The 72,089-nt window shown below is 38.6% G+C and overlaps 1 protein-coding gene across 1 annotated transcript; it reads left to right on the forward strand.

Annotated features, from left to right (window-relative positions):
* The first annotated feature begins 47,228 nt into the window (after nt 1–47,228).
* LOC145133198 (uncharacterized) lies at nt 47,229–48,153 on the forward strand. Its single transcript, XM_079068132.1, has one exon. The coding sequence runs from the start codon at nt 47,287–47,289 to the stop codon at nt 47,797–47,799; it is 513 nt and encodes a 170-aa protein (XP_078924258.1). The 5' UTR covers nt 47,229–47,286; the 3' UTR covers nt 47,800–48,153.
* The last annotated feature ends 23,936 nt before the right edge of the window (nt 48,154–72,089 follow it).

Here is a 72,089-nt window from a genome sequence, read left to right on the forward strand (position 1 = left end):
CTAGCTGCATAAACCAAGGACAAGACCAACTTTTCCACTTTGGAGTAATTTCGTTCCGCCCCCTTGCAATACTCTACTAACGAAATATATCGGTACTTTATTCGTTCCTATTTTGCGACTAATGCTACGCTGACAGCCTTATGACTTGTTGATAGGTACACCGTTAACACTTCGTCCTTTAAGGGACTTGCCAAGGTCGGTACTTGTTTGAGGGATTGTTTCAACTTATGGAGTGCTTCTTCCACCTCATCTGACCATAGTATGTCTTTCCTCCCTTTAAATGTTTTCAATGTTTGGAAGAAAGGTATCGTCTGGTCTGCTGACTTAGCTAGAAATCGCCCAAAGGCTGCCCACTTGCCATTGAGACTTTGTACCTCCTTTATTGTTCGTGGTGGCGTCGTTTTCAACAAACTTTCGACCTTTTCGGGGCTCGCCTCTATCCATGTTTCTGTTACTATATGACCCAAGAACTTCCCTTTTTGTACTCCAACAATGCCTTTCTTTGGATTGAGTTTCATGTTGTTTTGTCGTAGCCTTTTGAGGTTTTCTTCCACATCTGCCAAAAAATCGTTGCCCCCTTACTCTTGATTACTATATCGTCCACGTATACCTCGAAGTTCCTTCATACTTTCTTCGTGAATACTTTGTCCACCAACCTCTGGTAAGTTGCCCCAACGTTCCTCAAACTGAAAGGCATCTTCGTATAGCAGAAGGTTCCCTTCTCAGTGTGGAAAGCTATTTTATCTTCATTAGCAGTGGCCATTTTTACTTGGTGATACCCTTTGTATGTGTCCAAAAAAGATTTCCACCGATATCCCCCCACTGAATCGATATTCTGCTCGATTTCTGGAAGGGGGTAACTGTCTTTCGGGCAATCCTTATTGAGATCGGTCAAATCGACACACATCCTCATCGTTCCATCTGCTTTCTTTACCAGCACTGGATTAGCGATCCATTTTGGGAATTGTGTGGCCCTCATGACCCCGGATCTTACTAATGCTTCGACTTCCTTGTTGACGATTTCATTTCTTTCTTTGGCTATGTTACGCTTTTTTTGTTTTACCGGCGTGCATGAGGAATCGATATCAAATAGTGCTCTATTACCTAGGGGTGTTGATCGGGTAATTTTTTCGGGTTTCGGGTAATTTGGGTTTTTCATGTTAGAAAAAATACCCGTTACCCTACCCAAACTAAATTCGGGTTTGGGTAATTCGGGTATCGGGTCGGGTTTGGGTAATTCGGGTATTACCCGAAATATATAATTTTTTTTTGAATTTCACCTGAAAATAAATTTAATGAAATAAATATGACGTGCTTTATCAGTCTTGTTTATATAAACAAACGAGACATAAACGAAGTTACTCAAGCTTTGAACATTGAGATTTTTTAGTCAATAATACGATATCAAGTAATTTTTTTAACAACTTAATCTAATCTAATAAGATGTTAAAAAACAAATACTTAAAGATCTTAATTGAAAAGTTTAAAATGTTTAAGATAATTGTAGCCATAAGTTTTGCCATGTTCATAAGTTTCGTCAAGATAATGAGTTTGTTAGTTGCAATAAAAATTATAATCTAGAAAACAGTTAAGTTTTAAAGAACATGATGATATATAAACAATTACTTTTAATATTGTTAGTGTCATATTGTCATAATAAATAGATTCATGTTTAACAATAATGATAGTTAGTTTAAGCGTGATCAAATATCTGCTATATAGTACAAGCTCTACAAAAAAAATCTTAAAATAATTTGGGGTAATTCGGGTATACCCGAAACCCTAAAAATGTACCCTTTACCCGACCCGAAAAAAAATCGGGTTACCCGATTTCCCAAAAAAATTTACCTGATACCCGATTTACCCGACCCGATTTACCCGATACCCGAAAAAATCGGGCGGGTAATTCGGGTATCGGGTATTTTCGACAGGGCTACTATTACCGATCTTGGGATACCTGTCATATCTGCAGGTGTCCATGCGAATGTATCTTGGTATTTTCTCAACATCGTCATCAATCCTTCCCGCAACACCCTAGGGAGATCAACCCCTATTTTGATTGTCTGATCCTTGTGGCTTTTATTGACAATTACCTCTTCGGTGTCTACTGAGGAAACTCCTTCTTCTTCCATGGGCTCATCTTGCTCTGGTTTCACAGCGTCGCTACGCTCAGGAGGGCCTGGAGTGGTGCTTTGAACTATCGCCATCCCTTCTTCAGTAGGGAATTTAAGTAGACGTGCACTGTGGATGAAACGGTTTGAAGTTTCCATAAACCAGTTCTTCCCAAAAGTATGTTATAGGGAGAAGGTTCTTGTACCACTACAAATTCTATTAATATGGTTTTCCGAATGTTACCTTGGTAGTCTTCGAATGTGAAAGGTAGCAAGATCTTCCCTCTCGGTCATACGGACTGGCCCGTGAATCCCAACACTGCGGCCGTGGTAGGCTTGAGGTATCTTTGGATATCCGGAGGTAGACCATTCAAGCAAAATGTCCGTACATTACATTGACTGCACTTCCATTATCCACGTAAACCCTTCTAATCAACATTCTTCCTATTTCCACTTTAATTATCAGAGGCTTCGTCCCTTTATGATCAAAGGGTATTGGATCATGAAGACCGAACTCGGTGTTGGTTATTTTCCACTTCTGTGTCAAATTGTCACTAGGCTCCTCTTCGCCTTGCACCATGGCAATTTCAACGACATACTTTGGTGTATCGTCGCTCGCTCGTCAGCTTTTAACGATCGTTTTTTCTCTTTTTCTCTTCTTAAACTCTCACAGTCCTTCTTTGCATGACCCAACTTTTTGTGAAAGTCGCAGTATATGTTCAGGTCTCAAGGATTCTTTCTGTTTTATCTAGGTTACGCCTACTCGGGCTTCGTGGAGTATAGGCTTCGTATGCTTCTTGTCGGTATGGCTGGTAATAGTCATTTCGCCTTCTCCTCTCGCTTTGGTGTGGCCTTCTCTTGTAATGGCGGGACAGTACCTTTGGTTGAGACGAGTACATTGTAATTCGCTCTTCCTTTTTAGTTTCTTTTCCTGCCCTTGCATTTCCTTCCGTTCTTGCTTTTTCGGCACTTTCAGCCTCTTGTCTCAGGAACCGGTTGACTTTTCGTATCATTTCTTCTGCATTATCCCATTCTCTCCCTACCAACTTTCAAAATAGCTCCCCTTCTAGAAGCCCATAGGTGAATGCCGCTATGATCATATGGTCGTCTCGGGTTGGCATCTTTCTACTAATCTCGTTAAACCTTTTAAAATATGCTTTGTTTGACTCTCCCTCTTGCTGTCGACAGGCAAATATTGATGGGTTTTGAGCATTCTAACACTCCTATGGTGTACATGCAACCCTAGAAACCTTGGATCTATGTTTGACTAAGATACATGCAAATAATTATTTTTCCAAGGTTCTTATCCTAACTAGCATGGCATGGGATACTTGAATCAAATAAAACTAGTAGAATTACTTACCTTGTAGTAGTAGTTGATTGCTTGGAGTTTGAGAGCCTAGCACCAATAATGTGGATGCCTCAAATGGAAGTCACAAATCATCACAAACTTGGAAACTTGAGAGAATAGTCACAAACTTCTTGAAATCGGCCCTCTTGGTTTACACACACCAACTAGTGCAATTTCAAGAACCAAAGCCTCCTTTATATAGTGTGGTGGATTATGGTTACATCCATGTAAACCCTAATACCCATGTCTTTTCATTTCCATGAGATCCATGGGTTAAAGCTCCATGGAGTATCCATGGACTTTCCATGCAAGCTAGCCCATTCCAAATAAGCATTAGCCCACACTATATAAATACAAGAGCCCATATTTAATTAGTCATACTTTTGATCTCTAAATTAATTCTAAATTAATTATAGATCAATACTAATTAAATAATATGATTTTATATTAATATATTAGGACTTATAATATATTAATAAATCATAACTTATACTATTCTCAAACGATTATCCATAAATTGTTCGGGTGAAGTGCAACCCAAATGGACCATGTCGGGTCGGGTCAAGTACATACCAAATATAGTTATGGACTTAGACACTATATCCAACAGTCTTCCACTTGGATAAGTCTAATAACTATAGTTGCAAGTATGACTTCAGGAACCGATCAGCAATCGTAGCTCTTTAAACTCTGTTGAACTATGAAGCGCCATTTTAGATAAGTGATCATATAATCCTTTGTTCTAGATATCAGCCGGACAAATACATGGAACATGGTCTTGCTTATTGTCCGACATTTGTTTCCCGATTTCCGATTTGTTTGACATAGAACTTAACTGAACACATCAATTTAGTTCTGACCGGGCCCGGTACATAGGTCAAAACAAAATCATCGAGGGGCCCAGATATCGCTTCTAATCCTAGAAGGAATAGATAAACTTCGACTCATATGTTTGCTCTACTACTTGTTGAACTACACACAAAGGCACAGTTTATAACATCGAGTTACCAATGCGTTTTCGTGCAATCAATGCATAACCAACTCATAGGCAACAAATCATATCTCTAGGTTTTAAGACTTATATGATATTACCGTCTCACGATCACTCGAGAAAAATTCCATGAAGTGATACAAGTGAGCGTGGGTTGAATCCAATACTCAGAACTTATGAGCACTCATGAGTGCTATAGCCCCGCTTTGTCTAACATCTTAGACCTCTACAAGCCAACCCATGACAATCTTGATTCATATCTACTTCCAACATATGACCGACTGTGGAGAGTTTGAATAATATGATATAAACCATAACATAATTATTCTGGAAGTCAAAACATGAAAAAAGAAATAATAGTAAACGATTGACAAGAGATAGCAACACTTTACTCATAAATAACAGCTTTTATTTATCATCAAATGTCAATTACATTTTACAAATTTTAAGATTATCTAACTACTAAAACTAATATCATCCTTCAGCCCTATGCTCCGAGCGTGCTGGAGATGCTTAGCCCGAGTCAGTCCCTTCGTGAGGGGATCTGCTGGGTTCTCATCCGATGATACCCTCTTTGCCACGAGGATTCCTTCTTCTATTCGATGTCTGATGAAGTGATATTTTCTGTCAATGTGTCTGGATCTCCCATGATCTCTTGGTTCCTTGGCTAAGGCAACCGCACTATTGTTGTCACAGAAAATCTCCATTGGCTCCTTTATAGCTGGTACAACTCCAAGGTCTCCGATGAAGTTCTTTAGCCATATAGCCTCCTTTGCTGCCTCGCTTGCTGCTATATACTCTGATTCACAAGTGGAATCAGCCATTGTCTCCTGCTTGGAACTTTTCCAAGTAATTGCCCCTCCGTTTAGAGTAAAGACCCAGCCCGACTGAGAGCGGAAATTATCCCTGTCAGTCTGAAAGCTAGCATCACTGTACCCTACAACTCTCAAGTCCTCACTGCCACCGAGGGTAAGGACCCAGTCCTTAGTCCTCCGTAGGTACTTGAGGATATTCTTTACCGCAGTCCAGTGTGCCTTGCCAGGGTTCCCCTGATACCTGCTAACCATGCTCAAAGCAAAGGCTACATCAGGTCGAGTACACGTCATAGCATACATGATCGATCCTACAACTGAAGCATAAGGTATTCGACTCATTTCTGCTATCTCAGCCTCAGTACTAGGGCTTTGTGTCTTACTCAATCTGGCGTTACTCTGGATGGGTAACTCTCCTTTCTTGGAGTTATGCATGTTGAACCTTTTCAACACTTTGTCCACATAGGTGCTTTGACTAAGTCCAATTAGTCTTTTACTCCTGTTTCTCAAAATCCTTATCCCTAGGATATAGGCAGCTTCTCCAAGGTCCTTCATAGCGAAACACTTCCCAAGCCAGGACTTTACTTCCTGCAGGGTTGGGATGTCATTTCCTCTGAGTAGTATGTCATCCACATACAGTACCAAAAAGCTGACTATACTCCCACTAGCCTTGATATAGACACAAGATTCATCTTCACTCCTTGAAAAGCCAAATTCTTTAATTTTCTCATCAAAGCAAAGATTCATCTGTGAGGTGCCTGTTTTAATCCATAAATGGATTTCTCGAGCTTACACACTCTACTAGGGTACTCTGTACTGACAAAACCCTCTGGCTGAACCATGTAAACATCTTCAGCCAACTTTCCATTATGGAAAGCGGTTTTGACATCCATTTGCCATATTTCATAATCATGAAATGCAGCAATGGCTAACATAACCCTAATAGACTTAATCTTGGCCACTGGTGAAAAGGTCTCATCATAATCAACTCCCGGAGTTTGATAATAACCCTTTGCAACCAGTCGTGCTTTATAAGTGTGTACATTACCATCCATGTCGGTCTTCTTCTTGAAGATCCATTTGCACCCAACTATCTTACGATCAGGTACATTGTCAACCAAGTTCCAAACTTGATTGTCATATATGGACTGTATCTCGCTATCCATAGCCTCTTTCCATTTAGCAGCCTCAGGGCCTACCATGGCTTCCGTGTAGCTGTTAGGCTCATCCAGATTTACCAGTGTGTTATCACTGATAAGTGTCTCACCTTCTGCAGTAATATGAAAACCATAATAATGCTCAGGTGCATTCCTAACTCTGGTGGAACGCCCCAGAGGTATAGATTCTTCAGTCGGCTCAACAGGAGTTTCCTCCTCAGGTTGAGGGCTAGGGTTTGAGGTTCCTTCACCACTTGACTCTTGAATTTCCTCAAGGTCAATTTGCCTCCCACTGTCTCCTTGGCTCATGAATTGTCTCTCTCGAAAGAATCCTCTTCTTTCTACAAAGACCACATTATCACTGGTCTGTAGAAGATGTAACCAAAGGATTTCTGTGGGTAGCCGATGAAAATACACCTTTTGCTTCGGGGTTCGAGCTTATCGTGAGTCTCACGTCTCACGAAAGCCTTGCAACCCCAAATCTTGATGTGTTCTAGATTGGGAACTTTTCCAGTCCACACCTCGTGACGTGTTTTGGCAACCTTCTTTGTAGGGACTAGATTAAGGATATGGGCGGCAGTCTCTAAGGCATACCCCCAAAATGAGATTGGTAGCGAAGCTCGACTCATCATGGAACGAACCATGTCCAACAAGGTCCGATTGCGCCTCTCAGCTACACCATTCAACTGTGGTGTCCTAGGAGGTGTCAATTGTGAGACAATCCCACATTCCTTAAGATAGTCAAGGAACTCAGTACTAAGATACTCACCACCACGATCGGATCGAAGCATCTTAATGTTCCTGCCCAACTGATTCTCCACTTCTTGCTTAAACTCTTTGAATTTCTCAAAGGTTTCTGACTTATGCTTGATTAGGTAGACATATCCATATCTACCAAAATCATCAGTAAAAGTCACATAGAACCGATTAGCATCTCTTGTGGCGGTTCTGAAGGGTCTACACACATCCGTGTGTATGAGGTCCAACAAACCTTCACCCCTAGCACAAGTGCTAGTAAAAGGTGACTTTGTCATTTTACCAAGCAAACAAGATTCACAACTATCATCTGACTTTAGGTCAAATGACTCCATGACTCCATCCTTTTGGAGTTGGCCTATGCGTTTCTTTCTTACATGTCCAAGACGACAATGCCATAAGGATGCTTTATCTAAGCTAGTGGAAGAGTTAATACACAATACATTATTTCCTAGATTATCTACAACAGATACAGTTTCATACACGCCATCACAAGGTAATGCTTTAAAATAAAGAACATTATTAAAGAAAGCATCAATACTACCATTATTATTATCAAAATAAAAGGTAAAACCTAGTTTATACAATGCATGAAAGGAAATAACATTTCTTGCCATTTTTGGCGAATAATAACATTTATTCAAATCTAATGTAAACCCACTATTTAGCACTAAGGAATAAACTCCTATCTTGGTGACAGGTGAAGCTTTCCTGTTTCCCATGATCAAGTTTATCTTTCCATGCTCCACATTCTCACTTCTTTTTAGTCCCTGCAAATCACAACATATGTGAATACCACAACCTGTATCAAGGACCCAAGACTTAGAATGAGGTGAGTTATTAGACAATATAGTGTATATACCTGCATGGTTGGGTTTTACTTTCCCATCCTTCAAATCTTGCTGGTACTTTGGGCAGTTTTGCTTCTAGTGCGACTTTTCATGGCAATAGAAGCATTCAGCCTCATTAGGGTTAGCAGAAGGAGTGACAAAACCTTTCTTGGTTTTGCTTGAAGAGGAGCCTTCAAGGGTCTTACCCTTGGTACCCTTAGAAGGGTTCTTTCTTTTCTTCCCTTTGCCATGCCCGATTGCCAAGACATTGGCCGCAGTTGGAGTAGGAATAGGAGTAGTAACAACCGACTTACCCTTTAGACCACTTTCGGCGGTCTTCAAGAGTCCTTGAAGTTTGCTGAGGGTGACTTCTTCCTTATTCATGTGATATGTCATGCGGAATTGATCATAACACGATGGCAAGGAGTGCAAAATGATGTCTATTGCTAACTCCTCAGGGAAGTTCACATTCAGCTTCAGTAAACGGTCCACATACCTTTGCATTTTCTGCATGTGGCCCGTGATGGGTTCACCATCCTTCATTCGGGTTGTTATCATGGAGGAGATTATTTCATATCGCTCTTGACGAGCACTTTGATGGTAGCGGTCCATCAAGTCCTGGTGCATCTCAAAAGGATAATAGTCCTCATAGGACTTTTGGAGCTCGGCTGTCATGGTGGCCATCATGATGCATGCCACTTTTGTAGCATCTCTTTCATGTACCTCATATTCAACAAGCTCTTCAGGAGTAGCAGTTGGCTCGGGTACCTTCAGCTCCTTGTCGAGAACATATTCTTTGTTCTCATACCGAGTGACCATCCTGATGTTTCTGATCCAATCTGTAAAGTTGGACCCATCAAAGATGACTCTCCCACAAAGATTCATGAGAGAGAAGGAGCTAGTAGGGTTTGAGCCAGAAGCATTGTTATTGGAAGACATCTTGTAAAGAAGAGGGAATAGATTAGATTAGATATAGAGATAGTCCTTAATAAAACACCCCAATGTAATATTAAGGCTAGGACCCAACACAATATTTTATAACTTAGAAGAGGGATGCCGTAATCTAAGCTATAAGATATTTGAAGGTAGGTGAATGACGATTCACCAATTTCCACCATGAAAAACGAAATATTTAATTAGGTTTTAATTGGTTTAGAAACTCCTAGATTCTTTGAGATTCATTGAACTTTCTTCAATGGCATGTTTCAATCTCGAGTGTGCCCTTCAAGTTTTGTGACTGGGATGTCGAGGATCACAAAACAAGGTGTGAAGTAACCATGCAAATTACTTGGTACCCTTAATGTATTACCCCTCAATCGATGTGCCGGTTAACCACACACGCTCCATCGATACTATGATAAACATTAAGTCACCCTTTACCTACCTTGTTAAGATCAAGTTAGTGTGCCGGTTAACCACACACGCTCCACTAACGACTTAAACAAAGTGTAAAGTGTAATTTCATGGATTAGCACCTTATTCACATTTTCCTAAAATAACTAAGATTGGGAATTCAATAAAGTTTAGTTACTTTAGTATTATCATTATACTTTTAATGAGAATTTATAAGTCCTTGTCCTTCCCGTTCGGCTAACGACCCTCCACCGATCAAGGAAGCGGTGGGTGAGAGTGGACACCCATTAAGTTGCCATTTTATAGGCAACAACCTTATACCCCCCTTATAGTCCGGCTTCGTGAATGAGGCGTACTAGCGGTAAGACGACTTGATCTTATACATATATAAATATTATTAAACTTATAATATTATAAAGTATAAGGGTTGAATTTTAACTTTTAAAATTCTAGGGGTTGGAACTAAAGTTTTTAATATGACTTTACATGTTCCAAAACTTGAGGGCAAGTTTTGTAAACTTTCAAAACTTTTCATTTCTCATAACTTATGAGTTAATGGTTATTAAAAATGAAGACTCTTCATTTTTTGTAACCTATGTGTTCTTTTAATGGTTATTTATAAATGTGACTTTTGGTTATCCATAACTTAAGAACTAGTTATGGACTCCGTTAAAACACATAAAGATCAAGAATTAATCTAATCAATTATTAGCACATAATTTCTATGATCTTCTAAACTCATATGTTTATGAATGTTCATATCAAAAATTTCAAGAATCGTAAGTACATATACAAAACTTGAAATTTTGATACGAGCTTTTGAACAAAACTTCGATTTTCAAGTTTTTTTTTTTTTTTTGCATCAAGTATCAAATACACAAACCAGGCTCTGATACCACTGATGGGTTTTGAGCATTCTAACACTCCTATGATGTACATGCAACCCTAGAAACCTTGGATCTATGTTTGACTAAGATACATGCAAATAATCATTTTTCCAAGGTTCTTATCCTAACTAGCATGGCATGGGATACTTGAATCAAATAAAACTAGTAGAATTACTTACCTTGTAGTAGTAGTTTATTGCTTGGAGTTTGAGAGCCTAGCACCAATAATGTGGATGCCTTAAATGGAAGTCACAAATCATCACAAACATGGAAACTTGAGAGAATAGTCACAAACTTCTTGAAATCGGCCCTCTTGGTTTACACACACCAACTAGTGCAATTTCAAGAACCAAAGCCTCCTTTATATAGTGTGGTGGATTAGGGTTACATCCATGTAAACCCTAATACCCATGTCTTTTCATTTCCATGAGATCCATGGGTTAAAGCTCCATGGAGTATCCATGGACTTTCCATGCAAGCCTAGCCCATTCCAAATAAGCATTAGCCCACACTATATAAATACAAGAGCCCATATTTAATTAGTCATACTTTTGATCTCTAAATTAATTCTAAATTAATTATAGATCAATACTAATTAAATAATATGATTTTATATTAATATATTAGGACTTATAATATATTAATAAATCATAACTTATACTATTCTCAAACGATTATCCATAAATTGTTCGGGTGAAGTGCAACCCAAATGGACCATGCCGGGTCGGGTCAAGTACATACTGTTGGATTAGTGTCTAAGTCCATAACTATTTTGGTATGTACTTGACCCGATGGTGCATGGTCCTTTTGGGTTGCCTTCACCAAAGCAACTTGATAGGATGAATTATGGAGAGAAAGGATTAATTATGATTTATTAATATATTATGAGAATAATATATTAAAGGAGAAATCATATTGTTTAATTAATATTAGTCAAGAATTAATTGATAATTAATTTTGTGGCTAAAAGAGATTAATTAAACTTAAGGGACTGGAACTGTAATTATAAGATAATTGCATTAGGGCTATAGATCACCTTGGAATAATAGGTTGGACGAATTCTATGGGGAAACCCATTAGAAATCACCCAAGGGATATTTTAAAAGGGTCCATGGGCTGCTTAGGGCTTAAGCAGTCAGATTAAGGTTTCCTAGTTGAAAACCCTAATAGCCTACATGTATATATAGTACCCTTAAGCCCCAAAAACGTGGCTAAGAGTTCCACTAGGGTTTCCACACGTTTTGGGCAGCCTCCTCTTTCCTTATTCTTCATCCTCTTGCTCTTGGTGTTTGTGAGCCATTAGAGGAGTGACACTTGTGACTCTAAGCTTTCTAAAGCCATTACAAGGAGGATTTGAGATTGTTATTGCTACATAACAATTAAGGTATGATCTAAACCCTAATTCATATGTTAATATTGATTATCACATGCTAGATCTAGGGTTTATAGTCTTGGATGAATGCATGTACAATAGAGAAACCTAGATCCAAGCATTAGGGTTTGCATGAGCACATAGGATGTTCTTATGGCCTAAACCCATCAGTGGTATCAGAGACTTGATTGGTTTCTATTGTATTGATGCCTTGGTTATTTGTTCAAGCTTCAAAATCGATTTTTTGGCTCCCTGACTGATGAACTCGGCGAGTTCCAATGTGGACTCGGCGAGTTGCTCCAACTCGGCGAGTCCATAGAGGAACTCGGCGAGTTCGAGCGTCAGTAAGAGCAGATTTCGGGATTTCTTGCTATTTTGCTTGAGGATACTTGCCTTAATTGTTTTGGGTCTTTAATATTCGAATTTTATCTTATATTTGAGAATATCCTTGATTAAACAAAAGATAATTACCAATTGATTAGATAATAACTTCCTTATATGATTAAAGATTAATTATTTGTATTAATTGGGTAACTTATCTTGCAAGAAATTGAAATTAGGTCAAATTTAGATAATCATTAAATTAATTGTTTAATTTAAATTATTTGCTTTTTGATCCTTGTGTTTTTGAAATGTTTCAAATACTTGCCCTCAAGTTTTGGAATTTAAATTTTGATTAAAAGGTTTGATTTGAAATATTTAAATTCTAAACCCTAATGTTTTGAAATGTTTCAAAACTTGCCCTCAAGTTTTGGAATTTAAAAGTTGATTAAAAGTTTAATTTAGAAATGTTAGATTCTAAAACCCTAGTATTGTTTTTGAAAAGTTCAAATCACACCCTTATGGTTTTATCAAATTAATTAAGTGTATAATTAAAAGAGAGTTAATAAATCCATAGTGATATGGTTTACATTTAATTAAATTAAAAGTATGTTTTATTAAATTAGACCACCTAGTATTTTAAAAGTGTAAAATACACCCTATACTATATATAACATTAAAAGTCTAGTATTATATATATGTATGAGTAAACAGTCAGTCTTACCGTTAGTAGGCCTCATTCACGAAGCTAGTCTATAAGGGGTGTTTAAGGAAATTGCCTATAAAATGGCGATTGAATGGGTATCCACTCTTACCCACCGCACTCTTGACTAGTGGAGGGTCGTTAGCCGAACGGGTAGGATAGGGCAAACCCTTTCCATTAAAAGTATAATGAAGTATTAAGTAACTAAATGTCTTATACAAAATTCCCAATCTTAGTTACTTTAGACAAAAGTGAATTGATGCAATTCCATGAAATTACACTTTGTGCCCTTGCGAAGACATTAGTGGAGCGTGTGTGGCTAACCGGCACACTAAATGGTACTAAGCAAAGGTAGCAAAGGGTGACTCATTGTTTGTCATAGTTCGGTGGAGCGTGTGTGGTTAACCGGCACATCGAATAGGTTACTGTAACATTGGGGGCACCATGTAAGTTTGCATGGTTATTCACACCCTGTTTTGTGATCCTCGGCATCCCAGTCACAAATCGAGGGGCATATCGAGATTTAAACATGCCATTGAAATGTTCAATGAATCTCAAAAGATCTAGGAATTTTCAATAGATTTAAAACTTAAATTTCTTTTTCGTTTTTCATGGTGGAAATTAGTGAATCGTCATTCACTTACCTTCAAATGTTCTATAATTTGGGTTACGTCATCCCTCTCCCAAGTTGTAGAGTATTGTGTTGGGTCCTAGCCTAAATATCTCATTTGGGTGATTTATTAAGGACTCAATCAATCAACTAACTTGAATTTTTCTCCCGTTTTGTAGATGTCAAAGTATGACAACTATGGTCTTCCCAAATCCCGTGGAACAAGCTTTTCACATGAAGATGATATTCCACGATTCGACAGAGGAACACGAGATCATGCTTCACTTCCTCCACCTCCTCCTATTGTTCTCCCTAACCCACAAGTTCAAAAGGTTGAAAAGTTCAAACTCACTCAAGCCCTTTTGGCAAGTAAACATGAAGAAGGAAAGTCAGTGTGTGCACACGTCCTAGAGATGAAGTCGCACATTGATAAGTTAAGAATGTTGGGGTCTGTTGTCTGTGAGGAGCTGGCTGTTGACTGGGTTCTTCAGTCACTTCCTGACTCATATAGTGAGTTCGTAAGAGAGTACTATATGATGAACCACGACGTAACCCTCATCGATCTCACCTATATGCTTATTGCTGCTGAATCAGCAATGATTTGGCGCACTGGAAAAGCAAAGTTGATTGGTGGATCTGCCTTCCAGACCTCTATGGATATAGACAATGGCAACGAAAGGCATGCCATGATCGAAAAGTTTGATCATAAGAGAAAGGCAAAGTCAGAAGTAGTTCCGTGTGTTGTTCCAAAAGAGTCAATTTGCTTTTATTGCCAAGAGAAGGGGCATTGGAGACGAAGCTGCCCTATTTACCTAAGAGATCTAAGAGATGGGAGAGTCAAAACGTATGGCTCTACTTTAGGTAAAATCCATTAACTAACTCTTTTAAGTTCCTATTCTAGATTCTTAATACATAATGTGATAAGATTACATTTCGATGTCTTGTAGGATCGAAGAAAATAGAGGAATCTTAAGGGAAGAAGTGAGCGGAATCTAATCGTGAAGAAATGGATTTCGATCGCATTACTTGAAGATTAGAATCTTAAGCTACTACTTGGAGTTAGAATAGATTGCTTAGGAATATTTAACAACATAGTTTTTCAGTTGAATTGCATTGTAAGGACAAATTTTTCCGCAATAATATAAATTTTGATTTTATATTATTTATTTATCCTTGCAATGGCGTGTATGAAAAATTGATGTAAGTTTATATTATTAGCAATAATGGATTTGATTCTTAATTATGTTATTTGTGGAAAGGTCAAGAATTTACCAAATAGGGAAAGTTTCTCATCGCCCAAGTTTCAATTGGACAGAAACTTGGAATCATACAACTTGGTTGCATGATGAATGAGAAATTTCATATTTGGAAATTAGACTAATTCATTGACAAAGTGTCAAGTGAAGGACTAGGAGATCGAGTACACAAGGTTGTGTGTTGATCAAGTCCACCACAAGAGTAACAAAGATATTCGTCATGATTTACTAAGGTAAAGTAAATATGATTATACTTATGAGATTAAGTGTAATTCTCAATTGATTGAAAGAGTTTCAATAAATAGCAGAACAAATAAGAAGAATCAAGTAGGCAGAAAGATAAAAGTTTATCTATTCTAAGAAGAAGGGAGAGTACCTTTTTATTATGTTTTATGATAGGTCTTAATGATTAAGAACCATATCTCAATTGATCCTCTAAGTGAGTCTTAGTGCAATTGTATGTCTGAGAAGAGGAATCAAGAATTGAAGAAATGGTTAAATCAAGAAGTCAATCATACTTCGTTCCAAAACCAAGTCTTAGATTTAAGATTGTGAATTGAGTGACAAGTCTTAAGAAGGTTTATAACATTCATCAAATGTGAAATTTGAAAAGGTTTTCTTATTCTTGCACAATTGGAAAGTTGTGATGTCTTGGATAAGACAAAGACCAACTAGGGCCAATTTAGTGAAGTGTTTTGTCTTGATAAAAACTACACTAACTCTTGAATATTTGTTTGTCGAGAAATGTTTATTGACAAAAGAATCTTATATGTCAAGGAGTCAGTGGGAGTCTTAATGGTCTTGAAAAGTTTCAAGAACTAATCGAGAATAAACCTTATCGATCATCACTAGCACACGACTTGAGGTTTACAACCTATCGTGTTGACATTATTTTGTTTCTGTGCCATTCCAATTAAGTTAATTATGCATGTGAGTTCTATGAGTTCTCATTTGAACGCATAAAAGGCAAGCACCTTGATCAATGAAAAGTACGTTGATATGAAAGGGTGAGCTGCTTAACTACTTGGAAGACATGGTGGGCACTCGTGTTACCATAAGGCAAGAAATCAAGATTGAGAAAGTTCAATCCATATGAGTTTGGATTTGTCGCAAACTTTGGTTTTGACAAATTCGCATGGATAGGAACACATACACCATTAAAATCTAAGTGTCATAAGATTCCCTCCTTCATGAAAATGACTGTGAGGAAATGCTTTCACTAATAGAGATTTTAAGAAGATAGTGATTGTGAAATTGCATTCTCGAATTCTATTATGGTTACGACATCCCTTTTCATAATTCGATTGTGAGATTTGGCAATTAGTCTGGATTGTTTAGACACACATATGAGCTATCTAAGGCAAAGGTGTATAAGTTTAAGAAGCTTAGATAAAGGATTATCAAAGCATTAGGTATTAGAAATATGAACTTCAGAAATTCAATAAGCATTGTTTTCTGGAAGTTCAGTTGTTTTCTAAAACATGTCAAAGCTAGTGGGAGCATAAGTGTTATGCTTATATGATAATAATCATCATGATAGTGGGAGCATAAATGTTGTGCTTGGCAAGTATTGCAGGTTAGTAATATTAATTATAGAAAACAAGAGTCATACTTTGCAAAGTCGTAAGGGTTGAATAGTTGTTTTGCTATAATTAAGGGAGAGAATATTGTACTTCGTTTTAAAATCTAAAGCTTAGATTGAGAAATTTTAATAAATTTAGTCAAAGGATACATAGTGTGGTCTTAAATTTCGATTATGATTACGGCATCCCTCTTCATAGTTTGAATTGTAAGAACGAGACACATAAAATATTATAGCAGAAGATGGATAAAGCATCATATCTTTATGTAAGACATTATGCATCGTGTTCCATACGCTTCGGGTATAGGATCGATTGCAAGTGCTATAATATTTGACCATTCTAAAATTTTCAAAATGTCTAGCGCATTTAGAGGGAAAAGGACTAGAATCGGTTTTGACTAAAATAATTAAACAACTATCAAAGGACGATCCAAAGCTCGCTGAGTATTGGTCGCTTGTGAGTAGTTGGAAGTATGGTATTGGATGACATTATTATGAATACATAAGATTCTATTAAGAATGAATTGTCATATGCCAAATATGGAAATGTTTCCATATTGGGAGTTAGATATTAAGAATCTATGTCTAGATTAGAAACTTTTATGCAAGAAGGATGTTCAAAGGAATGTACTTTGAGTGAGAGACATCATATCTATAGAATTGTTTCTGATAGAGATTGGCCGAGTCTTGATGATTTTGAGCTGTGACTTTACGAAAGAATCATTGCATAAAATGTTAGAATCTAGCATAAGTAACAAGAATTTGATATTCTTATACTTGTGATAAGGATTGGGAGTTGTGAAATGAATATGATTGGAAATGTGTTCATTTGATCTATTTCACAAAGAAAGGACCATAGGTAAACATTGTGTGCATGCTGAGAGCATGGGACAAGTGTAGTAATAATTCAAGTAAGAAGTTGATTACCCGAAATAACAAATAATGAGTAATCAATATGGTGATTAAATAAAATGTTTTATTTATATCCAGAGTTTGGGGCCATATGGGATTAGTATTATTCTTGTGTTTCACTTTGCATGTTTTGACTTCCTGAATAATTAAATTATTTCAGAATAATCAAATTATTCGAATGGTCCACAGTCGTTCATATGTTGGAAGTAGGTATGAATGAAGACTGTCATGAATTGGTTTGTAGATTGTCTAAAGTGTATTAGACATAAGCAAATGTTTGCTGCAACGTTCATGAGTGCTTATGAATATGATTTGAGCATTGGATTAAACCCACGCTCACTTGGATCACTTCATGGATTTTATCACGAGTGACTGGTGAGACGATAATATCTTATATTCTTGAAACCGAGATGTGTGAGTTGTATCTTGTGAGTCGGTTACACATTGATAATATATAAACGCACCAATAACTTGGTGTCATAAAACATATTGTTGTGTGTGATTTGGTAAGTGAGTGCAAGCAAGCATTGAATCAAAGTTTATCCATTCCTTTTATCCAAAGTAGGATGAAAGCGATATCTGTGGGCCCCTCGATGATTTAGTGATGACAACTAAGCGCTTGGCCAAGCCGGGACTAATTTGATGTGTTCAATTGTAGTCTGTTGTCAGTCGTCATAAATCGGAAATCGGGAAACAACACATAGACAGAGAGAATGATTTAAATCCATGTCTCAGTCTATACGATATCTAGAATGGAGGAATATATGATCCCTTATCTAAAGGACATGCTTCTGATAGGATCAGAGTTGACAGCGGTTTTTGAAAGCTACGATTGCAGATCAGGATCTGAAGTCATACGCAGAATAGTTATTAGACTTATCCAAGTGGGAGACTATTGGATTAGTGTCTAAGTCCATAACTATTTTGGTATGTACTTGACCCGATGGTGCATGGTCCTTTTGGGTTGCCTTCACCAAAGCAACTTGATAGGATGAATTATGGAGAGAAAGGATTAATTATGATTTATTAATATATTATGAGAATAATATATTAAAGGAGAAATCATATTGTTTAATTAATATTAGTCAAGAATTAATTGATAATTAATTTTGTGGCTAAAAGAGATTAATTAAACTTAAGGGACTGGAACTGTAATTATAAGATAATTGCATTAGGGCTATAGATCACCTTGGAATAATAGGTTGGACGAATTCTATGGGGAAACCCATTAGAAATCACCCAAGGGATATTTTAAAAGGGTCCATGGGCTGCTTAGGGCTTAAGCAGTCAGATTAAGGTTTCCTAGTTGAAAACCCTAATAGCCTACATGTATATATAGTACCCTTAAGCCCCAAAAACGTGGCTAAGAGTTCCACTAGGGTTTCCACACGTTTTGGGCAGCCTCCTCTTTCCTTATTCTTCATCCTCTTGCTCTTGGTGTTTGTGAGCCATTAGAGGAGTGACACTTGTGACTCTAAGCTTTCTAAAGCCATTACAAGGAGGATTTGAGATTATTATTGCTACATAACAATTAAGGTATGATCTAAACCCTAATTCATATGTTAATATTGATTATCACATGCTAGATCTAGGGTTTATAGTCTTGGATGAATGCATGTACAATAGAGAAACCTAGATCCAAGCATTAGGGTTTGCATGAGCACATAGGATGTTCTTATGGCCTAAACCCATCACATACCAAATATAGTTATGGACTTAGACACTATATCCAACAAATATAGTGTGTGCTTGCTGCTGGAACCTTCGTTCTTGTGTGAAGTTGTTACAGAGTTTTTGACATAGCTCTTCGAAACTCCATATACTTCAAGGTGGTAAGCTGGCAAGCCAATATCGAGCAGATCCATCCAAAGTCCCCGCGAAGTATAGGCTTCATAATTTTGGGTCCTATGGTATCATCTTTATCGCCTATTGGAAATTGGATACATGATCGTCTGGATCTCCGGTACCATCATAAGGCGGCACCCTTGTCCCTTTCAATCCTTTAGGGATGGGCGTTTCGTTGATGTCATCCGTAAAAGGAGAGCGGAAGTTTAGACTCTTGAATGCTTGGTCGTATTGTTTTGCCTCTATTACTTTAGGTAGCTTTTCTTGTTTTTTATAAGTGTTTTCTACGTTGGGAAGTCGATCTACATCCTTCTCTTCCTTGCTTGATCATTTTTTGTGAGAGTCTGACGCCTTTTCTTTTTCGCTGGAATCCTCTGTTTGGTTTGTGTGGACCGAAACTCGATCCCATTCCTTCTCTTTCTAGATTCGTCTTTAACTTTTTATATTTTCTCATGGCTCTAAAACTTTTGAATGCTTTGAATTCGTCTAGCTCCACTTTTTTTGCCGTTTTGCCTTGTAAGTTCGTCCCCTCGTCGCTGACAAACTTTCCGGCGACTGTGTTCTGATGTCTTACCACAGTAGCAACCTACGGGGTTGCTTCTGGGCCTTCTAGGTTTTGCATTCTCGTGACGGTACTTGCTTCGCCTGCTTGTGTGCTTGTGTCGTCTGTTTGTTGCAGGGTCCCACGGATGGCGCCACTTGATGTGCCATCAGGTCCGTCTTCCATCTTTCACTTAAGGATCTGATCTCCACAGGGAATAAGATTGACCTGAAGACTACAAACAAAGTGTAAGTAACCGACCGGGAGGGGATCCCGAATGATTCTTTAATGGTTAAGTTAGCGAGAAGCTATATATTCGATGAATTATACACGAGAGTTAGAAGTAGACTCTGTGTACTTACCTTCTTGAGGTGTCAAGACGTCTTTTATAGTGGTATAGGAAGTGGAAAGCTCTTCCTACATCAACCCTGACATGCCATCTTATCGTATTTATGGTGTAGCACCCAAAGGTACGACCATTGGTACTATACATACCGTTATACAACTGTTGTGTGGCTGTACCAGGATCTCTTAACCACGTATCCCTATACAGGATTTATCCTCATAGTTTCGAGATACTTCCATTACTGTTTAGACGTCACTTTGTACCTTCCCTCTATTCTTTCTTTTCCTCAAAAGTCGTTATGCCAGTTTGGTGTTTAATGATTCAGGCATCTTCGAACATGTCGTTTTGGCATGTTTAGGACTGGATAAAGGTATTTCCAGATTATACCCCATTAGAGGGGTATAAGGAAACTGCCTATAAAACGGCAGTTGAATGAGTGTCTAATCTTACCCACCGCTTCCTTGTTTGGTGGAGGGTCGTTAGCAGAACGGATCTGATAGGACAATAACTTCATTAATAAGTATAATGATATAAAGTAACTAAACCATTTTATAAAATCCCACACTTAGTTACTTTAGGAAAAATGTGAAAAGTATGCTAATCCGTAAAATTGCACATTATACTTTATAGTAGTCAGTGGAGCGCGTATGGTTAACCGACACACTAATAATGACTATAAAGAGTAATAATGGGCATCTCGAAAATTATCATTAATTAATGGAGCACGTGTGGTTAACCGACACATTAATATGGGATGATAAATGACATCGAGAGTGACAAGCATATTTGTATGGTTATTCACATCTTGTTTGTGATCCACGATATCCAAATCACAAAAAGGAGAGCATAATTTGAGATTAAACATGCCATTGATAGATTCAATGAATCTCAAAAGATCTAGGATTTTCAAAGTTCAAAATTGGTAAATTGTTTTTACCTACATTTATAAATTCACGATAAGATTACGATATCCCACTTCTTAGTTGTGAATTGTTATTTTGGATCCCAACCTTAATTATTTATTATAGGTTAAAATATTAAGGATTATTGTCATCTAACTAAAACTATATTTTTTTCTCTATATATGTCTACTCCTGGTGCTTTTGCTCCTTCGTCGTCTACCCACCACTCGGGTTTCTCCCTACTCTCTATCGTGTCCAAGGTGACCTTTGATGGCACCAACTATAATGATTGGATGTGCAACATCAAGATGGCTCTTCGATTCGAGGATAGAGAGTATTTCCTTGAAGAAAAAATTGTTGAGATCGATGAAGCCACTGCTACTCCAGAATAACTAGCCTCCTACAAGAAACACTACGATGATGCATCAAAAGTTGCTTGCATCATGGTTGTTACAATGGCTCCTGAGTTGCAGAGGTTCTATGAGGACTACTGGCCATATGAGATGAAAAATGACCTTGTGGGAAAGTACAACAAGAGAGCTCGTCAAGATAAATATGAAGTGGTCATGTCCCTCATGAATTACAAGATGAAAGAAGGGGAGTCTGTGTGCAACCACGTGTAGAGAATGCAAAGATACGTGGAACGCCTTGCTAGTGTTGACATCATCAAGCTATGCATTAGCACTTGTACCACCTGCATCACCATTATTCCCTTTCTTTAGCAATGGACAATCTCTTCTGAAGTGCCTCTTTTCCTTGTAGTTATAACATCTGGTGTTGGTTTTAGATTCAGAACTTGACTTCCCTCTGTTACCTCCACCTCTATTTGATGTTCTTAATCTGCTTGCGAACAAATTGGAACATAAAACTTCTTCTCTAACTGAAAAATTACTTTTCAGTTCCTTGGACATCAAAGAATCATTCACTTCATTCACAATGACCGTTGTCCTACCATGCAAAATGGTATCAATGAAATTCTTATAAGAATCTAGTAGTGAACATAAGAGGATAAGTGCTTGATCTTCATTTTCAATCTTTACATTCACACCTTGTAAATCCAAGATGATCCTATTCAATTTATGCAAATGATCCTTCACTTGGGCGCTTTCCGACATCCTAAGAGTAACCAAACGTTGCTTCTGATACAGCCCGTTCGTCAGAGAATTGTTCTGATACTTTTCACACATTTTCTCCCAAAGCCCAAATGTACCCATAGTGGTTGTCGAGGCCAACAAAATAAATACCCTAAATATTATACACTAAAATAGTGTATAGTGGTAAAGGGATCGTATCCACGGAGATTGGTTCAATTTTATAACTCTATGAAAAATCTCTTTGTAAAAATTCTTGTAACATAAAAGTAAAAGTAAAAATGGGGGTTTTGGTCTTTTTGAAATACTTGAAATAAACTAGAACTAAACTAAGATTTAAATGGACAATTTAACAAAAACAAGATTTTAAAGCAAAATCAATAAGGGAAAGATGGTTGACATAAGGTTTCCTCACTTTGATTGTTGATGAACATATCATTAGAATCCAATGGTGCAATACTTGTTTTAAATCCTTAATTTGGCTATAGTAATCCAAGAAGCTTGAGATTACCTAGACTTTTCTTAGTTATTAAAATGGTTAGAGAATCTCATAACAATTCCCTTAGTCAAAGTCACAATTTCCATTAAGCATGTAATTAGTGAAAGTCAACTAGCATTAAGAACCAAAAAGTCACCAAATCCAAGAGGAGTCAAATGCTTTCACTACCATGTTGGAGAAAATGTTTTTATGATTGTGTGAAGCAAAACTAACACAAACACATTTAAACTCATGAATAAAAACATACAAGTAGTGATAAGATGTTAAAACATAAAACATTATCATAAGGACTCAAGAACAAGTTCATGTAGACTTCAACATTCAACAAATAGTCAAAGGATTTCACCAAAGTCAACCAATTTTTTGTCTAGCCAAGCATGGCTAAACTCAAGAAAACAAGATATGTAAAGATTGTACCAAACATTTTACAAGATTCAATAGCAAAATGATGAAGTCCTTGAGGGTTCTTGGCCTTTAAAATGCTTTAAAATCTCCAGAGAATGCTCCCAAGTTCGGATGTGCAAAAGTTGCAAAAGAATCCCACCAAACTTCCTTAAATAGAAGCCAAATGTAAAATCACGATTTTGCCCTTGCAGGAATCCACGCGGGCCGTGCCGAAATCTTACGTGGGCCGCGTAAGAGTGACAGAGATTTGGGCTTCTTCAATTGTTGGTCTTATACAGCTTAGTTCATTGACCCAACTTGAATCCAATCAGCTTCTAGCCCATTTTTCATCAAGTTCTCTTCAATTTTAGCCCAATTTGTCTTCTCCAAATCACCTATAGCTCTCGTAATCACCCGATCATTAATTCCCGCACGCTTGAAAAATTCTTCCATCATCATTTAATTAATAGGCCATCTTCTTCCTTGCTTTGGATCTAAGTTTTCTCTAATTATACATGCAATAAACATTTTCCAAAGCATGAAGCCTAAACTAGCATGCAAGGTGATATTTGAATCATAAAAACTAGTTAGAATATTACCTTGTGTAGTAGCTTGAATAACTTGGCCTCAAGAAAGCTTAGCACCCTAAGTGTGATGCCTCAAATGGAATCACAAAACACCAAGAACAATTTGGATGAATATGAGAGAGATTTAGGAGACTAGAAATCGGATTCTACTTCTTGGAATGCAAGGTGTAACCGATTTTAGCTTATGAATACATATATATATATATATATATATATATATGTGTGTGTGTGTGTGTGTGTGTAGAATATCAAGGGTCATGTGTAACCGTAATCCATACCCATAAGCTTATGATCCACCCATTTGATTTGGATAAATACTTCATGGATTAACCTATAAGCCCATCACAAATCAAACCATGGATCATTAGGCCAACTCATATGTATCTGTTTAATCAGTCTCTTTTGATCACTAAATTAATCCTTCAATTAAATCTTGATCAATACTAATTAAATAATATGATTCCTCAATTAATATATTATACTTATAATATATTAATAAATCATAATTAACCTCTTACTCAAATATCCTTCCTAACATATTGCTTTGATGAATGCAACCCAAATGGACCATGCTACTATCGGGTCAAGTACATACCAATTATAGTTATGGGATTAGACACCTTTTCCAACAGTCTCCCACTTGGATAAGTCTAATAACTTTAATTACCAATGTAACTTAAAATCTGATTAGCAAGCATAGCTCTCAAAAAGCCTTTGTCGAACTCTGACGCGTCCATTAGATAAGTGATCATATAATCCTCTGTTCTACAAGATATCGTGTGGACAAAGACATGGAATTAAAGTCATACTCATTGTCCAACATTTTTTTCCCGATTTCTGATTTGTTTGACATAGAACTTAATTGAACACATCAACAAAGTTCTGACCGGGCCCGACACACAAGTTAAAACAAAATCATCGAGGGGCCCAAGATATCGCTTTTAATCCTCTTAGGATAAAAGGAACAGATAAACTTCGACTTGTATGCTTGTGCTAACTATTCATTGAATCATACATAATAGCACGTTTTATAACATCGAGTTACTGATGCGTTTTCGCACTATTAATGTACAATCAACAAATAATCGCCAACTCATATATCTTCGTTTGAAGATTATACGATATTATCGTCTCACAATCACCCATGATAAATTCCATGAAGTGATATGTGAGCGTGGGTTTAGTCCAATACTCAAATCTTATTTCAAGAGCACTCATGAATGTTTGTAGCAATCTTTTGCTATGTCTAACACCTTAGACAATCATACAAAAACCCATTCTTGACAGTCTTCTTTCATAACCTACTTCCAAAGTATGATCGACTGTGGATAGTTTGAATAATCATATTATTCTGGAAGCCAAAACATGCAAAGTAAAACACAAGAATAATCGAATCCAATATGGTCTCAGAACTTATGAATATAAATAAAACACCTTTTATTTAATCACCATATTGATTACACATTATTCATTGTATAATGTGTCGATTAATCAACTTAATTAAAACAATAGTTATCCCATGATCCAAGCTTGCACACTATGTTTATCTATGGTCCTTACTTTGTGAAATAGATCAATAGAAGACATTTCCAATGAAACTCATTTCACAATTCCAAATTCTTATCGCAAATGTAAGAATACCAAATTCTTGCCATTTGCTAAAATCTGTTAGATTCTAAACTTATATGCAATGATCCTCTTGTAATGACTATGCACAAAATTCATAGAGACTTGGCAACAGACATTACAAAGTATTCCAATGGAGAGCAATTCCATGGAAACGAAGTCTCATATTCAAAGTGCATTCCTTTGAACGTCCTTCTTGCATTAAGTTTTCCAATCTTACATAGATTTTATTATTAACTTCCACTTAAGGTAACATTTCCATATTCTCATTTTGACTATCACTTCCGAACAAGAGTTACCTCTTCTCAAAGTATGTCAATATGGTCCTTCCAAAATTTACAGTTTACTTCCAACTTTCCATGAGCAACCAATCTTTGGTGAACCTCAGATTGTCCTCGACAATTGCTTAACCATTTTAGTCATATCCCGTTGTAGTCCCTTTTCCCTCTTAATGCCCTAGGCATATGGAAAATTAGAACAGATTAATATTATAGATTATGTAATCGATCCTATATCCGAAGCATATGGAATACGATTCATAATGTCTCACATCAAGACATGATACTTTACTAGTCTTTCGCTATAATATTTCCACATATAGAATTTCCTTATGTTGAATCATTTCAACATAACATTCACATATGTCCATGACTAAATTCGATTAAAATCTCAATCTAAGCTTTTAGATTTGAAATAAAGTATAAGTTGCTCTCCCTTAATTATAGCAAAACAAAATTTTCAAACTCTGCTACTTTGCGAATTGAAACTTCTGTTTTCTATAATTAACATTGCTAATTTGCAACACTTAACGTAATAATTGTGCTCCCACTAGCATAACAATTACATTCTTATTAGCATAACACTTATGCTCCCACTAACTTTGACATGTATCCAGAAACTAACTGAACTTCTAGAAATCAATACCTATTGACTTTCTTACCAAATTTCAGATTTCTGACACAAGACGCTTTGATAAGACTTTATCTAGCCTTTTCAAACTCATACACCTTTCCTTGGATAGCTCACATGTGTGTCTAAAATTTTTTATAACCTACAGCAATAAGTTTCAAATGCTTAGAACTTTTGACATTTCTCACAATTCGAACTATAAAGAGGGATGCCGTAATCATAATCGAATTTGAGAATGAAAATATCACAAATGCTATCTCCTTAAAATCTACTTAGTGAAAGTGTTTCCTCACAATCATTTTCATGAATTGGAACGAAACCTTATGACACTTAGATTTTATGGTGTATGTGTTCCTATCCATGTGAATTTGTCATAACCATAATCACAAGACAAGGTTAGTGACAAATCCAAACTCATATGGACTGAACTTGTTCAATCTTAATTTCTTGCCACCTGGCAGCTCAAGGGCCTACCATTGCTTCCAAGTTGTTATGCAAACAATTGAGAACTTATAGAACTTACATGCATAGTCAACTTTAACTGGAATGGGCATAAGAATATGTCAACACGATAGGTTACAAACCTCAAGTCATGTGCTAATGATTAATAATAGGTTTACTCTTGATTAGTTCTTGAAACTTTCAAGATCCTTAAGACTCCCACTGACCTCTTGACATATAAGACTCTCTTTGTCAAGAACCATTACTTGACAAACAAATATTCAAGAGTTAGTGCGGTTTCTTATCAAGACAAACACTTCACACAATTGGTCTTAGTTGGTCTCTGTTTTATCCAAGACATCACAACTTACTAACTTCAAATGTGCAGGAGTAAGAAAACATCTTTTCTATTCCACATTTGATGAGTATGTTGTGAACCTTCTTAAGATCATGTCACTCAATGTACAATCTTGGAGTATGACTCTAAGACTTGATATTGGAACGAAGTATGATTCACCTTTTGATTTAACCATTTCAACAATTCACGATTCCTCTTCTTAGCCATACAAATGCACTAAGGTATCCTTAGAGGATCAATTGTGACATGGTTCCATAATCATAAGGATGGTCATAAAACATGATACTAAAGTATTCTCCTTTCCTTTCAGATTGGAGAAACTTTTATCTTTCTGCCTAATTGATTATTCTTATTCGTTCTGCTATACATTGAAACTTTTTCAATGATTCAGAATCACACTTAATCTTGTAAGCATAACCATATTTACCAACCTTTTAGTAAATCATAACGAATAGTTTTATTGTTCTTTGTGGCGGACTTGACCAGTGCACAACAAAGTGTACCTAATCCCCTAGTCCTTCACTTGACTCACATATATATGTGAACAAGGAATTAGTTTTAATTTCCCAAAGTTGAAGGTTCTCATTCATCATGCAATACAAGTTGCATGATTCCAAGTTTCTATCCAATTGAAACTTGGGTGATGAGAATCTTACCTTATTTGGTAAATTTAGACACTACCACAAACGAAAGAATCAAATCCATATTTCTAAAAATAGAAACATACAAACATCATTTTTCACAAATGCCATTGTAAGGAAATATAAATAAGATAAAACAAAAAATTTTCTTTATTTATAAAATTTGCGGAAAAACCTTTCCTTACAATGCAATTACAAATGAAAACTATGTCGCTACATATTTCTAAGTAATCTATTATACTCCTAAGCAGCAACTCAGAATTTTGAACATCAAACTATGCAATCGAAATCCATCTATTCGCGATCAGAATCAGCTTACTCTTATTTCAAGCTTCCTTTCCCTTCTTTGAACCTACAAAACATCAGAATGTAGTCTTATCACATCATGTATTAAAAATCTATAAGTAGGAACTTAATAGAGTTAGATAGTGAACTTACCTGAAGCAGAGTCATATGTTTTGACTTTACCATCTCTTAGATCTCTCAGGTAGTCAAGGCAGCTTCGTAACCAATGCCCCCTCTCTTGGAAATAGAAACAAAAAGACTCTTTTGGAATGGTACACGTGACAATCTCAAACTTAGCCTTTCCTTTTCCCATGGAAAGAGAAATCTTTTTTGGACTTCCAATGTTTCCATTGTCAATATCCATGGAAGTTTGGGAAGTAGATCTTCCTATCAAATTTGTATTACCAGTGCGCCAAATCATTGCTGATTCAGCAGCAATTAGGAAATATATAAGATCGATAAGAGACATGTCGCGGTCTTTCATATAGTAATCTTTAATGAACTCACCATATGACTCAGGAAGTGATTGAAGAACCCAGTCAACAACCAACTTCCTCGACACAACGACTCCTAACATTCCTAGCCTGTCAATGTGTGACTTCATCTCCAAGACATGTGCATACACAGACCTTCCATCTTGGTGTTTGCTAGCCAATAGGGCTTGAGTGACCTTAAACTTTTCAAGTCTTTGAACTTGTGGGTTAGGGAGAATTATTGGAGGAGGTGGAGGAAGTGAAGTTCCACTACAGCACGAAGAAGGGATTAATCTTTTACCTTGATCGTCTTGTGGAATATCATCTTTATATGGAAAGCTTTTTCCATAAGATTCGGGAAGACCATAGTTGTCAGAACTAGACATCTACAAGGGAGAAATTCAAGTTAGTTGATTTAAGTGCTCAATATAACACCCAACATAAAATATTAAGGCTAGGACCCAACATAATATTTTACAATTCGGAAGAGGGATGCCGTAATCCAATTGCAAAATATTTGAAGGTAGGTAAATGACGATTTACCAATTTCCACCATGAAAAACGAAAATGAATTTTAGGTTTTAAATGAATTGAAATTCCTAGATTATTTTAGATTCATTGAACTTTTCAATGGCATGTTTAAATCTCGATTATGCCCTCTCAAGTTTGTGACTGGGATATCGAGGATCACAAACAAGGTGTGAATAACCATGCAAATTAGCTTGGTACTCTCGATGTTATATATCACCTAATCAATGTGTCGGTTAACCACACACGCTCCATTGATCCATGATTAACATCAAGCTACCCTTTGACATACATTGTCAGTCCCAAATTAGTGTGCCGGTTAACCACACACGCTCCACTAATGACTTAACAAGGTGCAAAGTGCAATTTCATGGAATAGCACCATTTTTCACATTTTTCCTAAGTAACTAAGATTGGGAATTTATAAGTGTTTAGTTACTTAGTATTTTCATTATACTCTTAATGGAAGTTTGTGTCCTGTCCTACCCGTTCGGCTAACGACCCTCCACCAGTCAAGGAAGCGGTGGGTGAGAGTGGACACCCATTAAACCACCATTTTATAGGCAGTAACCTTATACCCCCTTATAGACCGGCTTCGTAAATGAGGCCTACTAACGGTAAGACTGACCTTTAACTTATACATATATAATATATTAGACTTTTAATTTTATACAATATAAGGGTGTATTTTAAACATTTAAAATACTAGGTGGTTTAATCTTTTAATTAAAGTAGACTTTTAATTTAATTAAATTCAAACCATATAGTTATGGATTTATTAATACTCTTTTAATTAAAACACTTTAATCAATTTAATAAAGTCCATAAGGTGTAATTGAACTACTCAAATCATCTAGGTTATTAAAAAATTCAAACTTTTTAATTAAACTTTTCAAATACCAAAACTTGAGGGTAAGTTTTGTAACTTGTCAAAACTTTTGAAATTCATAACTTATAGACTTTTATGTTCCATGAATGAGACATTTCCAATTCCAAACTTGTACAAGTTATGAAACCTTTTAAGACTCTTTGAATTCTATAACTTACATTAGTTAATGGTTTCATAAATAAAGTAACTTGAGGACAAGTTATGGAACTTTTTCAAAAACACACATAGATCAAATTAACTAACCCAATTATGAGATGATGATCATTTACCAATTTGACCTAATTTGATTCATAGTACATGATAACTTCAAATTTTACAAATAACTAGTATATCACAAAAACAAGTAGTTATCTTAGAATTTGATAAACATCATGTTATTGGATGGGGATAGACATTACCATATCACTAAAATCAAATTTTATGAACCAAAACAGTTTGTGGTAATATTCCTAATCCAAAACAGGGCACAAACTCAAAAATTCTTTCATCAGATGCATCAACTCGTCGAGTCCCATTAAGGACTCGTCGAGTTCAAGGCAAAACTCATCCAACTCGTCGAGTTCAAAGATGGACTCGGCGAGTTGGCTCTGGCAGAATCCCGAAATGCATTTTTTCAGCTTTGAAAATCACACAACTGCATCAATATAATACAAAACACCCATGGATCTGATACCACTGTTGGCTTTTATGTACTCTAACATTCATATGGTGCACATACAACCCTAATGCTTTGGATCTAAGTTTTCTCTAATTATACATGCAATAAACATTTTCCAAAGCATGAAGCCTAAACTAGCATGCAAGGTGATATTTGAATCATAAAAACTAGTTAGAATATTACCTTGTGTAGTAGCTTGAATAACTTGGCCTCAAGAAAGTTTAGCACCCCAAGTGTGATGCCTCAAATGGAATCACAAAACACCAAGAACAATTAGGATGAGTATGAGAGAGATTTAGGAGACTAGAAATCGAATTCTACTTCTTGGAATGCAAGGTGTAACCGATTTTAGCTTATGAATATATATATATATATATATATATATATATATATATATATATATATATATATATATATATATATATATGTGTGTGTGTGTGTGTGTGTGTGTGTAGAATATCAAGGGTCATGTGTAACCCTAATCCATGCCCATAAGATTATGATCCACCCATTTTATTTGGATAAATACTTCATGGATTAACCCATAAGCCCATCACAAATCAAACCATGGATCATTATCCGAACTCATATTTATCAATTTAAATAATCTCTTTTGATCACTAAATTAATCTTTAAATTAAATCTTGATCAATACTAATTAAATAATATGATTCCTCAATTAATATATTATACTTATAATATATTAATAAATCATAATTAACCTATTACTCAAATATCCTGCCTAACATATTGCTTTGATGAATGCAACCCAAATGGACCATGCAACTATCGGTCAAGTACATACCAATTATAGTTATGGGCTTAGACACCTTTTCCAACAGATTCATCTATCACTCTAGAATTACAAGACATAATACACTTCGAATGACTTAGCATGCATCCCTATTTATACTTGAGGGATCAGACCCAAAACCCTAATGGGCCAAGCCCATTGGGCCATATGTAACGCCCCATTCCTGGTACGAAAGTAATTCTCTAAATGTTCATTTTATAAGAGCTACTCGACGAGTTGGTAGCCCTAAATCGTCGAGTAGATGCGAGCTAGACCGCGGGGTTTAAGTGGACTACCCGACGAGTCAGGAATGGACTCGGCGAGTAGGTCCATCAGGAGGAAACCCTAATCCTTAGGGTTTGCACCCTATTTAAGCAACATTATGGACCTCCACCCCAGCCTCCATCACCTCCACAGTCCATTCTCGAAACCCTAGCAACCATTGAGTGTCCTAAAGCCTTTCTTGCCATTTTTGTGTGATTTGAAGTTAGGAGAAGGAAGAGAAATATTGGTGATTCAAGAAGAGGCAGGAGATCAAGAGTCTTTGTTGCATTTCAGAGCCCTTGAAGGTATAAAGCTTGCACCTTGGCTGATTTTCACTTAGATCTTCATGAAAGCTTGTTTGTTGCGACTTGTGGGTCCTTTCCAAGCTAATTTCGGGTAGAGAGCTTTTGGGACTGTAAGGACTTTAGATCTAGGCACTCTTGAGCTCCAGAAGCTCAAAGTTGCCACCTTTATTCAACCAAGATCCCATTCTATGCCCTAGACTTTCATTTCTAGCTTGTTTTGGGTGATTTAGCTTCATAGCATCATGCATGCACGTAAAGTTAGCAACTTTACGTGTTATGCTAGCCTAAGGAGTCCAGATCTATGAATTAGAGGCAATGGAATCACCTAGGATCAACTGTATAATCTGAGCATGTAATGGACTCGCCGAGTTGTTCTTGGGACTCGACGAGTCGGATCGATGTCCGCAAACCTTTCTTTGATTATGAGTGAAACCACTGAGTTAAGGAGATGACTCAGCGTGTTAGACATGAGTGAGACTCAAAAGCAAAAGAACTCGACGAGTCCAAGGAGAGACACGACGAGTAGAATCGAGATGTCCTGATGTTATGACCGTTTGAACTCGACGAGTCGGTAGAGGGACTCGGCGAGTTCGGTTGACTGAGAGTTGACTTTGACTTTGGCGTTGACTTTGACCAGAACGGTAAAATGGTCATTTTACCCTAAGAAGGATTATCAGTTTTTGATTAAGTGTTGTTATGTAATTATAGTCGGAGAGTCGCCGGAGCAGCAGATAGGAATCCTTCACCCAGTTTTTCAGCAGTCAGCCATACGAGGTAAGTTTCCTTCCCGTAGGAACGGGTCTACGGCCACAATGTCGGGCCGTTTAAGTTGTAGAGTATGTCGGGGTGAGCCCGATGCCGGGATTAGCCTGATGCAGTTTATATGTTTCCGGACTTCGGTCAGATGCCGGGGCGGTCCCGAGAAGTAGTTTAGTATGCTTGATGCCTTTGTGATTCATGCATGTATATGTGTTATGTGTTATGTGTTCCGGGGTAAGCCCGATGTCAGGGCAAGCCCGATGTATGTTAGTTAACATGCTATGTGATTATATGTTCCAGGGTAAGCCCGATGTCGGGGCAAGCCTGATGTATGTTAGTTATTATGCTATGCATTATATGTTCCGGGGCAAGCCCGGTGTATGCTAATTTATACGTTATGATTATATGTCCCGGACTTCGGTCTGATGTCGGGGCAAGCCCGATGCAAATCATGTGATTATGTTATGTGTTTATGATATATGTTATGTTGTGTATGTGTCGGGGTAAGCCCGATGCCGGGGTGAGCCCGATGCCTGATGCGGTCGGATGCCGGGGTGAGCCCGATGTCGGGCAGGAGTCCGATGTCGGGTAAGCCGATGTCGAGATTCGTCCCGATGCAGTTGGGAGTAGTGCCAGAGTTATGTTATTTGTTATACGTGATTTGTATGGTGTGTGGCAGTTTGGGAGAGCTCACTAAGCTTCGTGCTTACAGTTTCAGTTTTGATTTCAGGTACTTCAGCTAGCAAGGGAAAGGGCTCGGGATGATAGCATGGCACACACCACAGTTTTCTTAGCCTGGGAATTTACTCTGATATTTTATATATGAGATTGTGATATGATGACAGATCTTATGAGATCTTATGGAAATGTCAGACGATGGTATAACTTCATGGATTATACCAAAAAATCTTTCTTTCTGCTAATCAAAAGTGTACTTCTCCTGTACTAGACGTATTATTTCTTAGACACATTCTAAAGGCAATATACCTCTCTTACGATATCTTCCAATAAGTGTCATTAACTATCGCAAACCTCCTCGTTTCCTCCGTTTACTCAATTCGCTACGATCCTTCACCATGACGTTACGTTCACGGAAACATGCGTTCAGTGTATCGAGACAAGAATATAGATAGAGGAAGATTTAGACGTGTATTCCTCCGTATTACTCCAAAAAGTTACATGCCAGTTCTAATATCATAATTAAACGTTTAGAAACCTGAGCACATAAAATTTTCAGATCTGGTCGCAACTGACCATAGGTATCAAACGATAGCATCAAGCATCACAAATCATTTAGCACATAAAAGCATTTTTGGCATCTTCCTTAATTAAGCTAGTGCTTGTGTCTATTCAGGTGTACTTCCTAAAATATATTAGACACACTCCTCTCGATCATCGCTTAGCATTCTAAGTTTAAGTCTAGAAATAAATCCTTATTCCTAGTTCGCTTAAACTAATACTCTGATACCAACTGTGACATCTCAATTTTCACAGCCAGAAAAGACCGATTTTGTTTATGATTTATAAAAATCAGAGTACATCTTTTAATAAAAATGTTGCGGAATTTGTTCCCAGAAAAACATGACAATTACGTTATCAAAGCATTTCCGAAGAAATGTATTTTTATTCATTTTAAAACACTTGGGATGTCATCGTCAATACAGAAACATAAGCATAAACAGAACTTACATTTATTTACACTAGTGATCTACATCTCTTTTAAATCTCTCAGTGTAAAGTAGCTTCATATCGACACCTGTGATTCAAATAAGCTTGAGTGGGTCAGGTTGGGAAGCCTGGTGAGTACATAGGGTTTTCAACCCACAATAATATAATTACTATGTTTAAACACAAAACAATCAACCCAATTACCTATCCCCATTATCTTCTTTACTCTTAAGGATCTACCCTAAGAATCAACTATTCCTCGTTCATTCATTCCTAAGGATCATCCTAAGGAATCGGCACGAAGTCCATCGTCACCGGGGGTTTAGGCACTAAGTCTGCATAGTCGCCAGGGTTTATACAACATGCACTAAGTCTGCATAGTCGCCAGGGTTTAGGCACTAAGTCTGCATAGTCGCCAGGGTTTAGGCACTAAGTCTGCATAGTTGCCAGGGTTTATACAACAGGCAGTAAGTCCGCATAGTCGCCAGGGTTTTGGAACCAAATCTGCATGATCGCCAAGGTTTAGGCACTAAGTCTGCATGATCACCAGGGTTTAGAGTACACCGGGTGAACACATCGTTCACAACACCTACAGGTTGCGAGCCTGTTAGTGTTCCACTGGACTGTCTAGAATAGTCCGTGGTTGTCATCCATACTCTGCTAGATGACAGGGACATCATTTGGGGAAAAGGCTTTTCACATCGTCCACCTCTCACCCTTACCTCATGTTCTATATCACCTCTCAACTCATCATCCAACTCATATTTCATCTACCCATGTTTTACCCAATATATTATGTAGATATAAATACATATACAGTTTAAATCATATAAAACTTGTGTAAAATAGTTCATCCAGCATAGATAGCAAGTATACAGATAATATGCACACATATCACGTAATTTATATAAAATACTTCATATCTATGTGTAAGATGAAAGTAACTATGCACTCACCTGATACGGTGGTGACTCGGTACTCGAACAGCACTTCGTTGTCTTAAAACAATTTCCCTCGACGAAACCTAGTATCATTACCACTAGGGTTTAGTCTAATATTCACCGAGACTAATTAATAGTCTTGCTATTATTACTATTATATAAGCACGAAACAATATTTCTCAACCACTATGTACAGACAGGGGCCAGACATAAAACACTGGAGGGCAGGATCATTTCGGCATATAGCACTTCTGAATCCAGCAACCCAAGCGGCCCTCCAAACCAGATTCCCCGTACCGCGAGTAGTTAAAAAGATATTACGACGACACTTATATAACCCATAATAATAGCCCAAATAATTATTCTAATGTCCTAATAACATTACTATATTTAATTAAAAGCTATATTAAAAATAGTGTAGGCGTAGCTCACTTTGAGCGGGTTTTTATTAAAAAACCGGGCTTCACTGGAGCAGCGTTTCCGAGCCGAAAACTTTCTTCTCGAAGCCGTCGGGCGCTCCGGGGCTTCCTTCTCGTGCTAGGGAGGTTCCCTAGACTTGGGAGGGGTTTAGGGAGGCTAGAGAGAAGTTAGAGAGAGAAAGAAAGGCTTATGATGTGAATAAAATATGAAGAGTTCACCCTTTATTTATAGGGATTTTATAGTAAAGTAGCCCATAAGTTGCGTCCGTATCTTCCACGTACGAGCTCCGTTTTCTACGTTCTTTATATCCACACGTTGGTATTTATGAGTACTACAACTTTCATTTATACCCCGTCGGCTAATTCTCCTTCTATCGTAGATTTACAAAAACTGTATCGTATTTATCGCGCACGAAGAGTAGAGACTAAGCTTCGTCCATATCTTTCGCATACGAGCTCCATTTCCGACGTTATTTATATCCACATGTTGGTATTTACGAGTGCCACAACTTTCATTTAGACCCCGTTGGCTAATTCTCATCCTATCTCGGATTTACAAAATTGTATCGAATTCGCCGCGCTCGAAAAGTAGAGACTAAGCTTCGTCCATAACTTTCGCATACAAGCTTCGTTTTTGACGTTATTTATATCCACGCGTAGGCAAAAATAAAATCTACAACTTTATCTTTTACTCCGTCGGCTAATTCTCAACCGATCTTAAATTTAACAGTAGGAGGTGTTTACACTGTTAAATGTTCGCGTAAAATTCATAACTTTTACATACGGACTCCGTTTTCATCTGTCTTTTTGTCGTTGAGTTCCTATTAATGAGATCTTCAATTCTCATTTAGGTCGCGTTGGCCAAAAACCGCTCGATCTAAAATTTGAATTTCGGGTCGTGCACTGTTATGCCAAATCTTAGGAAAATCATAATTTCCTCATACGAAGTCAGATTTGGGCGTTCTTTTTATGGATGTTCTCGGTTTAACATATTCTACGGCTTTCATTTAGATCACTAAGGCTAAAAGTCGCTCTATCGTAAATTCACTATTTACGTCTCCCGGTGCCGTGCCAGTTTTGCCGAAAAACTTCGACGAGCCATAACTTCTTCGTTATAAATCGGATTTCGGCGTTCTTTATATGTACGGAACCCTTGAGATATATTCTACAACTTGGTTAAGATTATTTATTCTAAATAATCTTTTGTCGAAAAGTCGTTTTCGACCCCTATTATCTCTAAATTGACTAGCCTGGATCTACGGGCGTTACATATAATGACAGATCTTATGAGATTTTTGAGATACATGTTTTATGATTTTATACTATGGCGATGATATTTATGTTGTTAAATGATTTTGAAAACGAAATTTTTGGTTAGTATTTTTGGGATGTTACAAGTTGGTATCAGAGCCTTGGTTTGAGGGATTCGGGCACACTTTTGGGAGTGTCTGAACTCAAACTAAGGAAGTGGTATGAAATTTTCAAAAGAAAATCATTTTTTTTTCAAAAGGATTTTGAAAATAGAAAAGAAATTTGAAAAGAGAAAGGGTGTGGTGCATGCAATCATCCGAGCTCAAGTAAGTACTCCCAAATTACCTATACAAGTTTATGTTATGCTATGATTATCAGCTTTATTAGAACAGCATGCTAGATTAGGATTAAGGATCTAGGAAGGATGCCTTATGTGCCTGTTATATGTGTTCAGCTTTATAATAACTGCATGCTAGTACAGATTAGTCAGTATGATAGCCAGAGTAGTAGATGCTTGATTATGTGTACTCAATGCTCGAATGCTGCTTGCTTTGTGCTTTTAGGAGTCTTAGTTATCTTTCACTAAGTAGTAAACGAATATGTTACGTTGCATATTGCAAGGACTAAATAATTTCAGATGGTTAAGTCTAGCTCTATTTCGCAGCTCTTGTCTGAGTCCAACCGTTGTAGAGTAGGATCTCTCATTCGAAGAATTATCTAGTCTGAGTAATATGTAATAGTATTTGCGAGCTAGTTAGTGAAAGAAAACAGGGACTTCTTTTGCAGATGATGGCGGAGAGTGGGTTGGTGATTACCCTAGGGCAAGCCTAGGAAGAGTTTAGCATGAGATCAGTAGTAGTAGTAGTAGAAGGGACTTGGTGGAGTCGAGACAGTTCTTGAGGAAAGTACGGATAGATGTGGAAGGTATTATGGGCCCGTACTACTGAAAGCAGAGGATCCGTACTTGAATCAAGGAAGACTGAGACAAGACCAGGGAACTTGTAGTGTATGTGATCCCTCCAGTTATATTAGTATTCTGATGTCTGTTATGATGTGTTTCAGAATGGTGGTTTTGCGCCCTAGACCAGCAGTGTGTAGCTCAGGTGCAGGAGAGGGATCGGGCTCAGGCTCTGGAGCCGAGCAGTTAGATGAGTAGACCAGGGATTTCATCTCCTCGGAGGTCACACGCAGCATACTAGACCAGAATCTTGTGATCTTTGGATCGATCAAGGAGGGTATCTTAGAGCTTCTGGATGAGAAGTTGAGCGCGTTCCGTACTGAGATAGCAACCATGATGGGATCGCGCACCTTGACTTTCAGGGAGTTCAGAGCTTGTGGAGCTCCCAACTACCATGGGGATCGGGACCCCATTGCGAGCACCAGATGGTTGGCAGATGTCGCCAACGCGTTCCGTACCAGCAAATGTCCCGAGGGGGACAAGGTCAGATTAGCATCCTGTCTTCTGAAGGACAGGGCACGAGATTGGTGGGAGGAGGTCGGGAGAGCCATTGGAGATGACACTGTGTTGGATGCTATGACCTGAAGTGATTTCACGACCACGTTCAGAGTCGAGTTCGCACCTCTTATTGAGGTGCAGCAACTTGCTAGGGAGTTTCAGGACCTCCAGCAGACTACGGAGACTGTGGCGGAGATTACTGCCAAGTTTAGGGAGAAGGCACTTCTTGTTCCGCAGTATGTGGCGGACGAGGAGATGAAAAAGGCCCGATATCATGAGATGTTGTGGAGTGATATCCGCTAGTTTGTGAGCCGATCCAGCTGTAAGACGCTGGAGGATATGATAGCGAGGGCTCGGGAGAGGGAGTTGGATTTAGAGATGGAGAGGAAGAGGAAGCCAGAGGGGATTCAGTCAGGAGGTTCGGGCAAGAAGCCCAAGGTATCAGATCACAGATCTCGGAGCCAGTAGAGCCACGGTCGTTGTGGCAAATGCGGCTGGATGCACGAGGGGGCGTGCAAGGCAGGGAGTTCGGGTTACTACAAGTGCGGCCGAACGGGTCACATGAGCCGAGATTGTACAGCTACTACCACCACCACACCAGCATCAGACCTGATTTGCTTTCAGTGTAATCAGAGGGGACACAAGCAGTCCAAGTGCCCGAGCTTAGCAGCAGCAGGGAAGGTGGCAGCACCTTCTCCTGCCACCCTGAGGATTACAGATGGTCGTCAGGGCTGGGCTGAGACGCCTACAGCGCGGAGCAGGGCTTTTCAGCTTACTGCAGAGGAGGCACGAGCAGCTCCTGACGTGGTGACGGGTATGTATTTTCCTCTTACCTCTGTTTTTGATATTGTTTGTTTCTCATATCTATGTGTTTACGTATAGGGTCGTTCTTAGTGAACGACATTTCAGCTATGGTATTGTTTGATTCGGGGGCTACCCGATCATTTGTGTCGCTCGCGCTTAGCAAGCGATTTAGTAGAGCTCCGGGGGAGTTGGATTGTCCACTTGACGTGGAAATAGCAGATGACAGGACCGTCAGGGTCGCGAGAGTTCATAGAGGATGTATACTGCGGTTATTTGATGAGCAATTCGCAGTAGATTTGGTTCCTATTCCCCTGCGAGGGAACAAGGTTATAGTGGGTATGGATTGGCTGAGTTCCAATGGAGCAGTGATAGATTATGAGCGACAGTTGGTTAGAGTTCGCACTCCCAGTGGGGGAGAGTTAGTGATTCAGGGCAAGAGGCCACAACGCGGACCGATTCTTTGTTCAACAGCGAGAGCGAGGCGCTACTTTCAGCAGGGTTGCGCGGGGTACGTCGCCTATGTTATGGATACCCGGGATAAGGGTAAGGCGACGGTTGATGATGTACCGGTGGTACGAGAGTACCCAGATGTATTCCTGGAGGATTTGCCTGGGATACCTCCTGAGAGACAGGTTGAGTTCCGGATCGACCTGGTCCCTGGTGCGACTCCGATAGCCAAGGCACCATATCGGTTGGCTCCTCCTGAGATGCAGGAGTTGACTACGCAACTGTAAGAGCTGCTAGAAAAGGGTTTTATCAGGCCGAGAATTTCACCATGGGGAACCCCGATCCTGTTTGTCAAGAAGAAGGATGGGTCGCACCGTATGTGAATTGATTACCGGGAGCTGAATAAGGTAACGGTGAAGAACCGTTACCCACTTACAAGGATAGATGATTTGTTCGATCAGCTTCATGGAGCATCTTGGTTTTCCAAGATTGATCCACGGTCCGGATATCACCAGATGCGGGTCAGAGATGATGATGTGTAGAAGATCGCTTTTAGGACCCGCTATGGTCATTATGAGTTTGTGGTGATGTCGTTTGGGCTCACCAATGCTCTAGCCACGTTCATGGATCTCATGAACCGCGTGTGCAGACCGATGCTGGATCGGTCTGTGATAGTATTCATTAATGATATCTTGGTTTATTCCAAGACTGAGGAGCAGCATGACGCACACCTGAGGGAGGTGCTTGAGACCTTGAGAAGGGAGAGACTTTTCGCAAAGTTCTCCAAGTGCGAGTTCTGGTTGCGCGATGTGCAGTTTCTGGGGCACCTTGTCAACCAGAAGGGTATATTAGTAGATCCGGCCAAGATTGAGGTCGTGATGCAGTGGGAGGTCCCGAGGTCTCCATCCGAGATTCGGAGCTTCCTGGGATTGGCAGGGTACTACAAGAGATTCATCCAGGATTTCTCCAAGATAGCAGTTCCGCTGACCCGACTGACCAAGAAGTCGGTGGTGTTTTGCTGGGGTCCTGAGCAGCAGACAGCCTTTGAGACGCTCAGGCAGCGACCGTGCGAGGCGACGATTCTTACCCTGCCAGAGGGAGTAGATGAGCGTGGTTTACTGTGATGCCTCAATCACATGTATAGGAGCAGTGTTGATGCAGCGTGGGCATGTGATAGCTTATGCCTCGAGACAGCTGAAGCCTTACGAGGCTAACTACCCGACGCATGATTTGGAGCTGGGGGTTGTGGTGTTCGCCTTCAAGATTTGGCGGCATTAACTTTATGGGGTCCGGTGTACTATCTACACGGACCACAAGAGTTTGAGCTACCTCATGGATCAGCCGAATCTGAACATGAGGCAGCGTCGGTGGTTAGACGTGGTAAAGGATTACGACTGTGAGATCATTTATCACCCGGGCAAGGCCAACATAGTGGCCGACGCCCTGAGCCACAGGGCGGTGGCGACTTCGATCCGAGATACCTGTCTGCGGATGACATTGATTACTCCATTATTGGAGTAGTTCCGAGAGGCGCAGGTTGAGGGCCTGAAGGAGGAGCGCCAGAAGTACGAGAGGATAGTGGGCCGAGTAACTTCGTTTGATTACGATAGCCGAGGGTTGTTGACCCTGCATGGGAGGGTCTGGGTACCGTACTGGGGCGGAGTACGTCGGGTGTTGATGGATGAGGCCCACAAGTCTCGGTTCTCCATCCATCCAGGGGCGACAAAGATGTACAGAGATCTTCGACCCGACTACTGGTGGCCCTGCATGAAGCGGGACGTAGCTTGGTATGTGGAGAGATGCCTGACCTGCAGGAAGGTCAAGGCAGAGCACCAGAGGCCCCACAGCAAGATGCAGCCGTTAGACATTCCCGTGTGGAAATGGGAGGATATCACTATGGACTTCATTACTAAGCTTCCCAGGACCGCACGTGGGGTTGATTCTATATGGGTCATCGTGGATCGGTTGACCAAGAGCGCCCATTTTATACCGATCCAGGAGAGCATCTCGGCCGAGAAGTTGGCCGAGATTTATGTGCGAGAGGTAGTGGCACGTCATGGAGTGCCTGTCTCGGTGGTGTCAGACCGAGATGTCCGGTTTACTTCCAGGTTTTGGAAGCGGTTTCACGACGAGATGGGTACTCGTCTCCTTTTCAGCACCGCTTTCCACCCTCAGACAGACGGACAGAGCGAGAGGACGATTCAGAATCTCGAGGACATGCTTCAGACATGTGTGCTAGACTTCGGTGGTAGTTGGGATACGTATCTTCCGTTAGCGGAATTCTCGTATAACAACAGCTATCACTCCGGTATAGACCGTCCTCCCTTCGAGATGCTCTACGGGAGGAAGTGTAGGACCCCAATCTGTTGGGGTGAGGTCGGTCAGCGAGTCATGGGGAGTACAGAGGTGGTACCCAAGACTACGGAGCGGATTCAGCAAGTCCGGAGCAGGCTCCAGACTGCTCAAAGTCGGCAGAAGAATGACGCCGACAAGCGGCGATCGGACTTGGAGTTTCAGGGGGGTGATATGGTCCTCCTGAAAGTGTCACCCTGGAAGGGTGTTATCAGGTTTCGGAAGCGGGGCAAGCTGGGACCCAGGTTCATTGGTTCGTTCAGGGTTTTAGCCCGGGTAGGTCGGGTTGCCTATCGGTTAGATCTTCCAGCAGAGCTCAGCCAGATCTACAGCACGTTCCACCTTTCTCAGTTGCGGAAGTGCTTAGTGGATAAGTCTGCAGTGGTACCCCTGGAAGACATTCAGGTTGACGATAGCCTGAACTATATCGAGAGACCAGTGGCGATTTTAGATCGCAAGGTGAAGGAGCTGAGGAACAAGAGAGTAGAGTTAGTGAAGGTGCAGTGGCAGCACCGGAAGGGTTCAGAGTGGACATGGGAGCCCGAGGAGGAGATGAGGGAGCACTACCCGGAGTTGTTTCCAAATTCAGCAAACTTCGAGGACGAAATCTAAGACAAGTGGGGGAGAATTGTAACGCCCCATTCCTGGTACGAAAGTAATTCTCTAAATGTTCATTTTATAAGATCTACTCGACTATTTGGTAGCCCTAACTCGTCGAGTAGATGTGAGGTTGACCGCGGGGTTTAAGTGGACTACCCGACGAGTCAGGAATGGACTCGGCGAGTAGGTCCATCAGGAGGAAACCCTAATCCTTAGGGTTTGCACCCTATTTAAGCAACATTATGGACCTCCACCCCAGCCTCCATCACCTCCACAGTCCATTCTCGAAACCCTAGCAACCATTGAGTGTCCTAAAGCCTTTCTTGCCATTTTTGTGTGATTTGAAGTTAGGAGAAGGAAGAGAACTATTAGTGATTCAAGAAGAGGCAGGAGATCCAGAGTTTTTGTTGCATTTTAGAGCCCTTGAAGGTATAAATCTTGTACCTTGGCTTATTTTCACTTAGATCTTCATGAAAACTTGTTTGTTGCCACTTTTGGGTCCTTTCCATGCTAATTTCGGGTAGAGAGCTTTTGGGAATGTAAGGACCTTATATCTAGGCACTCTTGAGCTCCAGAAGCTCAAAGTTGCCACCTTTATTCGGCCAAGATCCCATTATATGCCCTAGACTTTCATTTCTAGCTTGTTTTGGGTGATTTAGCTTCATAGCATCATGCATGCACGTAAAGTTAGCAACTTTACGTGTTATGCTAACCTAAGGAGTCTAGATCTATGAATTAGAGGCAGTGGAATCACCTAGGATCAACTGTATAATCTGAGCATGCAATGGACTCGTCGAGTTGTTCTTGGGACTCGACGAGTCAGATCGATGTCCCCAAACCCTTCTTTGATTATGAGTGAAACCACTGAGTTAAGGAGATGACTCAGCGTGTTGGACATGAGTGAGACTCGGAAGCAAAAGAACTCGACGAGTCCAAGGAGAGACTCGGCGAGTAGAATCGAGATGTCCCAATGTTATGACTGTTTGAACTCGACGAGTTGGTAGAGGGACTCGGCGAGTTGGGTTGACTGAGAGTTGACTTTGAATTTGGCGTTGACTTTGACTTTGGCGTTGACTTTGACCAGAAGGGTAAAATGGTCATTTTACCCTAAGAAGGATTATCAGTTTTTGATTAAGTGTTGTTATGGAATTATATCCAGAGAGTCGCCGGAGCAGCATATAGGAATCCCTCACCTAGTTTTTCAGCAGTCAGCCATACGAGGTGAGTTTCCTTCCAGTAGGAACGGGTCTACGGCCACAATGTCGGCCCGTTTAAGTTGTAGAGTATGCCGGGGTGAGCCCGATGCTGGGATTAGCCCGATGCAGTTTATATGTTTCCGGACTTCGGTCTGATGTCGGGGCGGTCCTGAGAAGTAGTTTAGTATGCTTGATGTCTTTGTGATTCATGCATGTATATGTGTTATGTGTTATGTGTTCCGGGGTAAGCTCGATGTCGGGGCAAGCCCGATGTATGTTAGTTAACATGCTATGTGATTATGTGTTCTGGGGTAAGCCCGATGTATATCAGTTATTATGCTATGCGTTATATGTTCCGGGGCAAGCCCGATGTATGCTAATTTATACATTATGATTATATGTCCCGGACTTCGGTCCGATGTCGGGGCAAGCCCGATGCAGATCATGTGATTATGTTATGTGTTTATGATTTATGTTATGTTGTGTATGTGCCGGGGTAAGCCCGATGCCGGGGAAAGCCCGATGTCGGGGTGAGCCCGATGCCCGATGCGGTCGGATGTCGGGGTGAGCCTGATGCCGAGCAGGAGTCCGATGCCAGGTAAGCCGATGTCGGGATTCGTCCCGATGCAGTTGGGAGTAATCCCAAAGTTATGTTATTTGTTATATGTGATTTGTATGGTATGTGGTAGTTTGGGGGAGCTCACTAAGCTTCGTGCTTACAGTTTCTGTTTTGGTTTCAGGTACTTCAGCTAGCAAGGGAAAGGGCTCGGGATGATAGCATGGCACACACCACAGTTTTCTTAGCCTGGGAGTTTACTCTGATATTTTATATATGAGATTGTGATATGTTGACAGATCTTATGAGATTTTTGAGATACATGTTTTATGATTTTATACTATGGTGATGATATTTATGTTGTTAAATGATTTTGAAAACGAAATTTTTGGTTAGTATTTTTGGGATGTTACACCATAGGCCTATGAATGGTGTCAACCAATCAGAATTCATAATGCAACAGCTTCAGAAACATTCATCCATGACATAAAACACATGAGTATCAGCAACACACATGATGGATCACCATGAGCCATAGTGGAGCATGATGATGTACATGTGGCACAACATGAACACTAGTGGCCCAACATCCATCATAGTGGTACAACATGGTGTATTCCTTGAGCATCACCAACTTTAGAGCATCATAGAAGAATTCATAGCACATGTGGCTCATCAGGGAACCAAAATGGCGCATCTTGCACCAAGATTACATATCTCATGCAAGGATAGTGCAACATGCTTCAATGTGGTGCAACTTCTCCCAGGTTGGCGCAAGATCTCCACTTTGGCGCAACATCAACTAGTTTGGCGCAACACCCTTATAAATGTCACAACTTCCATCCATTTGGCGCAACATTCTCATGAATGTCGCAACTTCCATTCACTTAGTGCAAATTCAACTTGAATGGTGCAACATGTTGCTCCATTCTACTACAAGTTGCTCTGTACCCCCATTTAGATGACTCATTCCTTTGGCACGGATCCATTCCTTTGTCAAATGATTAAATGCCTTCTCAGATGATCCATTCATTTGTTACGTGCTCCATGAACCCAAATCCTCCATGAGAATGCACTAAATGGTCAAGGCACATTTAACACACACACACACACACCTTACCACACATTTATTTATTTATTTTATTTTCCTTTTCTTTAAATGCATAAAATCTAATTAAATCAAATTAATAAAAAGAAAATATTTCTTTAACTAAAAAATACAAACTACATTAAAAAAAACATACTCGAAATAAGAAGTGAGTGTTTATATTTATAGTGAAGTTTAAAAAAAATTAAATTAAAATATAGCAGTTGAGGCCCAAACTCCAAAAAAGGCAAGAAAAAGACATGGTAAGGCAGCTTCTTGCGATGGGAATAACACATCAATATTGGAGGGACGATGATGTGTGAATCACACACTGTGGAGCCACATTAGCCACTGCAGTGTGCGGTTATATGTACATCAAGCATCCTTACTTTAATGTTAATGGAAAATAATTATGAAGACAATGAATGATGGTATATGCTTAAAACCCACCGAATCCTAACCCCACTTCCTTCTAATTTCTCCATGTTATCATCACATTAAATTCTTTTACTATACTTGGTTAAACAAAATTTTAAGCAAAATTTTAACCATCTTATGCTTCTTATCTTATATGACAAGTTGTTTTTAATGTTGGAATTATGATGATAAATATAAACAATTAGAAGAAGTAAAAACTTAGAAATTTGGGTGGAAAGTTTTATTGGAGAAAACCCCGATGGAGAGAATGATTAAAGTAAGTGAGAATCGAATGTTATAATGATGCAAAGACTTTTAACTTCCAAATAAATGATAATATTTTCTAAACCTAAAAGACTTGGAAACCAAACAATTGAATAACTCTCATATAGGTAGATATTGGCTCACTTGAGTCGCTTCAACAAACACTTCATCTTCAACAGAAAAACTTAAATTCCTTCAACAACTACAACAATAACAAAAAAAAAGTCTTTTGTCATTGTACTAAGGACCAATCTTGCATACCAAACCAGATTGAAAAAGACTTAAACTTGGAAACTTAGACACTGAAAACTAGCTTTGTCATCATATCATTCAATTGAGAATGACTCAATTCAATGAATATAATAGAAAATGTTTGTGGTAGTGCGAACTAGTGTTAAATTTCACACTTTCATGTTTGCCAAGTCGATTGTGCCTAATTTTGACGACACTTGATTGTCGATTTGTAGGTTTAACATGGAAATGGAGATCGGATTGCAAGTTTAACAGAACCTGTAGTTGTAGTGTTTGGAACATAGTATATTTTATTATAACTAGAGAACATTTTGTGAATTTCAAAACCCTATTTCCACCTAATAAATTTATCCCTTTGTCATAAAATCTCCATATATAGATAAGGGTTTTTTTTTCCAACTTTGTAATGTAAGGAATATCAACTAATGATTTAATAGTGTTAGCGAACATCTTGAAATGAATACTTAATGTACTGTTAATCTTGCATCAGAGAGTCATTGAAGACACCAATTGAACCAACATTATGAATCGGTTCTAGAGTGGTAAATAGACATATATTTTAAGTGCAAGCTAAGAGCATCTCCAACCCACCCCCAAACTCCATTTCTTCCTCCATTTTTCTCCAACCCTACCCCATTTCCACCTCCATTTTTGGAGATATGAATAGTATTCCCCCATATATGGGGGAATACTATTCATATTTCCAAAAATGAAGGTGAAGTTTGGTTGTCAATTTTAGTCTCTCTCATTTTTATTTTATACATTTCTAATTTATTTTATCTATTAATTATAATTTAAATGCAATATTTAATATTTATAATATCATGTTATATATTAATTTATATTAATTAATCATAAATATAAAGTTTAATTAGTAGATGGGTGTATTTGACAATATATATAAGTTATAAAAGTGGAATATTTTAGGAATATACTTTTTGGGGTAAAAAATGGGGTAGAAAATGGAGTAGGGTTGGAGATGAAACACTATTTACTCTATTTTTTACTTCATTTATAGGGGAGAGGAAAATGGAGATAGGTTGGAGATGGTCTAAATCGAGAACTCACTTGTCACAAATGGTGTTACTTTTGTTCCTGACGATGGAGGCTACATAGACTATTAAAAAAACTGTTAGATTATCATTCGTGAATGGTTAACAAATTCATAAGATTTGTTTTGACAATACACACAATAGTTTTTCGTATGTTATAAGGTGGGCTTTTAAGAAATACAAACAACATTATTTTAGTGAATAGGTCATTTTATTTTGATCATTCAGTAATCACTTAATCACAAAAAGTAACACGATTAGAGAGAGACAAATGCAATCATGATATTCAAATAACAATTTTAGATATTATGTCCAAACACCATCATTATTTGAGAATGTCACCCGCTCCCTATAAACCCCACCTCCACTCTCTTGTTCATCCTTGCTCCAATTTCAATGGCGATATTTTCTCATATTTCTTTCTTCGTTATTCTCTTAATCTTCGTCGGAAACATCAATTCCCGATCAGCCACCGCAAGGATTCCGATTACGTCATATTCCAGGGATCAAGTCTCGTGTACTATGTGTGACGAATGCGACAACCCTTGTCAACAGGCTCCCTCGCCACCACCACCCTCTCCTCCTTTACCATCACCACCGCCACCAATACAATCACCCTCCACCGACAATAACTGCCCACCACCACCATCCTCACCAAGCTCCGGCGGCAATTCTCCTCCCGCCACACCCTCTGTTCCTACGTTCCCTTATTACCCCCCTCCATCACCAACTTCTGGTGGTGGCTATGGCTACTCAACTCCGCCGCCCCCCAATCCAATTCTACCTTATTTCCCATTTTACTATTATAATCCACCGCCTCCTCGCCAAAATTCAGTCTCCGATCGGTTAAAAACCAACCCAGTTCACACCCTCCTCCCTCTTTCATTTCTCCTTTTCTTCTTCAGTTAAATCGAAGTATTCCCATTGATTTCCTAATCTTATTTCTGATTTTTTTTCTTTTTGATCATCGAACAACTGAAGAAGAACCTTCTCCCCCGAAGATCAACAAAATTGAAGAATCAGTAACCTCTAGCTCACGAAATTCTTCTGTAATTTGTTTGATTACTCTTAGATTTACTACCTAAAGCAATAACGAGAGTAAATTTTTCGCTAACTCATTGATAAACAATTGTCGATTTAAACTTCAACCTGTGTTGTTCGTCATTTAGGGTACATTTCCGTCTTGTTTTGCTGTTACAACCACTCGAATATTTGTTTGCGTAATGTATTATTAATTATAACTAATTCGTTCATATTGCGTGACCTGTATCTAGTTCAATTTTGTTAGATGTTTATCTATTCTTATTCTAAAGTACGTTGTTTTTCATAATAGGTTTTTTTTGGTCGATTTAATTGTGTATGATGCAATCTTCTAAATTTAGAATTTATACATGTCAAATATTGCATCAAAATACACACAAATAATAAATAATAAAATAAATAATAGTTTCTTTTAGAGATAATGTTTTTGGTTTTCATCACAAGCATTTCTCGCCTAATCCCTCTTAGTTTTTTTTTTTATTAAGAGCGTTTTTTAGCAAATCTAGCATGTAACTAGTAGCTCGCGAGTGTATATTGTAGTTTTTATTTGTATAAAAATGTTTACTAAAAATAATTGATAACTTTTAAAGATATAAAATTATAAAAACCAAAACTAGAAGTCGTGAACAGCTAAAAACTAAATAGTTTTTTATTATAAGTCTTTTATTTAAAATCAAACTTAAAAGCTTCTAATTTCCAACAATTTTTCTTTTTACAAGTTTTCCTTGAAAGCTCACAAAAACAATCTATAAAGCTCCATACCAAAAACTTAATATAAATCATCAAATTTCATGGTTACTACAAAGATAAAGGTTTCTAAAAGATATACTAAATTATTTATTTATTTTTAACCGGAAAATTTAATCTATTTCTAAGCTAAAAACCTATTTCCGCCTAGGTCCATGACCGGATTTGAACACTTGACCTCAAAGAATGAGAGCACCACCTAAATATAAATGTTCTGCAATGACAAATTAAATACAATTGACAATGGTAAGAAAAAAATATAAACATAGAAATATAAATAAAATAAACACTAATTTTCTATGAGTTTTTAGAGAATAGAGTTATTAACAACGTATTGTTACTGTGACAGCAATATCCATTATATAGTTTTCTTTCGATCCTAATTGTATATTCGTAAACCGAAATAGATTATCGATTTAAAATCAACCAATTTTTTTTATTTATCTAATGTTCTCGATTCGGATAGATAAGCAATGTTTTGTCTAGTAAAATAAAAATAGAAAGAATTATGTAAATAATATAAATGTATGTTTACAAGTATATTGTTATTAAAACATAGGATAGAGAGTCATTCACGATTATATATATTTAGTAAAAGGGATTTTCTAATTTGTGCCCTAAAAACAAACATAAGAACTATTAATTATTGAAAATATTACCATAAGAATTATTAATTATGGTAAATGTTACCATAATTAAATATAAAATGCATTAATTATGAAGAATATTTTCTATAATTAATGAATTATATATATATATATATATATATATATATATATATATATAAATTTTTTTTTTTTTTGAACGGCAAATAAATATAAATCTCCTCAGTCTGGGATTGAACTCAGGACCTCCTAGTTAATAGTTAGATTAGTACTTACATATTAGCCAAGTGGGCTAGTATTAATTTTATATTTAATTATGGTAACATCCCCATAATTAATAGTTCGAAGTATTAATTAATACTTCTTTATGATTTATACTAAATGATGTGTACCTTAGAAAATTGGTAAAAATAAACGAGTTACAGAAAAACAGAAACAATTATCCTTCAATCATTCTTAGGGGTGAGCATGGTGCGGTTTTAGGGCCAAACCGAACCGCAAACCGCAAGGTGCGGTTTTTGAATTCTAGAAACCGTTGGGTGGGGTTTTTCCATGGTTCGGTTTTGCGGTTTTTAAGTGCGGTTTCGGTTTGTACCGGTTCGGTGTCGGTTTAAAACCGAGCCAAACATATGGTGCGGTTTTTTATGTTCACCGGTACAAATTTTTTAAACCGTGGTGTTCATGTAAAGATTTATGATTGTATGACATGCTGTCATTTCGTTTGCTCACATTTAGAAGCTGTAATTTTGAGTTTTTTTATGTTGTTTACTTGATCACTTCATTTGCAACCTATATTCTCAAACTCATTTTTTTATTCAATTTGTGCTTAGAAGTTACAAACTTGCAAGTTGTAGCCCACATAGTGTTTATACTTTACACATAATCATTAAGTCACAAACACGAAGTGACAAAGTCACATATTAAACGTAATACCTAATTACTTGTTCCATCAAGTTCAATATATAATATATGTATAAATTAGAATTTATTAGTTTTTTAAATAATATGTATAACTGTATAATATAAATTAGTGATTTGTTTTATTGTTAATAAGATTGTGGTGCGGTTCGGTTTTGGTGGTCCGTTTCAAGATAAAAACCGCACCGCACCAATAAATTCGGTTTTTCAAAAAAAATAATTTCCGCACCATCGGTTTTTGCGTCGGTTTCGGTTTTTCGGTTCCAGTTTATTGCGGTTTTTACGGTTTTTCTTTTATTGGTTCGGTTTTTCTCACCCCTAATCATTCCCATTAAAATGTAAATGGCAAGCTGTCAAAAGCATAAAGGGGCAATCAATAATATTTGGGCTTCCAGTTTTATTCTCTTTTTGGGTTACCTTTGCAACAATGGGTAGCAAAAAGGAAAAGGAAGATTTTTCTTTTTGTTTTTAATTGTTTAGCACCTAAGCAACTAAAAAACAATGATTTTAGTGTTTTATAATTAACACTTATAAAATTAGAATTTACATTCATAATTATGTTATGCTAAACACCTTTTGATATTTTAGGACTCGTACTTTTTATATTACATTTTGTACACCATCGTTATTAAATTTTTTTTTTTAAATTTACATTGTGTGTGAGTGGGACCAAGTGAAAGATGGTGAAGGACCATGATTGAGTAGAAGCATCATATGTTAAATTTCCAACTCTTTTTCTTTCAGAATCATTTTTTGAGCTTTTGGCACATGATCCATTGGCGTTTTCAGCAATCTTTTGCCACACTCATCCATTTATAGCATTGCTTCAATATTATTACTATAGTCAGCCCATACCGAACCACAATTAAATATTGTTCCATTGGAAAAATTATGGTAATTACCGATTTACGTTGATGAAAACAAATTTGTATTTTGGTCCATTGACTCAACATACCAAATAGAGGTGCACGAACCACTCAGGTTTTCTGAAATCCAAACTAGTTTTTAAGATAGTTGGTTTTCAAATATCTGATATACGATTCATTGTTTATACACCGGATTCAAAAAAAATGGGTCATCGCTCTTTTCCGATTCGGAAATAACCTGGTTTTTATCCAATAAAATAATATGTTATGAAATTTTATTGTTGGTAACGTTTTTTCCTTTTTGAAAAAGAAAACACTCATATGAATGTTAATATAGGCATTTGGAGCCTCAAAATTACCATTTTACACCTTTAATTAGAGATGGCAAAAATACTTTTACATCCGATGGAGACCTGATACCCTAAACCGATTTAACATGAGAAATACCCAAATTGACCAACAATGCGGACGGAGATCGGGATACCCCTCGGTTCTTCAACCCGTCCCCGAAACCATAATATATTATATAAGTATATATTTTATATATTTGTAGTAATATTTAAATTTAATACAAAAAAGGTAAATAAATGAAATATAGAGAGATTTCTTAAGATTTATTTTGACACAATGTATACTTATGAGTCATAGCACTTTGACCTTCTTTTTCATACCTCGCAATTCTTTCATTCTTTATCAACCATCTGCGGCGATTGGCGACTACAGATTCGAAGTCAGAGACGTCATCTGTAACACCCTAATTTTGGCTAAATTTAAAAAGAATTATTTGTAAATTAGTAAATAAATAATCTTAAAAAGATTTATAGTTAATAAATAAATGTTTATTAAAATCATAAACATATTTAATGAAATTTGAATATTATTTGGACTTTAAATAATAGAAATTGGGATTTGACCGAAACTTGAAATGTTTAGCTTTGATCTAGTCAAGGATTTGTTTATTAGAATGTTTATAGAATACAACTAAAGTCTAAACTTTGAAACTTTACTTAAACGACGTGATAGATGTCGTTAGCATTTGGAACTTAAAATTTTGAAGGGTCATTATTGCCATTTGGTCAAAGTCTTAAAACAACTAGCTAGTTTTCTCCCCATTTGAAGCATAAATCGACTTTGAAATATGGGAACTCCACCAATGCCTATTTGAGAGGTTTAGATTTGAGTGGTAGGGCATGAAATGGTAACTCCTCAGCTCACTTCTACACGAATTCAAACTAGTGTTTGGTGTAACAACCAAATATGAAGTTTCTTGTAGTTAGGATGATTTAATAAGGTTTCTAATATCATTTCTAGTTTCTAACTTTCAAACCACATGTAAATTTATTATGTGACGGTTAAACTGTAACATTTGGCATTTAAATATGAATTTGATGCTTCAATCATGTGGAATTTCGGTGGCCACGACATGGTGGAGAAGATCACCATGACGTGGCAACCACTTTTAGGTCGCGATCATTTTTTTAGTGCAGACGACGTGGTTATGTATTGGCCACGATGTGACAACGTCCCATGCTCAAACCCTAATTTTTTAGGCTTAATGCCCTATTTAAAGGATGTGATGACTAGGGTTTCGTCCACCCTCAGCCACCATCACACCCCAAGTCTAGAAATCAAACTCTAATCCCTTGATTCCTCATTTGAGCTCTTTTTGGCATTCTTGGTGATCTTTGAAGGAAGAAGAAGAACTTTGTGGTGAAGGGAACCTCTTGGCAAGCTTAGAGGTTTCATTTAAGCAACTTCTGGACCTTTGTAAGTCTTTTATTTCGGATCTTAATGGTTGGTTTCTTGTAGACTTAGTATTTTAAGCACTTTTGAATGATTGGTTACCTTAAAGTTTGCAACTTTATGGGTCTTGAGAGTGCCAAATGCCTTATATGTTTCAGATCTTAACTCTTGTGAAGTTTTAGTGCCATGCATGGAGTTTGGACTCCATTTCTTACCTTGTTGACCTAGTTTGAGTAAAGGACATGCATGGGTCATGAATGTCCATAAATTTTGGACTTTTATGAACCTCTAGGGTCCCAAGAAGCCTTCTGGAAAGTTTGAGCAAAGGGCTTATCAGATTAAAATCTTAATAATTTGAGTTGTCTTTAGCTAGAAACCACGACGTTGCATGTTGCTCGCCACGACATGGTGAGGGGGTCTTTACGATTATTTTTTCGTTTTGTTGCCACGACGTGGTGGCATGCCTGCCACGGTGTGGCGGCAGAGCTGGTCATGATTGTTTTGTCGGAGAGTAGCCACGACCTAGCTAGTAGTTGGCTACAATGTGGTGATCGTTGACCGTTGATTTCCTGACATGGTTGACTTTTGGTCAACTTAGTAGTTTTAGATGGTGGTCTAACGTTTGAACTTGAATGATTCATTAGGTGGTGTGTAGCACCAGCTTACCGTCTATGAGAGCTTTGGTATTTTCGACTTTGAGTATGAGGTGAGTCTTTTCACTATATTGTGTAGTATGTTATACTGCCTTTGTGACTCTTGCATGTATGTTGGGCGGGGCCCGTATTGGTATGTGGTATTTTGGCGAACTCACTAAGCTTTGTGATTATGGTTATATGTTTAATGGTTTCAGGTAGTTATGGTTCTAAAGGGAAGGTCCTTTCTTGATCGCAATGCATCCCCTGTAGTTTTCCGCACTATCTATTTTATAAATTTACTCTGATGTGTAATATCTAAAATTTTCAGGTACTATCTTTTGACCCTTGGATTGTGATTTGTTTGCAAGATTGGTCCCCAATGGCATTTCCGTAACTTTGGCCATGTATGCGTACGTTGGGCGTACGTAGCCAGGGTTAAGCACCTTTATGGCCTCATGCACCCTTTTATCTTCAGCCTCCTTCCTCATTTTGAAACCCTAAAGTGTGTGAGTGCCTTGTGAAGCTTGAAGAGCCTTTTGGTGCCATTTTGGAGTTTTTGTAGAAGAGGGAATAACCTTGAGGTTGTGGTGTTTCATTCAAGTCCTTGGATCCATCATCTACTTCCCTTTGTGCATCTTTTGGAGGTATAAAGCTCCAACCTTGATGAGTATTTCATTAAGATCTAGTTTTAGCTTAAATTTGGCACCTTTTTGTCCCAATCTTGATCTTTGTGAGTATGGAATACTCCAAGACATTTGACTTGTCCTTTTAGATGTTTTAAGGTGTGTTATGTCATAAAAATGTGATCTTGGATATTGGTTTCTTCTCATGCATGGTCTAGGTTGTCTTAATGGGTCAAGAAGTTAGGGTTTTTGTTATTAAGGTCTTAATAGCCATGCAAAACCATAAAGTTGGAAACTTTATGGTTAAGATCACCTTTTAGGGTCTAGATATGGATTTTGGAAATAAGTGCTTAAGGATTAAGCAATTAATGGATAAAGTTGAGGGCAGTCACGTACGCTGGGCATACCAAGGGGTACGTTGCGCGTACGTGGTCAGCTCCCCGATTCTGGTTAACCATGTAGTACTCCCCGCGTTCGTATTGTGTACGCCCAGCGTACTCACTGAGTCAACTCGGTTGACTTAGTTGACTTTGACATAGGTTTTGACTAGGGTCTGACTTAGGGGTATTTTAGGTATTTTGATCTGTATGATGAGATTTGTGTCACTGAATTCATTAAGGTGACTGGTAGAGTTGATCTCGGAGCGTCACGTTATTCAGTTTTCTCATCTGTCTGTGAGGTGAGTTTTCTCATCGTATTCAAGGGTCAAAGGCACCAATGTCGGCCCGTTATTGTGCGATTTAGGCTGATAATTGTTGTGTGGTTTACATGAGTTTTTATGATGGGTTGAAATAAACCCTAGGGCGGGGACCATTGTCGTATAATTGGGTTGAAACAGACCCCAGGGCGGGGCCCACTATTGTATGATCGGGTTGAAAGATACCCTAGGGCGGGGCCCATATGTTGGGTTTTTGTATACTACAACATCCTATGGTGCACATACAACACTAAATGCCTTGGATCTATGTTTTCTCTAATTATACATGTAATGGTATTTCCAAAGCATTAATCCTATAACTAGCATGCAATTGACATAAACAATATGAAATACTAGTTATGATGACATACCTTTTGTGGAGCTTGAAACCTTGTTGTATTTGGTCTTAAGAGCTTAGCACCAAAAGTATGAATGCCTCAAATGGCTCACAACTCACCTAGGACAAAGGTGGCTCTTGAGAGAGAATCTCCATGCACCAAAAACACCTCATGAACTCCAAGAATATGTGTGTAGGCGTTTTTTGGCTAAGGAGTACATATTTATATGTTGTATTCCAAGGGTTATGGGTATAACCCAAATCCATATCCATGGGTATTATGATCCATGGTTCATGTGGCCCAACTCTTTATGTGTCCATACATAAACTTGGTCCAACATGGATCATAAGCCCAACACATATAAATATAACTAATTATCATAATTAGTCCCCATAGATTTAATTAGTCTCTTTTGATCACTAAATTAATTCCAAATTAATTCTTGATCAATACTAATTAAAACATATCATTTCATATTAATATAACTTATAATATATTAATAAATCATATATAACCTTCTCTCAAGAGTCCATCCTAACAAATTGTCCTGGTGTTATGCAACCCATATGGACCATGCTACTCTCGGGTCGAGTACATACCAATAATAGTTATGGGCCTAGACATCTAATCCAACAGTCTCCCACTTGGATAAGTCTAAAACTATTATTGCAAATATAACTCCAAAATCCTAACTAGCAATCGTAGCTCTTAAAAGCCGTTGTCGAACTCTGATGTAGTCAATGATGTGTCCATTAGATAAGGGATCATATATTCCTCCATTCTAGATATCATATGGACTGAGACATGGATTATAATCATTCTCTCTGTCCATCTGTTGTTTCCCGATTTCTGATTTATGACGACCGACTAATTGAACAAATCAAATCAGTCCAGGCCCAACCGATCACTTAGGGTTGTCATCACTAAATCATCGAGGGGCCCACAGATATCGCTTTTATCCACATGGGGTAAAAGGAATGGATAAACTTCGACCCAAATGCTCTCTTGTACTCACTCATCAAATTACACACAACGATATGTTTTATAACATCCAAGTTACTGGTGCGTTTACATATGTCAATGTGCAACCGACTCGCAACTACAAATCACACGTCTCCGTTTGAAGAATATAAGATATTATCGTCTCATGATCACTCGTGATAAAATCCATGAAGTGATTCAAATGAGCGTGGGTTTAATCCAATACTCGAATCTTATTCCAGGAGCACTCATGAATACTGCAGCTATGTCTAAAACATCTAGACATACTACAGACCCATTAATGACAGTCTTGCCTCAATACCTACTTCCAAAGTATGATCAACTATGGACGGTTTGAATAACCTAGTTATTCGGGAATTCAAAACATGCAAAGTGAAACACAAGAATAATACTAATCCTATATGGCCCCAAAACTTTGAGTCATATTGATTACTCATTATTCATTGTATGATGTTTCAAATAATCAACTTAATACTTGAACTAAAACAATAGTTACCCCATGCTACAAGCATGCACACTATGTTTACCTATGGTCCTTTCTTTGTGGAATAGATCAATTGAAAACATTTCAATGATGCTCATTTCACAATTCCAAATCCTCATGATAAATGTAAGAATACAAGATTCTTTGTCATTTACTGAAATCTGTTAGATTCTAAACTTATATGCAATGATCCTCTTGTAATGACTATGCACAAAAGTCACAAAGACTTGGCAACAGACATTACAAAGTATTCCAATGGAGAGTAATTCCATGGAAACGAAGTCTCACATTCAAAGTACATTCCTTTGAACATCCTTCGTGCGTTAAGTTTCTAATCTTACACAGATTTAAAGAATAACTTCCACTTATGGAAACATTTCCATATTCCCATTTTGACTATCACTTCTGAACAAGAGTTGCCTCTTTTCAAAATACGTCAATATGGTCCTTCCGAAATTTACACCATACTTCCAACTGTCCATGAGCAACCAATCTTTGGTAAACCTTCAGATTGTCCTCGACAATTGCTTAATCATTTTAGTCATATCCAGTTCTGGTCCTTTTTCCCTCTTAATGCCCTAGGCATTTGGAAAATTCAGAACACATAGAAGTATTATAGCATATGCAATGGATCCTATAACCGAAGCATATGGGATACGATTCATAATGTCTCACATAAAGACATGATCCTAGACCAGTCTTTGGCTATAATTTTTTTTATTAGCCATGTTCTCAAAATTCGGACTATGAAGAGGGATGTCGTAATCATAATCGAATATTGAGAACGCAATTAATATTTCCATATATAGAATTTCCTTATGTTGAACCATTCCAACATAACATTCATATATATACTTGACGAAATTTGATTAAAATCTCAATCTAAGCTTTTAGAATTGAAATGAAGTATGAATTCCTCTCCCTTAATTATAGCAAAACAACTTTTCAAACTCTGCAACTTTGCAAATTGAAACTTTTTTTTTCTATAATTAACATTGCTAACTTGCAACACTTAACATAATAATCATGTTCCCATTAACATGATAATTATATTCTTATCAGCATAACACTTATGCTCCCACTAGCTTTGACATGTACTCAGAAATCAGCTGGACTTCTAAAAATCAACACTTTATTGACTTTGTTACCAAAGTTTAGATTTCTGATACGAAATTCTTTGATAAGACTTTATCAAAATCATACACCTTTTCTTAGATAGCTCACATGTATGTCTAAACAATTTTAGAACTTACAAAAATAAGTCTCAAATGTTTAGACTTTTTGCCATTCCTCATAATTCGAATTATGAAAAGGTATGTCGTAATCATAATCAAATTTGAGAATGCAAATATCATAACTGCTATGTCCTTAAAATCTACTTAGTGAAAGCGTTTCATCACCATCATTTTCATGAATCGAAGAGAAACCTTATGACACTTAGATTTTATGGTGTATGTGATCCTATCCATGTGAATTTGTCACAACCATAATCACAAGACATGGTTAGTGACAAAACCAAACCCATATGGACTGAACTTGTTCAATCTTAATTTCTTGCCACTTGGCAACACAAGGGCCTACCATTGCTTCCAAGTTGTTATGCAAATAGCTGAGAACACATAGAACTCACATGCATAGTCAACTTTAACTGGAATAGGCACAAAAACAAGAATATGCCAACACTATAGGCTATAAACCTCAAGTCGTGTGCTAGTGATAAACAATACCCTTGATTAGTTATTGAATCTTTTCAAGATCTTTAAGACTCCCACTGACTTCTTGACATATAAGATTCTCTGTCAAGAACCATTCCTTGACAAAACAAATATTCAAGAGTTAGTGCGGATTCTTATCAAGATAAACACTTCACACAATTGGTCTTAGTTGGTCTTTGTCCTTACCAAGACATCACAACTTACCAATTTCAAATGTACAAGAGTAAAAACATTTAACTCTACATTTGATAAGTGTTTTAAACCTTCTTAACATTATGTCACTCAAGGCTCGATCTTGGAGTGTTACTCCATGACTCAATTTTGGAACGAAGTATGATTCATCTTTTGATTTAACCATTTCAACAATTCACGATTCCTCTTCTTAGTCAAACAAATGCACTAAGATGTTCTTAGAGGATCAACTGTGATATTGTTTTTCATAATCATTAAGATGATTATAAAACATGATACTGAAGTACTCTCCCATCTTTTCAGATTGGAGAAACTTTTATCTTTCTGCCTAATTTGATTCTTCTCATTTGTCCTGCCATACATTGAAACTTTTCCAATGTTTCAAAATTATACTTAAACTTGTAAGCACAACCATATTTACTAAACTTTAGTAAATCATGACGAATAGCCTTATCGTTCTTTGTGGTGGACCTGATCAGCGCACAACCAAGTGTACCCGATCTCCTAGTCCTTCACTTGACTCACATATACATGTGAACAAGGAATTAGTCTTAATTCCCCAAAGATGAAAATTCTCATTCATCATACAATACAAGTTGCATGATTCCAAGTTTCTATCCAACTGAAACTTGGGTGATGAAAATCTTTCCTTATTTGGTAAATTATGACACTACCACAAACGAAAGAATCAAATCCATTTTCCAATATTGTTATCAATGGAATCATATAAACAACAATTTTCACAAATCCCATTGTAAGGATACTTAAAATAAATAAAATCAAAAAATTTCCTTTTATTTTAAAATTGCGGAAAAACTTATCCTTACAATGCAAATACATATGAAAACTATGTGTTACTTGAGGAGGTTTTGGCTCTGGTTCCGATTCAGGTTCTGGCTCAGGCACAATATCGATTGATGAGCGACTGCGCGAGTTCATTTCGGCTGAGGTTACTCACGGTATCTTGGATGCTACTCATGTGATGTTTGGTACCATCAAGGAGGGGATTATAGGGCTAATGGATGAGAGGCTCGGGACTTTTCGAGTTGAGATTGATGCGGGTCAGATAGGAGCTCGAGCTCCCTCATTCTGGGAGTTCAAGGCTTGTGGAGCTCCTGAGTTATTTAGGGCTAAGGACCTCATCGCTAGCCGGCGATGGATCGCTAGCATGGAGAATGCTCAGCGGACGAGTTTTTTCTCTAAAGGGGAAAAGGTGGGATTGGCACCCTGCCTGCTGACGGGCCGAGCACGAGACTAGTGGGAAGAGGTTAGCCGAGCTGTAGGGTCAGCGGCAACGGCAATCATGACCTGGGAGGATTTTGTTCAGAGGTTACAGAGAGAGTTTGCACCAGCTATTAAGGTGTAGAAGCTGGCGAGGGAGTTCCAGGACCTTCGCCAGACTACTGAGACTGTGGCAGAGATTACCGCCAAATTCAGGGAGAGGGCTTTGTTGGTTCCGCAGTACGTTGCGGATAAGGAGACAAGTAATATGAGATACCATGACATCTTGAGAGAGGATATTTAGGAGTTCGTGAGCTTTTCAGGGGTACAAGACCCTGAATGATATGATCGAGAAGGCCCATGAGCAGGAGATTGAGTTGGAGCTTCGGATGAAATGGAATCCGGAGTAGGTACAGATAGTGGTGGGCCAGGCTAAGAGGCCCAAGATTTCTGATTCATGTGCCAGAGGCCAACAGGGTCGTAGCCACTGCGGTAAGTGAGGCAAGTCGCACGGTGGGGCGTACCGAGTGTCAGGTTCAGTATGTTTTGGTTGTGGCCAGTCGGCCCACATGAGTAGGGACTGCCCTAGGAGTGCTCTGATTTTCTTTCATTGCAATCAGACCGACCATAAAAAGGTCAATTGTCCGAGGTTGTCAGGGGGAGCAGTGGTGGCACCTACGCCAGCCACCTTGAGGATTACTGATGGCTGCAAGGGTAAGGTGGAGGCTCCTGTGGTGAAGAGCAGGGAATTTCAGATGACCACTGATGAGGCCTGTGCAACGTCGGATGTGGTTACTAGTATGTCACTTATCTCTATCTTTTATTGCTTTCTTTATTTATGCTTATGATTATTCTGATCTTGTATAGGGACCTTTTTGGTCAATGGTATGACTGCTCATGTTCTATTTGATCTGGGTGCTACCCGATCCTTTGTATCTCTTGCACTTAGCAAGAAGTTTTGTGATGCTCCCGGTACTTTGGATTTTCCACTGGAGGTTGAGATTGCGGATGACCATACTGTGAGTGCTTCAAGGGTTCATCGCGGGTTTGTCCTGAAATTGTTTAGTGATAGATACTCTGTTGATTTGGTGCCAATTCCTTTGAGAGGATCGAAGGTTATCATCAGGATGGATTGGTTGGGGCCCAATAGGGCCATGATTGATTGCGAGCGGCAGTTAGTGAGAGTTTGAACCCCAAGTTGGGGAGAACTGGTTATTCCTTGCGAGAGAGCTTTGTATGGGCCAGCTCTCTGTTCATCTGCGAGGGCTAGGAGATATCTGTTTCAGGGTTGTTCTGGTTTCCTAGCTTATGTTGCAGACACTCGAGTTAAGGGAATGTCGGCGTTGAGTGTGGTGCCCATTGTTCGGGATTTCCCCGATGTGTTTCCTGGGGATTTACCAGGATTGCCTCCCGAGAGGCAAGTTGAGTTTCAAATTGATTTGGTTCCTGGTGCGGCTCCAATAGCCAAGGCACCGTATCGCTTGGCACCACCAGAGATGTTGGAGTTGTCTATACAGCTTCAGGAGCTGCTAGACAAGGGTTTTATTCGTCAGAGCAGCTCTCCATGGGGAGCACTTATTCTTTTTGTGAGGAAGAAGGATGGTTCACACAGAATGTGTGTAACAGCCTAATTTTCACGCCAAAAAATTTCATTTTTATAAATTACTTTAATTAAAACATTCGGAGGAAAAACATTATAAAATCATAACATCTCATAAAATAATGTCTGAAAATCCAAATCGTAAATAGTGATAATGTCAGAGCATAATCCCAAGGAAACTCATAGTGCGGAATCTGGGGTGTATGTATGATGTGCAGCTACCGCGCCGACTCCTTCCCCTTCGAAGAAGAGGTACCTGAAACAAAACTGAAAACCGTAAGCACAAAGCTTAGTGAGCTCCCCCATAATACCACATACCATACACATATAATGAAAAGCTAGGAGATACGGGCCTCGCCCACACGCCGCTAGCTGGGAGATACGGGCCTCGCCCACACTCCATTATCTCTGAGATACGGGCCTCGCCCACACTCCACTATCTGGGAGATACGGGCCTCGCCCACACTCCACTATCTCTGAGATACGGGCCTCGCCCACACTCAGCTACTAAACCATAACATACAAGTATCACACAGACAACGAGTATAAACAATTCTATCGTACAAGCATATATCATAATCAAGCTCAACTATGAGATACGGGCTCTGCCCACACTCCCATACTAACGTATCATCTATACGGGCCGGCCTTGGTGCCTTAGACCCGTTCCTACTGGAGGGAAACTCACCTCAAACGAGTAGCTGTTGATAATCTGTGCGGGGGAATCTTTGACTGCTGTTGCTCCGGAAATCCTCCGGTTATATTCCCCACAAAACACTTAATCAGAATCTGGTATCTACCCTTTAGGGTAAAATGACTATTTTACCCCAGACCAAGTCCAAGTCAAAGTCAACTTCCGATTGACCCGACTCGCCGAGTTGTGTCGTCAACTTGTCGAGTCCCTACCTCTTCAACTGTCCTCCTCCACATTCCTACTCGTCGTGTTTAGCGATGACTCGACGAGTTCTCCTTCTAACACAACCTCAGATGAACCTTCATCCGACTCGCCGAGCGGTATGAACACTCGTCGAGCCCGTCTTCATCCTAAGAACACGTCCTGTCCTCGACTCGCCGAGTTGTATGAACAACTCGTCGAGTTCATCTTCAAGGGTTGGGAGATTGCCTTGGACTCGCCGAGTCTGTTCTAGCACTCGTCGAGTCCCATGAACTCCAGGTCTAAAATGAAGTCCAATGCGTTGGGTCACTCTTTCTGTCCTGCTACAACCCTACTAACACCCAACTGAGTTCTTTTGACCCTCAACAGATATGGGACTCAAAGCCTTGGACTCGTCGAGTCCCAAGAACAGACTCGCCGAGTTGGTCACGTCCACACCCTAAATCCTCGATTTCTGATGTACAACTCATGACCAAAAGATAGATCTAGGCTCCAACAATCGTTCTAGCACGTAAAGTTACAAACTTTACGTGCATGCATGGGACTTTGAGTCCAAAAGGTCCTAAAACAAGCTCTTGGATTGCATGGAGTCTTCCTTGGGTGGAAAAGCACCCACTTTCTGCCTTGTGACCCCTCAAAAGACCTAGATCCGAAGCCTTGTCCCCAACCATGCTTGCATTCATGGTTGACTCCCTAAAATGGCTTATAAAAGCCCTAAATCTCCACAAAATGGGATCTAGCAAATGAACAAGCAAGTTAGCTACTTTATACCTTCTGAGGACTGAAAATGAAGCACAAACTCGAACCCCTCTGGTCTCCTCTTGTTTCCTCAAGCTCTTCTCCTTCCTTCTTAAGACCACCAACACCAAAATCCACCAAAATGACTTAGATTGCTTCAACAACGGCTAGGGTTTTCTATAGAGGGTTTCTGGGAGCATAAGGGACGATGGAGGCTGTATAAGGTTGTTTAAATAGGGTGCAAACCCTCAGTTTAGGGTTTTGTCCAGACAGAGTCTACTCGTCAGTCCGGGACTCGACTCGACGAGTCCATCACTTAAATCCCGCATCTCATCCCGCTTCTACTCGGCGAGTTGGGCCTTCAACTCACCGAGTCCCAGGCCAAAAATGCAAAATTACTAAAATAAAATACATACCAGGAAGCGGATGCTACAATGTGCATTGATTACTGGGAGTTGAATATGCTAACGTTGAAGAACCGTTACCCACTTCCGAGGATTGATGATTTGTTTTATCAGCTTCAGGGTGCATCTTGGTTTTCCAAGATTAATTTATGATCAAGGTACCATCAGATGAGGGTCAGGGATGATAATGTACACAAGACAGCCTTCAGGACTCGTTATGGTCATTACAAGTTAGTGGTGATGCCATTTGAGCTCACCAATGCACCAGCAACGTTCATGGATCTCATGAACCGAGTCTGAAGGTCGATGCTGGATCGGCCTGTGATAGTATTCATTGATAATATTTTGGTCTACTCCAAGACCAAGGAGCAACACGAGGAACATTTGTGAGAGGTGTTGGAGACCCTAAGGAGGGAAATGCTTTATGCCAAATCATCCAAATGGGAGTTTTGGTTGAGCGAGGTGCAGTTCCTGGGGCACATCGTCAATTAAAAGGGTATCTTGGTCGACCTAGCCAAGATCGAGGCCGTGATGCAATGGGAGGCTTAGAGGACCCCATCTGAGATATGGATTTTTCCTACTCATATGGTATTATCGGAGATTTATCCAGGATTTCTCCAAAATTGCAGTGCCTTTGACGCGCTTGACAAAGAAGAATGTGACTTTTCGGTGGGGGCCTGATAAGCACTTGGCTTTTGAGACTCTGATGCAGAGATTGTGCGAGGCCCCAATTCTTGAGCTTCCTGAGGGTTTGGATGATTTCGTGGTTTACTGTGACGCCTCTATTTCGGGTTTGGGAGTTGTTCTTATGCAGAGGGGTCATGTGATTGCTTACGCTTCGAGGCAGATGAAGTCTCATTAGGCGAACTATCCTACGCATGACTTGGAGCTGGGGGTTCGGTGTTCTATCTACACTCACCACAAGAGTTTGAGGTACTTTATGGACCAACCGAATTTGAATATGCAGGAACGGAGATGATTGGATGTGGTAAAGGATTATGATTGCGACATCATGTACCACCCTGGGAAGGCCAATGTGGTGGTCGATGCTTTAAGTCGTAAGGCCGTGAGTTCTTCTATCAGGGATACCTGCTTGAGGATGGTTGTCACTTCGCCTTTGTTGGATTTAATCAAGAAGGCTCAGGTGGAGGGATTGGAAAACGAGAATTGGAAGGTCGAGCGGATCAGGGGACGGATTCTCTTATTTGTCATAGACGGTCAGGGGTTGTTGACTCGGTGTGGTAGAGTCTAGGTTCCGACAGCAGGTGGGGTGAGGCAGACAGTTCTGGAGGATGCGCATATGGAAAGTTTTATCTTCTTCCGGGGGCCACGAAGATGTATAGGTATCTGAGGTTGAGTTATTGGTGGCCCTGTTTGAAAATGGAAATAACTTGGTTTGTTGAGCGGTGCCTGAATTATAGGTAAGTCAAGGCCAAACATCAGAGACCCCACGGCAAGATGCAGTCCTTACACATTCCCATGTGGAAGTGGGAAGAGATTACCATAAATTTCATCACAACGCTGCCAACGACAACACTTGGAGTTGAATCTATTTAGGTCATTATTGATAGATTGGCCATGAGTGTGCATTTCATACCGATTGCCGAGAACATACCTGCTGAGAAGTTAGCTGACATCTATGTTCGGGAGGTGGTAGTTCGGCATGGGGTGCCAGTTTTGGTGGTTTCGGACTGGGATGTTCGTTTCACCTCCAGGTTTTGGAGGAAGATTCATGAGAAATTGGGTACTCAGCTACATTTTAGTACATCATACCACCCCCAGACTAACGGCCAAAGCGAGCGGACGATCCAGACACTCGAAGATATGCTCCAGGCTTGTGTACTAGATGTTGGAGTGATTTGGGATACTTACCTTCCACTTGCCGAGTTCTCCTACAACAACAGTTATCATGACAATATTGACCGACTGTCGTTTGAGATATTTTATGGAAGGAGGTGTAGGACCCCGTTTTGTTGTAGGGAAGTCGTGCATCAGGTCAATAGGAGTACTGAGGTTGTACTCAAGACCACTGATTTGATTTAGCAGGTGCGCGACAGGTTGCGAGTCATGCAGAGCCGGTAGAAGAGTTATGCATATCGGCGGCGTTCAGACCTCGAGTTTTAGGTAGGAGATTTTGTGCATCTGAAGGTGTCACCTTGAAATTGTGTCATCCGATTACGAAAGTGGGGCAAGCTAGGCCCCAGATTCATTGGTCCTTTTAGGATATCAGCCCAGGTGGGCAAGGTCGCATACCGGTTGGATTTTCCTGATGAGCTCAACCAGATCCATAACACCTTCCATGTGTCTTAGCTTCGGAAGTGTGTGGCCGATGAGTCTACAATTGTTTCTCTGGATGACATTCAGGTTGATGATCGCTCGAATTATGTAGAGAGACCGGTGGTGATCTTGGATTGGAAGACAAAGGCTCTACGCAACAAAGAAGTGTCGTTGGTCAAGGTCTAGTGGCAACATCGGAAAGGTTCTGAATGGACGTGGGAGCCAAATGCAGAGAAGCGAGAGCACTACCCCGATGTATTCCCGGCAGCAAACTTCAAGGACGAAGTCTAGTTCAAGTGGGAGAGAGTTGTAACATCTAAATTTTTCAGGTACTCTCTTTTGATCCTTGGATTATGATTTGCTTTCAAGATTGGTCCCCAATAACATTTCCGTAATTTTGGCCATGTATGCGTACGTTGGGCGTACTATGAGTACGATGGGCGTACATAGCAAGAGTGAAAACCCTGATTTTTAGGGTTTGGACCCTATTTAAGCATCTTTATGACCTCATGCACCCTCTTATCTTCAGCCTCCTTCCTCATTTTGAAACCCTAAAGTGTGTGAGTGCCTTATGAAGCTTGAAGAGCCTTTTGGTGCCATTTTAGAGTTTTTGGAGAAGAAGGAAGAACCTTAAGGTTGTGGTGTTTCACTCAAGGCCTTGGATCCAGCATCTACTTACCTTTGTGCATCTTTTGGAGGTATAAAAGCTCCAACCTTGATGAGTATTTCATCTAGATCTAGTTTTAGATTAAAGTTGGCATCTTTTTGTCCCAATCTTGATCTTTGTGAGTATGGAATACTCCAAGACATTTGAGTTGTCTTTTCAGATGTTTTAGGATGTGTTATGTCAGAAAAATGTGATCTTGGACATTGGTTTCTTCCCATGCATGGTCTAGGTTGTCTTAATGGGTCAAGAAGCTAAGGTTTTTGTTATTAAGGTCTTAATAGCCATGAAAAACCATAAACTTGGAAACTTTATGGTTAAGATCACCTTTTAGGGTCTAGATATGGATTTTGGACATAAATGCTTAAGTATTAAGCATTTAATGGATAAAGTTGAGGGCAGTCGTGTACCCTGCGTGTATGTGGTCAACTCCTCGATTCTGGTCAAGCATGTTGTATTCCCCGCATTTGTATTGTGTATGCCCTGCGTACTCACTGAGTCAACACAGTTGACTCACTTGACTTTGACTTGGGTTTTGACTAGGTTTTGGCCCATGGGTATTTTAGGTATTTTGATCTGTATGCTGAGATTGTGTCACTAAATTCATTAAGGTTACTGGTATAGTTGGTCTCGGAGCGGCGTGCTATTCAGTTTTCTCATCTATCTGTGAAGAGAGTTTTCTCACTGTATTCAAGGCTCGAAGGCACCAATGTCGGCCCATTATTGTGTTATTTAGGCTGATAATTGTTGTGTGGTTTACATGAGTTTGTATGACGGGTTGAAATAAACCCGAGGGCAGGGCCCATTATCGTATGATTGGGTTGAAACAGACCCCAGGGTAGGGCCGTTCCTTCTATAATCTCTTAACTCATACTAGCTACGTGTAAACCAATGTCGAACAGACAGTTAATTGTATGGATCTACCCTAAGCCCACAACCAAACAAGGAACAGAAAATGGGGCGGAAACCACACATTCAACAGTCTATCGGACATTCTTCATATGTGACCCGAATGTATAACTAAGGGATTATAGAATTAATAATGAATAGTCGATGTTTGAATGATAGTCTGATTGTTTGTAAAATAATGATGTTTGTCCGGGAAAATCCTATATTTTCCCCCTGAATGTATGTTGTCGCTTTAATTGTTCCATAACTGAAAAATACAAGTATTTTCCATACTTATATTATTAAAGCATTGTTCATGAAAAGTATATTACTACGTAAATATATCATTATTATCTACTTGCTAGTTTTATGACCATACTAACTGATACGATGTGAATCGGACTCCAATATCCTTTATGACTTTGTCACCCGTAGACCTGTCGGTCCTACTGTAGCTAACATCAAGGTGCGAGATTGTCAGTCCCGTATAGATCTATACACAAACTCACGCTCTCCCTCGAGGAGACTCTGGTTCATAAGGGTAGTCTTCCACTAGTACATGTAATTGTACCCAAAGACGTGTCTCTCAAACTAGATTAACGGCTTTACAAGTAATACTACGAAAAACCCTTTTTATAAATAAAGGATAAGTTTATAAAAAGATATGTTCGTTCCCTAAACTGTATTCTTATAATAGTTTATATGCTTGTATATGTAAAACTGTCCCGCTATTGTATGATCGGGTTGAAAGATACCCCATTCCGAGGCCCATATGTGTTGATCGGGTTGAAATACACCCAGGGCGGGGCCCATACATGTATATCGGGTCGGTTATACCCTAGGGTTAAGCCCAATTGTATGTTTTGGTATGTGGTACTTTGGGGAACTCACTAACCTTTATGCTTACAATTTACGTTTATGGTTTCAGGTACTTCCGGTTCGAAAGGGAAGGGCCCGGCGTGATTGCACATCATCCTCCTCTCATGATTTTCCGCATTCTGAATAATTGTACTCTGATGTTTTGAATATTGTGACTTGGTGCTTGATTTTGAAACATTTGATGAATGATTTGATAGACTTCAAAAGAAAAAATTTATTACTGTTTTTGGGACGTTACATGATGTTTTGGGAATATCTTATACTCTGATTATCTTTTGAATTATTGAATGAATGTTTTTGGTTGTTGGAAAAATGAAATTTGTACCTTGAATTTTTGGGGCGTTACATAAACGTTGTGGAGATTGGATAGATTTTTAAGCTTTTAAGCTTCATTAATAGTGAATCACAGTGTTATATGTTTTCATGGAAATAAGGACGAATTTAAACTCTTTTTGATGTTCTAAAACCATATCCTATTCATGGAATTCATCAAGTTGTTATGAGACACACCGTCGGATTCATATGTTGACCTAAGGCTTCAAATGTGCTTATAAAATTTATCATGATCCAAATTCATTTTCTATCCATAAAATCTTAATAATGATTCGAAGCACTAAGTTAATTTGAAGCTTGAATGTTCATGATCCAATGTAGTTAACTAATTTATATCTCTAATCAAATATCATATGTTTTTATGGATTTTTAATAGCTTTTAGAATTTCCAAAAAATTAGATCACTACTTGGGGATCATTAATACTGTTGAAAATATAGATTTAAGAGTTCCTTAACATGTTAAGATCATGGTATAGTTTATATAAGTCAATTGGAATTAATTAAAAGGGATGTAGTAAAGTAATAAAACTTATGACATGGTTTAAGTGTTTGATGCTTGTAGAGTAGTGCATTAACCTTTTGAGGCATTTAGACCTTATGGCATGGTTTAAGTTTTTGATGCTTTCATGAGTAGATCCTTGAGCTCTTGAGGCATTAAGACCTTGTCCATTAAGTCATTAATGGATTAATGTATAACAAGTGATAACACAAGTTATTAAGACTCATTTTATCCATTTAAGACATTGGTTGAGTTATTAGAAAGATTAGAGGTCAAAACCAAAGTGTAATGGCTTAATAGGAATAAATCATCATTTTTGGTGTATTGGGTTGAACCTGGATGGGCTTAGGGCCAATGTAACTGATACCTAACAAGTTTACTCTTGTCCCAAATCCAAAAAAGTTTTAACTTGATATTCTCTTACTTTCTAGACCTCTAGTTTCTTCCATAGCTTCTATATAAACTTATAAATAATATAAATATCGATAAGTAAATTTAATCAACTTTAGAAGGGTATTTTGGTAATTCTGCATCCCTTAGTTGGTATCTAATAAAAGGTGATTATAAGTACTTTGTCCTTAAAGAGTAGGGAAGCTTGGATTTTGTCTTGAGTTGAGTTTATTGTGGGTACATGTCCATATCCTTTCTTTGATGATTATATGAATTTATTTTATGTAATAAATTTTAATTATGCCTAGTTTCTTGAGTTGAGTAGTGAGAATGACTTAACAAATTTGTAGAGTATGTTACCACCTTCGCATGGATATAAAGATCATAGAAAACGGATTAGAAACAAAGAAGTTATGCGCGTTAGAAGTTAGGACAAACACTGTCCCAAAGCTGGAATGGAATCAGCCAAGCAGTTCTTGTTAAGAAGTTATCGTGGCGGGGTGAATAGATCACCACGAAGCGGTGAGCATTGACGAGGACCGAAGCGAGACTTCATCGTAAGTAGAGGCCACTTTACTTTGCCCCGTGGTGCAGTAAACGGGTGCCATGATGAGGTAGCCAAAGTAGGATGATATGGGAGAAAGAGCCCCATGGCACGTGTAACGCCCGCAGATTCGGGCTAGTCAATTTAGAGATAATAACCGTTAAAATGACTTTTTTATAAAATATTATTTATAATAATAATCTCAACCAAATTATAGTATATTTCACAAGGATTCTATACATATAAAGAACGTTGAAATCCGACTTATAACGAAGAAGTTATGACCCGTCGAAGTTTTGCGACAAAACCGGCACAACGCCGCGTATCGTAAAAAGTGAATTTTTGACAAAATAATTTTTAGCCTTAGCAATCTAAACGAAATTCGTAGTATATGTTAAACCAAGAGCGTACATAAAAATAACATCCAAATCTGACTTCGTTTGAAGAAGTTATGATTTTTCTAAGATTTTGCATAACAGTATACAACCCGAAAATCGAATTTTAGTTCGATCGATTTTTAGCAGACACAACCAAAATGAGAATTAAATATCTCATTAATAGGAGCTCAATGATATAAAGACAGTCGAAAACGGACGTCGGATGACAAAGTTATGAAGTTTTAACGGATTTTAACTGTCTAAGCCTGTTAAAATATAACTTTAAAAATAAAGTCAAAATTAGCCGACGGAGTCTAAACGAAAGTTGTAGATCCCGTCGATGCCTACACGTGGCTATAAAGAACGTAAAAAACGGAGCTCGTATGCGAACGTTACGGAATTTATAAGATAATTAGTTTTTGAAGTAATCGGCGAGTGACACATGGCGCGATCTGAGCCACTGCTTCTTCCCCACGCCTTGCCACCAGATGGAGACACCTGGCACCCCAACATGACTTGTTGGGCTCATTAACATGCTGTGTTGCTTTATTTCCAGCCTATAAATAGAGGCGCAAATCACCTCATTTCCTCACACCTTCTCTCAACTTCTCTCCCAAACCTCCCCAAAGCCTCAAGGCTTTTCTCTAGCCCTTCTTAGGAGTTAGTAGCGAGTCCTGAAGTGCCAGAAGGCTCCGAGAGGAAGAGTTTTCGACTTAGAAGTTCTGCCCACATAGAGCCCAGTTCCTCTCTAAACCCCCTTGTAAGTGAGTTATGCTTACCATACTTTAAGTATAACTTATGTTTAAGTTCATTATCGTTATTATGAACCTATAAACAAGATTTATCAATGATTCCAAGTCATTATACTGATTGATCTACTTACGGGGATGATGTCTAGGTTGTGATTTAGTGAGGTGTTTAAATTGGGCTTTCCAAACAGTATACTTCCTATACCAAACGGACCATACCTCCGATATGATCCTACCTGGTTGTTCCTTACTTGATAGATATTGAAGTACACTTTGAGTTAATGATGAATCTTGACTAATAATTAGACTAAAACTTAGCGATAATAATGCTAGGTTACGTCAAAGGAAAAGACAGTTGCTAGAAGCGAAGCGCTGCCCAAATTTCAAGTCGTCACTTTAACAACTGAGTGCATAGTCCATTTCATGAACATGATTTTAATACAAGTATTAATAAAGGTATTAAATATATGTCGAAAGTTTATATGTGAGTTATATACTTATTATCTAGAAATATGTGATGTATGTATATTTAATGATATACGCTATGCGAACTAGACATGGTTCTATATGTGTTAAGATGTATTTAAATGATATTAATAATAAAAGTATTATAAATGAGAAGATAAAAGTATATGTTAATACTTAATACTCTGTATAAAATATTACACTACATTAGGATAGTGTTTCCAAAACAGAGTTAGTATTGAAAGTTGATTATAAGCATTGTAGGCTTGCTTAGTGCTGCTTGTGTCGGGGTATTATTATGTTCTAGGGTACGAGTCCTACTCATACCAGGGTACTATAATGTGCCAGAAGTACTATCATGTACAAAGTCCTTCTTTTTGACACTATTGTGTGTCGGGGTACGGGAGCGTACGGGAGTACTTTGTTATTATTTCCCCATACTTTTATTTTGAAGAGCTTTCGAGTCATCATTTCTTTTATGAAGTGATCGGACGAGCTTCATGTGTCAGCGTTTCCTTTCACGAAGTAATTGAGGGAACTTCGTAGACTACCTAATAAAGTGTGTCAATAATAGACCACTACCAGGTATGTCTGATGTTGTATTTTCGGATAGGGTGAGTCTGGGGGTAAAATACATCACGATGTCAGACCACTGCTAGGCAAGGTTTG

Source organism: Lactuca virosa, chromosome 8 (genome assembly GCF_052849685.1).
Source record: "Lactuca virosa cultivar CGN04683 chromosome 8, Lactuca_virosa_CGN04683_v6, whole genome shotgun sequence".
Classification (NCBI taxonomy): Eukaryota; Viridiplantae; Streptophyta; class Magnoliopsida; order Asterales; family Asteraceae; genus Lactuca; species Lactuca virosa.

Bases quoted from the DNA above. Each gene is read 5' to 3' on its own strand.
- LOC145133198 (XM_079068132.1), top strand. From the start codon at position 47,287: ATGGCGATATTTTCTCATATTTCTTTCTTCGTTATTCTCTTAATCTTC.